Source organism: Cervus elaphus, chromosome X (genome assembly GCF_910594005.1).
Source record: "Cervus elaphus chromosome X, mCerEla1.1, whole genome shotgun sequence".
Lineage (NCBI taxonomy): Eukaryota > Metazoa > Chordata > Mammalia > Artiodactyla > Cervidae > Cervus > Cervus elaphus.
In genome coordinates this window covers 167,551,811-167,623,899 of record NC_057848.1, presented here as the reverse complement: position 1 = coordinate 167,623,899, position 72,089 = coordinate 167,551,811, and the positions used below count along the sequence as shown (strand labels likewise).

At 46.6% G+C, this 72,089-nt stretch overlaps 2 pseudogenes; one reads left to right on the top strand and one right to left on the bottom strand.

Annotated features, from left to right (window-relative positions):
• The first annotated feature begins 48,384 nt into the window (after positions 1 to 48,384).
• Positions 48,385 to 49,833, top strand: LOC122690592 (annotated as a pseudogene).
• A 1,162-nt stretch (positions 49,834 to 50,995) lies between these two features.
• Positions 50,996 to 52,829, bottom strand: LOC122690591 (annotated as a pseudogene).
• Positions 52,830 to 72,089: the final 19,260 nt, after the last annotated feature.

The window sequence follows — 72,089 nt, the reverse complement described above, 5'->3', positions numbered from 1 at the left end:
ACATGCTGACCTCATAAAGCATGAGGGTGAGGCTCCATGGGGACAGGTATATATAGGGGTGCTCAGGGGCTCTGCGCAGACCACTGTGAGTCCTCCAAATGACTCAGGTGACTGGGAAGCCACAAGGCTCCAGAGTAGTTATGGAACACCCACCTCCTGTTACCCAGGAGAAGATGAAGACCTCCTATCAATTGAGGTCCAGAAAAAAATGTCAAGGTTAACTGAACCCAGCCAAACTCCTCTTGCCCATCGACCCCACCCCAGAAGACAGCCTCCCCTGTCCTTGTCTAGCACATAACCCTTCTCTGCCCACACCCCTTCTCCTGAAGCCATCGTTCCCACCTGTCTTCACACTCTTCCCTAACCCAGTGCCATTCTTGCTCCCTGTCTTGTTTTCTCCAGGTGGCCAGCGTAACCGTGAGGGTACATAATGCCATTCCGGCAAAGCTGCCCAAGAAAACTTCTCTGAAAACTCCCAGCACAAAAAAAAAATTAAGAAAATCAGATGCTCAAAGCTCTGGAGCCAGTGTTCCAAGGCGAATGAACAGCTGAATCAGAAGGAACCAGAGGAAGTCCCAGACACCATGGAGACCCCTGCCATTCCAGCTAACATGAATGAATCAGAGGAAGTCCCAGACACCATGGAGACCCCTGCCATTCCACCTGGACCAATGGACAGCCAGTGACTTCGGGGCATGGCTAGACACCTCAGAAATGCTTGGGGGTCTGGCCGCTGAGTACTGGCCAAAAGTACAGATGCTGAATATTATAGCAACTGCATACACTAATAACGAAAATAAAAAAAAATCAAGCTGATGTGAAATTAGGTTTGTGTCTGAGTTCTCTGATAGTGGGGGGCAGAGAGGGCAGGGAAGGGATAAGTGTGTGAGGAGGGAGGGAGATGGGTTTTGTGGAGTTGGAATTGAGCCCAGAAGGTGCAGGTTGCCAGAAAGTAGGGGGAAGAACTGGTTCCAGACTGAGCTTCAAAGACACACTTCCCATGGGAGAAGAGGAAGAGGACATGGAGTTTCTCTGTGTGAGTGCAGAGATGGACACTTTGCTGGGGAGCAGTGTCGTGTGTGTGGGGGGGGCAGTGCCATTTGTTCAAAAGGCATACAAAGGAGCTGCCCCATCCAAAGAATTGACTATTGACATTTGCAGCAACATGGAAGGTAGAATATTGAGTAAAATATCTCAGACAGAGATTGACAAATACTGTATGATGTCACTTATAGGATGTAAACATGCCGCAAAGTAGAGAATATGATAATAATGGAGGTGCACAAACATAGAGAAGCATCTACTGGTTACCAGGGGGGAGGGAAAGAGGGCGGGGCAATACAGAGGTCGGGGAGTTGGAGGCACGCAGTGATAGTTAGGTGGAAGATGAGTTCAGGGATGCATTGTACAACATGGGGAATAGAGCCAGGACTTTGTCATAAGTATAAATGGAAAGCCAGCTTTAACAGTTGTATAATCAGAAAGAAAAGGAAAGAAAGAGGGGTGAGGAAGGAGGGAAGAATGGAAGGAAAAGCATGTCGTTTTTGGAGGTCAAAAGGTCAATACTGATTAGGCCCTTTTTATCAAAGGATTCTATTTTGTTTTATTTTATTTATTTTAATTGGTGGGTATTTACTTTACAATATCGTGGTGATTTTTGCCATACATTGACATGAATTAGCCATGGGAGTACATGTATTCCCCATCCTGATTCCCCCTCACATCTTCCTCCCAATCCAGTCCCTCTGGGTCAGCCCAGTGAACCAGTCCTGGGCACCCTGTCTTATGCATCGAACATGGACTGGCTATCTCTTGCACATATGATAATACACAGCTTTCAATGCTATTCTCTCAGATCATCCCACCCTCGCCGTCTCCCACAGAGTCCACAAGACTGTTCTGGAAATCTGTGTCTCTTTTGCTGTCTCCCATATAGGGGTATCATCTCCATCTTCCTACATTCAATATATATGCCTTAGTACAGGATATTGTTGTTTTTCTTTCTGACTTACTTCGCTCTGTATAATAGGCTCCAGTTTCATCCACCTCATTAGAATGGATTCCCATGTGTTCTTTTTAATGGCTGAGCAATATTCCATTGTGTCTATGTACCACAGCTTTCTTACCCATTTGGCTGCTGATGGACATCTAGGTTGCTTCCATGCCCTGGCTATTGTAAACAGTGCTGTGATGAACCTTGGGGAACAAGTGTCTTTTTCACTTCTGGGTGAATTAGGATTTGAATGAGGAGAAACCATGATGACTATTAGGCTGTTATTGGTAAACCCTGCACACGAGTATGGTTGAATGAGTGGGACCAAAGTTTGAGATGGTTCTTTCAAACCGGCTGAGAGTGCTCAGATGGACATGTGTGGTGCTGTCCTGCTGGGGAACATCTCTGGTTGCTCTGTTCTCACCAGCAACGGAGGATTTTCTTTCCTTCCCTTCATTTCCCTTGTTTCCCTTTCTCTTTCTATCCTCCCGACCTGAATTTCTTTCACAAACATTCAATGTGCTGCGCTGTGCTGTGCTTCGTTGTTCATCCATGTCCAACTCTTTGTGACCCCATGGACTGTAGCACGGCAGGCTCCTCTGTCCATGGGGATACTCCAGGCAAGCATATTGGAGCAGGCTGCCATTCCCCCCTCCAGGGGATCTTCCCAACCCAGGGATTGAATCCTGGTCTCCCATGTTGCAGGTGGGTTTTTTTTTTTTTTTTTAATACTATCTGAGCCATCAGGAAACCCTTAAAATGGGCTTCATCTGACACTATGTTTTTCATATCTGTAAGATCAAATGGGGTCTATTTTATGATTTCCATGACTCTCCTTATTTTTAGAACACACAAAACACCTTTATTCCAAGTATCCTAACGTCTCTGTCTGCAGTTACTAAAATCCATGCCACTTCTGCCTGAGTGTCAGTTTCAAGGGAATTTTAGTATGATTTTTCTTACCTTCGTTAGATTTAATATGTTCTTAACGTGGTTCACGGCTAGTTAGATTCTCTTCTTGTGAATTGGCTGCTCATGTCTTTAAACATGTCTTCATAAATTTAAAGGCCAGTGATACAGCTTTCTTATAAAGTGTTGGCTCCTGCCTCTTGCTCATTTTTCTGTCAGGTTTTAAGATCTTCTAACAATTCTAAGAGTCATCTTTTGGGTTTGTTTACGGCATGCTTTTTCTACCTCTTCAAATGTTCAGCAGTGTGATGGACCCTGGGTGAGTAAGCAACAAATGGACAACAGGATGTGAACACTTCACAGGAAACCCAGGAAGACACGCTAGGCCAACAAACTGTCCCCAGGGGTGCACCTCAGGCTGGTTGACCCTACGAGTCAATTGGAAAAATGAGGACTGAGGTGGAGCACACAATCCACTCCCCTTTCCTCCAGTTCCAAGCAGCTCAATGAGAGACCATGGGAACTAGATGCACAGGACAGGATGACTCAGTGTTTCATCCAACAAGCTGGAAGCTTGTGGCAGCTGCTCATGGAAATGAATTCCACCTTGGTTTTGGCTGTGAGGTAAGCTCCAAGGGAGCTTCCAGCAAGAAAACAAGATGAACAAAGAGATTTATGAGGGCACGTGTTGAGAAGACCTTTGCACACAAGGCTCACACAGCTCTGGGCAACCTCCACCCCTTGGTGGGAACACTAATCAGTCGCAGGTGGGCATTTCCTGCATGGGATCCCCCATCACAACCTGAAACATGCATTTCTCTGCCCCTTCCCCATCACTTTGTTCAAACCCAAGCCTGGGTAGTACTCCTCGTGAGGTGACCGTGAGTCCTAGACTTGAAACGAGACAGCTCCGTGTGGAGCAAGGGCAAGTGTATTCACTGCATTCTCACAGCCTGAAGACAAGGGTTTCCAACTGGAGACCAGAAAATGGAGGAGAGCTCCGGGAACACTGAGACAAGGAGGCGGGATGGAAAGGTTTCTGTCGGCTGGCCCAGAATTGAATGGACTTCAAGGTGCATTAAGACCACATTTCAGGACGAACGAGCAATGATTCTCACTTCCACAGACACTTAAACACAACCTAGTTGGCATGGAGGGACTTTAGGCAAGATATGAAAAGCTAGATAATGGTGAAAGCTGAGAGAGAACAGAATGAATGCCCGAGGAGTGTGGCTGTGGGGCAAGGTTGGGAGGAGATGCACTCTGCCTGCTGTGTGACCCATCAGAGTTGACATAGAGGTGAGGGTGGCAGGTGAGTTTGAAGGCCTCTTGAGGGTATTATTAATGCCTCATTTCTCCCAGCAAATCATCTGAATTGCTCTCCATCCTCGGCTAGACATGTCAGGAAGGGGCTTTGTGATGTCAAAGCTCACCCAGGGCCACCATTGGCTGGGGAAGAGACTTGCTGACCTCATAAAGCATGAGGGTGAGGCTCCATGGGGCGGGTATATATAGGGGTGCTCAGGGGCTCTGAGCAGACCACTGTGAGTCCTCCAAAGGACTGAGGTGACTGGAAAGCCACAATGCTCCAGAGTAGTTATGGAACACCCAACTCCTGTTACCCAGGAGAAGATGAAGACCTCCTATCAATTGAGGTCCAGAATAAAATGTCAAGGTTAACTGAACCCAGCCAAACTCCTCTTGCCGATCGACCTCACCCCAAAAGACACCCTCCCCTGTCCTTGCCAGGCACATAACCCTTCTCTGCCCGCACCCCTTCTCCTGAAGCCATCGTTCCCACCTGTCTTCACACTCTTCCCTAACCCAGTGCCATTCTTGCTCCCTGTCTTGTTTTCTCCAGGTGGCCAGCGTAACCGTGAGGGTGAATAATCCCATTCCGGCAAAGCTGCCCCAGAAATCTTCTCTGAAAACTCCCACCACAAAAAAAGCTTAAGAAAATCAGATGCTCAAAGCTCTGAGTCCAGTGTTCCAAGGCGAATGAACCGCTGCATCAGAAGGAACGAGGGGAAGTCCCAGAGACCATGGAGACCCCTGCCATTCCAGGTAATCAGAAGGAACCAGAGGAGGTCCCAGACACCATGGAGGCCCCTGCCATTCCAGCTGGACCAGTGGACAGCCAGTGACTTCGGGGCATGGCTAGACACCTCAGAAATGTTTTGGGGTCTGGCCGCTGAGTACTGGTCCCACTTCTCGCTCATTCCCACCCCTCTAGGTTATTACAGAGCCCCCATTTGAAGTCCCTGAGGCATACAGCAAGTTCCCTTTGGCTCTCTGTCTACATATGTTACTGTATATACATCCATGCTACTCTCTTTCCATTGATCTCACCCTCTCCCTCTTCTCCCCCACCTTTGTGCATATGTCTATTATCTAAGTCTGCATCTCCATTGTTGCTCTGAAAACAGGTTTATCAGTAACATCCTCCAAATATTCCACATATGTGCTTTAATATATATTTGTTTTTCTCGTCCTGACTTGCTTCACTCTGTATAATAGGCTCTGGGTTCATCCACCTTCTTAGAACTGAGTCAAATGCATTCCTGTTTTTCTATTTCTGAGTAGTATTTCATTGTATATATACACCAAAGCTTCTTTCTCCATTTCTCTGTCAATGGACATCTAGCTTACTTCCATGTCTTGGCTGTTGTAAATAGTGCTGCAATGAACACTGGTGTGCGTGTGTCTTTTAGCTTTGGATTTTGAAGGATGTATGCCTAATAGTGGGATTGATGGGTCATAAGGTGGTTTTCTTCCTAGTTTTTTGAGGAATTGCCATACTGTCTTCCATAGTGGCTCTATCAATTTACATTCCGACCAGCAGTGCACGGGGCTTCCCTTTTCTCCACACCCTCTCCAGCACTTGTTGTTTGAATTTTTTGATTATGCCCATTCTGTCTGGTGTGAGGTGATATCACATTGTAGTATTGCTTTGCATTTCTCTTATAATGAGCTTCCCTGATGCCTTAGTGTGTGGAGAGTCTGCCTGCAGTGTGGGGGACCCAGATTAAGTCCCTTGGTCAGAAAGATACCCTGGAGAAGGAAATGGCAACCCACTCCAGTATTCTTGCCTGGAAAATTCCTTGGATAGAAGAACCTGACAGGCTACAGTCCATGGGGTTGCAAGGAGTTGGACACGACTGAGCGACTAACACTCATTAATAATGAGTGATGTCAAGCATCTCTTCATGTGTTTATTAGCCATCCGTATGTCTTCTTTGGAGAAATATCTGTTTAGGACTTTTGCCCACTTTTTGACTGGGTTGTTTGTTTCTCTGGTAGTGACGTGCATGAGCTGCTTGTATGTTTTGGAAATTAATACTTTGTCAGTTGTTGCCTTTGCTGTTATTTTCTCCCATTCCATGGGTGGTCTTTTCACCTTGTTTATAGTATCCTTTGCTATGCAAATCTTTTAAATTTAATTAGCTCCCACTTATTTATTTTTGTTTCTATTTCCTTTATTCTAGGAGGTTTGTCATAGAGGATGTTGCTATGATTTATGTCCTTCAGTGTTCTGCCTATGTTTTCTTCCGAGTTTTATAGTTTCTGGTCTTACGTTTAGGTCTCTAGTCCATTGTGAGTTTACCTTTGTGTATGGTTTTAGGAAGTTTTCTAATTTTATTCTTTTGCACTTACTTGTCTAGTTCTTCCAGCACGACTTCTTGAAGATGCCGTGTTGTTCCCATTGCATATTCTTGCCTCCTTTGTCAAAGATAAGGTGCCCATATGTGTGTGGGTTTTTCTCTGGGCTTTCTCTCTTGTTCCACTGGCGTATACTTTTGTTTTTGTGTCAGTGACATACTGTCTTGATGACTGTAGCTTTGTAGTATAGTCTGAGATCAGGTGAGTTGATTCCTCCAGTTCCATTCTTCTTTCTCAAGGTTACTTTACCTATTCAGGGTCTTTTGTGTTTCCATACGAACTGTGAAATTTTTTATTCTAGCTCCATGAAAAATGCCATTGGTAATTTGATAGGGATTGCATTGAATCTGTAGATTGCACTTGGTAGTACAGTCATTTTCACAATATTGATTCTTGCAACCCAGGAGCATGGAATATCCTTCTGTCTGTTTATATCATCTTTGATATCTTTCATCAGTGTCTTATAGTTTTCTGTATACAGTTTTATTGCCTCCTTTAGTAGGTTATCCCTAAGTATTTTATTTTTTTAGTTGCAATGGTAAATGGGATTGATTCCTTAATTTCTCTTTCTTTTTTTTCATTGTTAATATATATGAATTCATGTGATTTGTGTGTATTGATTTTGTATCCTGCAACTACTAAATTCACTGATTAGTTCTAGTAATTTTCTGATGGTATCTTTAGGGTTTTCTATGTACAGTATCATGTCATCTGCAAATAGTGGCAGTTTTCCCTCTTCCTTTCCAATCTGGATTCCTTTTATTTCTTTCTTTTCTCTGATTGCCGTACTAGGACTTCCAAAAGTATGTTGAATAATAGTGGCAAGCGTGGGCACCCTTCTCTTGTTCCTGATCTCAGAGGGAATGCTTTCAGTTTCTCACTATTTAGAATAATGTTTGCTGTGGGTTTATCATATATGACCTTTACTATGTTGAGTCAGGTTACGTCTATACTCATTTTCGAAGAGTTTTTATCATAAAAGAGTGCTGAAATTTGTCAAAAGCTTTTTCCGCATCTATTGTGATTATCATTTGGATTTTGTCTTTCAGCTTATTAATATAGCATATCACATTATTCAGTTGGCGTATATTGAAGAATCCTTGCATCCCTGGGATACATAGGACTTGATCATACTTGTGGTCTTTTTAATGTGATGTTGAATTCTGTTTGCTAGAATTTTGTTGATGATTTTTCATCTATGTTCATCTGTGACATTGGCCTGTTATTTTATTTTTTTGTTATTTTATTTTTTTGTGATATCTTTGTCTGGCTTTGGCATCAGGGTGGTTGTGCTGTCATAGAAGGAGTTTGGAAGTATTCCTTCCTCTGCATATTTTGGGAAGAGTTTCAGAAGGATAGGTATTAGCTTTTCTCTAAATGCTTGATAGAATTTACCTGTGAAGCCATCTGTCCCTGACCTTTGGGTTTTTTTGGGGGGGGTGAGGTTTGATCACAGTTTTGATTTCAGTTTTTGTAATAGTCTTGTTCATAATTTCTATTTCTTCCTGGTTCAGCTGTAGAAGGTTGAACTTTTCTAAGAATCTGCCCATATCCTCTGGTTCTCCATTTTATTAGCATATAGTTGCTCATAATAGTCTCTTATGATCCTTTGTATTTCTGTGTTGTCTGTGGTAACCTCCCTTTTTTCATTCCTAATTTTCTTGATTTGATTTTTCTCCTTTTTTTTCTTGATAAGTCTGGCTAATTGTTTGTCAGTTTTGTTTATTTTCTCAAAGAACCAGCTTTTAGTCTTGTAAATCTTTACTATTGCTGCATTCATTTCTTTTTCATTTATTTTGGCTCTGATTTTTATTTCTTTCCTTCTACTAACTTCGGGTTTGGATTTTTTTAACTTATTTTCCCAGATGCTTTAGGTATTGAGTTAGGCTGTCTATTTGATGTTTTTCTTCCTTGTTGAGGTGGGATTGTATTGCTGTCAACTTCCCTCTTAACACTGCTTTTACTGATTCCCATAGTTTTTGGCAGCAGACAACCCATAAACTAGAGAACAATTATCCCAAAGAAGTCCTCTCACTTTTATGAAAGTTCTAGGACCCAAAACAGATTTCCCACCCTGTGGATCCAGCAGAGGGACTGAGAACTCCCAGCGTATTTGATTCTGGAGGCCAGTGGGTTTGGTTACAGAACTTCCACAGGACAAGGGAAACAGATGCTTGGAAGGCACAGACACAACCTTGTGTGCACCAGGACCCAGGAGCAAGGAGCAGGGAGGCCACAAGAGAGGCCAGTGAGTGTTCAGGAGTCTCTGGTGGAGGCGTGTGTCGAGAGTGGCCTGCCATGGCTTCAGGAGCACTGACTCTAACAGTCGTGCCATAAGTCCTTTTGAATGAGGTCACCATTACCACCATGGGCATCACTGTTTCTTCATGAAATATGGAATTCTTTGTATTTCTCACACATATACCAAGACAATTTTCCGCCATGAGATATGGAATTCTCTGTATCTCTTATATAAAAATCTGGGTGCTAATACTCTTTCATAAAGTTGGGCTTCTCTGTATTTCACATTTGAAGATCAGAATGGGGAATTTCCTATAAGAACTATGGAAATCTCTGTATTTCGTGTGAACCACTGGTTCTTCAGCTACTGAAACATGTGTTCTCTGTTATGGTTCTGTCACTGTGCCTCGCACGTGTGTGTGTACAGGTGTGGGCTCGTGTCGCCTGTGTTTGTGGATGGTGCATGATTCTGGCCCACTGCAGATGCAGAGATGAGGGTGACAGAATATGAGATGTGGAACAATCAGATGACGAGGCCCAAGGCATCCACAGCCTAGGGGAGACTGGTCCATGCATCTGTGTGGTGCCCATGCCCAGGACAGCAACGAAAGAAGGATGGCCATGGATAGCTCCTGACAGTGAGTGCACAACTCTGCTATTAGAGAAGAGACATAAACAAGCTCACAATTTCTGCTGTGTTGTTTTGTCTGTGTGTGTTGTTAAGCAGGGGTAGAGGGTTTGAGGAGTCACCCAGAGTAGATCAAATGGTGTTGGGCTTTAAAACTGCTGCCTGTGGACCCCTCCATCTGTGGGGCATTGGCTGCCGTGGGAAAGGTAGATATGGCTGCTGCAGGACCCAGGATTGTGAAGAGACCAAGGTCCTTGAGAAAAGGCTAGAGACTGGGAGGAGGAGGCAAGGAAAGAGAGCCTGCTTCACTGGAGACTTACTTCTGCCACACATATGAGAAGGAGATAGGTGAAGGTCCTGGGCTAGTGCTGCCTAGCATCAGCCTGTCAGCCAGCACCCTCCCGCCCCCAGGGTGGCACACATTGGCACCATGCGAGACAAATGACGTGCTAAGGTAAGGCCTCAGTTCAAAAGCCCAGGCATCCCAGGAGAGACATGGTATGGGTATGGAATCCATCCAGGAACTTCCAGCCTAAATGGCCGTGCAGAAAGGTGAGAAAAGCAGTGGTGTGGGGTGCATGTGTGTGCCCCTGTGCTGGTGTGTGTCTGTGAGAGAGAGAACAGCGATGAAGCAAGGTTGGTGGGCTGTTTGTGTACAGGGACCCTTGGGCAGTGAGAGACAGTTGGAAGGTCAGAGCCTGCTGGTTTTCAGGCTCCAGGGGATAGTGAATAGCAGTCTTGTAAAAGAGGCCCCATTACTTGCTCCAGAAGTTTTTTTTTTTTGTTTTTTTTTTTTCATTTATTTTTATTAGTTGGAGGCTAATTACTTTGCAATATTGTAGTGGTTTTTGCCATACATTGATATGAATCAGCCAAGGATTTACATGTATTCCCTATCCTGATCCTCCCTCCCACCTCCCTCCCCACCCCATCCTTCTGGATCTTCCCAGTGCACCAGCCCTGAGCACTTGTCTCATGCATTCAACCTGGACTGGCAATTTGTTTCATACTTGATAATATACATGTTTCAATGCTATTCTCTCAGATCACCCCAACCTCGCCCTCTCCTATAGAGTCCAAAATTCAGTTCTATACATCTGTGTCTCTTTTTCTGTCCTGCATGTAGGGTTATCGTTACCATCTTTTAAAATATATGTGTTAGTATACTGTATTGGTGTTTATCTTTCTGGCTTACTTCACTCTGTATAATGGGCTCCAGTTTTATCCATCTCACTAGAACTGATTCAAATGTATTCTTTTTAATGGCTGAGTAATATTCCACTGTGTATATGTGCCAGAGCTTGCTTATCCATTCGTCTGCTGATGGGCATCTAGGTTGCTTGCATGTCCTGGCTATTATAACAGTGCTGCAGGAATAGAAGGAACATACCTCAACATAATAAAAGCTATATATGACAAACCCACAGCAAACATTATCCTCAATGGAGAAAAAGTGAATGCATTTCTGCTATAGTCAGGAACAAGACAAGGGTGCCCACTCTCACCACTACTATTCAACATAGTTTTGGAAGTGTTGGCCACTGCAGTCAGAGTAGAAAAAGAAAGAAAGGAAATCCAGATAGGAAAAGGAGAAGTAAAACTCTCACTGTTTGCAGACGACATGATCCTCTACATAGAAAACCCTAAAGACTCTACCAGAAAATTACTAAAGCTAATCAATGAGTATAGTAAAGTTGCAAGATATAAAATTAACACACAGAAATCCCTTTCATTCCTATACACTAACAATGAGAAAACAGAAAGAGAAATTAAGGAAACAATACCATTCACCATTGCAACAAAAAGAATAAAACACTTAGAAGTATCTCTACCTAAAGCTCCAGAGGTTTTGACGTTAATTTCCTCCTTTCTTGGCAGTTTCCTCCTTGGCCATGGAAGGCAAAGGGTTAAAAGTGTCAGCCTGCACCTGAAGGAGAGTCCTGAAAGCCTCACTGGAGCACAACCTCGCTTTCATCATGGAGTTCCTGAAGGAGACCTGCACCACGTGACTCTCACAGGGACCCTGGATTCTGAGTGAATGTCTTGGATGTCCCCCAGCCCAACCATTGGCCGGGTTTGGTGGCCCACACTGCGTAAAATAGTTGGGGACAGCTGAGCTGTAGGCAGACCTACCACAGCCTAGCAAGGGCAGCAGAAAGAGAGCCTTGCCATTCAGCAAGTCAGTGAGGCCTGGTGGAATCAACCCCTCTTGGTGCATTTAGGAGAGGAATGCTGCTTTCTGCACAAGGGAGAGGAGAGCTGTGGGTGGAGGCCGGGCAGACATCCCAGGGTGCCTTTCGTGTGGGGCTCTTTGTTGGTAGTAGTAAACTGTAGAGCCGACAGGAAGGGAGGCCAGCTTACCATTTCAGCTGTCTGTTCACTGCTTCATTTTGTCAGAGCCCCTTTGGATCCATGTACACCTTCTTCACAGCACTGTGTCAGAGTCAGAGGCCTGTCACATTCTCTGACCTTTTGGGGGACCGGGCACCTGTTTGGCATTTTCCTGCCACAGGAAGATAGCAACTGAGTGTAAAGGAAAACAGTTGCAAATGGAAAAGTACAGAGTAGGGAAGAGCAGGGGAACCTCGGTCAGAAGGTGCTGGCCCTGGACAGGGGGTGCTGGGCCTGTGACGAGCGCGGCATTGGTAAGGAATATTCTTAGGACGTGCATGCTGAAAAACGGTTGCTCTAAGTCAGCTCCATGTCTGTTGTTCCATGTCCGATTCTAACTGGTGCTTCTTCACCTGCACACAGATTTCTCAGGAGACAGGTAAGGTGGTCTGCTATTCTCAACTCTTTAGGAAGTTTCCACATTTTGCTGTGATCCACACAGTCAAAGGCTTTGGAGTAGTCAATAAAGCAGAACTAGATGTTTTCTGAGAACTCTCTTGCTTTTTTGATGATCCAACCGATGTTGGCAATTTTATTTCTCTGGCTCCTCTGCATTTTCTTAATCTAGCCTAAACATCTGGAACTTCATGGTTCACAAACTGTTGAAGCCTGGTTTCGAGAATTTTGAGCATTACTTTCTTAGTGTGTGACATGAGTGCAACTGTGTGGTCATTTGAACGTTCTTTGGCATGGCCTTTGGGATTGGAATGAAAACTGACCTTTTCCAGTCCTGTGGCTACTGCTGAGTTTTCCAAATGTGGGGCATATTGAGTGCAGCACTTTCACAGCAGCATCTTTGAGGATTTGAAATAGCTCAATTGGAATTCCATCAGTTCCACTAGCTTTGATGGTAGTGATGCTTCCCAAGGCTCACTTGACTTTGCATTCCAGGATGTCTGGCTCTAGGAGAGTGATCACACTATTGTGGTTATCTAGGTCATGATGATCTTTTTTTTAATAGTCCTTCTGTGTATTCTTGCCGCTTCTTCTTAATATCTTCTGCTTCTGTTAGGTCCATACTATTTCTGCCCTTTATTGTGCCCATCTTTGCATGAAATATTCCCTTCATTTCTCTAATTTTCTCGAAGATATCTCTAGTCTTTTCCATTCTATTGCTTTCCTCCATTTCTTTGCATTGATCACTGAGGAAGGATTTCTTATATCTCTGTGCTAATTCTTCGGAACTCTGTATTCAAATGGGTATAGCTTTTCTTTTCTCCTTTGCCTTTAGCTTTTCTTAGATTCTCAGCTATTTGAAAAGCCTCCTCAGACAACCATTTTACCTTTTTACATTTCTTTTTCTTGGAGATGGTCTTGATCACTGCCTCCTGAACAATGTCACGAACCTCCTTCCATAGTTCTTCAGGCACTTTGTCTATCAGATCTAATCCCTTGAATCTATTTGTCACTTCTACTGTATAATCTTAAGGGATTTCATTTACGTCAGACCTGAATGGCCTGGTGGTTTTCCCTACTTTCTTCAATTTAAATCTGAATTTTGCAGTAAGGAGTTCATGATCTGAGCCACAGTCAGCTCTTGGTCTTCTTTTTGCTGACTCTATAGAGCTTCTCCATCTTTGGCTGCAAACAATATAATCAATCTGATTTTGGTGTTGACCAACTGATGATGTCCATGTGTAGAGTCTTCTCTTGTGTTGTTGGAAGAGGGTGTATGCTATGACCAGTGCGTTCTCTTGGCAATACTCTGTTAGGCTTTGCCCTGCTTCCTTTTGTACTCCCAGGCCAAATTTTGCCTTTTACTCCAGGTGTCTCTTGATTTCCTACTTTAGCATTCTAGCCCCTATGATGTAAAAGACATCTTTTTTTGGTGTTAGTTCTAAAAGGTCTTGTAGGTCTTCATAGAAGCATATAACTTCAGGTTCTTCAGTATTACTGGTTGGGGCATAGACTTGGATTACTGTGATATTGAATGGTTTGCCTTGGAAATGTGCAGAGCTCTTTCTGTCATTTTTGAGATTGCACCCAAGTACTGCATTTCAGACTCTTTTGTTGATTATGAGGGCAACGTCATTTCTTCTAAGGGATTCTTGCCCATAGTAGTAGATATAGTGGTCACCTGAATTAAATCCACCAAATCAAGTCCATTTTAGTTCACTGATTCCTATAATGTCAATGATCACTCTTGCCATCACCTGTTTGACCACTTCCAAATTACCTTGATTCAAGGACCTAAGATTCCAAGTTCCTATGCAGTATTGTTCTTCACAGCATCAGATTTTCCTTCCATCATCAGTTACATTTTGCTTTGGCTCTGTCTCTTTTTTCTTTCTGGAGCTATTTCTCCACTCTTCTCCAGTAGCATATTGGGCACCTACTGACCCGGGGAGTTCATTTTTCAGTGTCACATCTTTTTTGCCTTTTCATACTGTTTGTTTCTGAATTGGAAATGGAGTGTGTCAACGCTATATATTGTCATCCTGCTTATTTAAATTATGTGCAGAGTACATCATGCGAAATTCCAGGCTGGATGAAGCACAAGCTACAATCAAGATAGTCAGTAGAAATATCAACAACCTCAGATATGCAGATGACACACCCTTATGGCTGAAAGCAAAGAAGAACTGAAATGCCTCTTGATAAAAGTGAAAGAGGCAAGTGAAAAAGTTGGCTTAAAAATCAGCATTCCAAAAACTAAGATCACCGCATCCAGTCCCATCACTTCATGGCAAATAGATGGGGAAATGATGGAAACAATGACAGACTTTATTTTGGGGGGCTCCAAAATCACTATAGATGGTGACTGGAGCCATGAAATCAAAAGACTCTTGCTTCTTGGAAGAAAAGCTATGAGCAACCTTGACAGCATATTTAAAAGCAGAAATATTACTTTGCTGATGAAGGTCCATCTAGTCAAAGCTATGGTTTTTCCATTAGTCATGTATAGACATGAGAGTTGAACTATAAAGAAAGGTGAGTGCTGAAGAATTGATGCTTTTCAACTGTGTTGTTGGAGAAGACTCTTGAGAGTCCCTCAGACTATAAGGAGATTAAATCAGTCAAACCTAAAGGATATCAGTCCTGACTATTCAATGGAAGGGCTGAAGCTGAAGCTGAAGCTGAAACTCCAGTATCTGACCACCTGACGTGAAGAACTGACTCATTGGGAAAGACCCTGATGCTGGGAAAGATCAAAGGTACAAGGGGAAAGATGACAGAGGATGAGGTGGTTAGATGGCATCACTGACTATTGGACATGAGTTTCAGTAAGCCCCAGGAGTTGGTGATGTTCAGGGAAGCCTGGAGTGCTACAAGTCCTTGGGGTCGCAACGAGTGGGACACGACTGAGAGACTGAACTGAACTGAACTGAAGTCAGCCAAGTGCAAAATCCCTGGCCATCTCTGTGTGGTTCCTGGAAGGAAAGCCCAGGGAAAGGAAGCATGCCGAAGTGATGGGCACTGTGAACCTGTCCAACATGATGGGAGGACACAGAACACAGGTGCACATCACTCAGCTCTCCATGGGGAGAACTCCCAAGCCCGCCCACCTCTTTACAGGTCGCTTCGCCTCACGAGCAAATCCAAGAACTGTATAACCTTCCAGGGTAAGTCATAGAGGTCGAAGAGGACATTGACTTGATTGAAGAGCGAATGAAAGAAAGTGACCAGGACAAAAAAAGAGGGGTGGTTACAAATTCCATTATTCTGGATAAGTAGACCTGTAGTTCTGTATTTGTGCAAGTCTCCTTTAAGGTTGTGTGTGTGCGTGTGTGTGTGTGTGAGAGAGAGAGAGAGAGAGATATCAGAACTGGCTGGGCTGGGAGATGGAAGAATGGACACCAAAAACGTGAAAGAACTTGTGTAAAGTTCTTAGACCGTGGGGCAGCAGAAGCATGGAAGCCAGGGAAATGAGCCCAAGAATCTCACCAAGCAAGCAAGCTGTAAGGGGAATCAAGCTGCTGCACCCTGGATCCCTGCCAGAAAGGAAATGCTGGAAGAAAGCAACTGGGGGTGGTCAGTGAGGATGCACAGAGTATGAAAAACAGAATGGGGTGGATTCCCAGGCACAGATGAGGCGGAACCTACAGCCCTTGGGCGCCCAGCTACAGAGACCTTTCTGTCTCTCTCAAGTGCAGGAACATTCCCCAGCATGACGAGGCACATGAGCGCACCTTGCCTTTTTTGTAAGCTTTGGGAGACAGACAGGCACTGCAGCATAAGCCGCTGCTACCTGCAGAGTTTGCCAGTTTGAAACGTCATTCCTTGTATTCTTCGCAGAACCCTTGGTTATCAGGACTATGCAAAGGATGGATTAGGTTGATTCTCTCACTGCTCCCAGCCCCACGGGGCTGGGGAGACAAGAGAGGCTGCAAAGTGTTCTCATCTGGAGGCTAGATGAGAACAGAACAACTTGGAAAGGGCCTCTATGTGGTAAATGGGCAGACTTCAGTTCATCTAATACCAAAGAATCATGGCCCTTAATGCAGTGCTGTCCTTAATATCTCACTGACTGGCATTGCAACAGGGTTCTGGGAGTTCCTTCATGCCAGCAAGAGCATGCTCTGTTTCTCCCTCTCTCCAAAGTGTGGCCAAGTCTCCTTAGTCCTGTTCAGTGTTCATGTCTATCATGCAAGGGACGGAAGGACGCCTGTCCCCTGCTGTGGTTCAGCAGACATTGTCTGTGTTCGCCTCTCAAGTTTGAGAAAGCATTCTTCAACTGTGTGGACTGACAAAGTCGCCTCTCCCTGGATGCAACTCACACAGGAGAGGGCTTTGGATTCATGCCAAGGTTAAGGGTCTTTCCCAAGCTCTGTTGTCCAGAGATTGACAGAGGACAACAACACCAGTTAGAGAGACAGAGTCAAACAGACAAAAGCCCCTACCACACACACGGAAAGATGGGCAGGAAAACAGAAGCAGAGACAGACACAGAGAGAGCTCTGTGCCCTATGGCTCTGGTGCCCTGAGCAGTGGAGCTCAAATGTAGCAAACAGGTGGGTTTGTACCCGATCCACTATCATCCAGACAGCATCTGACTCTCTGTCCAATGGAGGGCAACTCTCCAGCCACGTTGACCCCCTGCCTTTCATTGGACACATTGGGAGAGCTCTCAGTGGTTAAAGGTCCTGTGGGACACGGTAATGTGCTTTTTCAATATGGAAGCAAGGAACTCGTGGTTCGGATTTCCGGAGGCCAAGTCAATGGCCGTTGGCACCCAGGAGGTGCCAGATACAAGGCAGGGAAAGTATGTGGACAGGCACGTTGACTGGAGCAAAGGCAGCCACATGTGGGTGCTGGAGCCCAGGACCCCCTGGAGCAATTCCCTCTGGGCTAGGGGCCTGTCCCTGGAAGGTGCCTCCAACTACCTTCTCTGTGATTGGTCGAGATTTTGGCCCAGCAACCTGGGCGTGACTCACAGCTCCAGCAGTCTAGGGGGCCCGAGTGCCTGGGTGATTGGGGCTGGAATGCACACCATGCCCCAGGCCATTCCCCACCATTTTCTTCAGTCTCAGAGCACCCCCAGAAAGATGAAGCTATCTCCAGAGGGTGACTGCAGCCTGTGGACAGGCTGGGCATGCCACCTGCCGTGTTGTCGTGTCCAGCCCCTTAACTGCTGACCCAGCTCGGGGTCAAGGCCAGGGCCACGTGGAGAGTGAGACACAGCCAGAAGAAGGCCGGAGCCATGGAGGACTGTGAACCTTTGTAGTTGTGATCCCAGGTTCAGGGGGCAGGGCCCCTGCAACCTGCCAGCACCGTGGGGTCATCAGGGATGTTGCAGGCACCAGGGGACGTTCCAGGTGAGGAGGTTGCTCTCTTCAGGGTGGAGGTGGTTTGGAAGTCACGGAAATGGAGGGGGAAGAATTGGCAGGGATAGTGCTGCTGCTGGTTCCAGCTGCTGGTGGTAGACATTATGTAGGAGATGGAGGTGGTGACTGACAAGGAGAAGGAGCAGATGTCCTCGTAGGTGTGTGAGGAGAAGCCAAAGGAGTAGAGCCAGGAACATTCAAGGCCAGGAGCCCTGAGTGAATGGCCTGTGCTGGAGGGACTAGAGGTGCTGGCAGCCCTGCAGGTGGAGATGAGCTCTCGGCATGAGAAAGACCACAGGACCTGTGCTCCTATCAGGTGGCAGAACCGACACAGGAAGAAGGCTCACTTGGCTGGAAGGAGTGCCATCATCCAGGGCATCCCTGGCTTCTGGGCCAAAGCCATATCCTGACCTCCACTCCATGGGTTCAGCTTCTCAGGAGGAAGACATGGAGGGGGGGTGCAGGAGGGAGGTTGGGGAAGAGGGCACAGGCAAGGTGAGGGGTCTGAGGGAAGAGAGGCTGGTGGAGTGGCAGTCTCCAAAGCACCTCGAGAGGAGAGCCTGGGCAGGGCCATCACAGCTGTAGGTGTCAGAGGCATGACTCTTCATGCCTCTTTTACCCCTGCATCTGAAGAGGAGATGCAGAGGAGTCTCCTGGCGGGGACACTATGTCAGGAGTTACCAGTGACAGTAGGCCAGAGGAACATTCCCAGAGAGCTTTCATCGCAATTCTGGATAATCCTGGAAAGTAGTAGAGACAGCAGAAGGCTCACAACCCGTCCCAGTCTATCAGAGCCCCTGAAGGTTTCCCCACTAGTGCAGTGCAGAAGCACGGGGGTGTCCACCCTTGTGGAGCTGGAAGGGACTGCTGTCCTTGTATGCTACGAGTGAAAGATGACTGCAGACACATCATTGCCACCCCTTTTGAAGACAGGTAGCAAATCAGAGACCCAGGGTTTTCTTGCTAAACACACACACAGACACACAAGTATACCCACACACAACGTACACACTTGCCCGCAGACACGATGTGCCACAGAGACTGCCATTCTGACATTCTAAACAGTCACATGGCACTACCCAACAAACACAGACCAAGCAGAAATCAGGAGCAGTCAGAAACACTCTCCCTAGGCAGATGCAGATAGCCTCATATGCAGAACACCATGGGGGACGGAGACTCATGAGCATGTCTGATGGTATGGCAGAGGCTGGGGACAGTGGTGGGGTGGCTGAGCACGAAGGAGTGCCCAGAGCCCTTGCAAATGTCTGTGTCAGCGTCCTTGTTCTGCCCTGGACAAGCCCTGTTGCTCGTGGCACTCCCTTGCCCGGCATGTGACATGACTGGCTCCTTGACTTAGAGCAGATTATGAACCACCCCTAGGTGTCCATCATTATCAGTAACCAAGATGAAGGCTTGGGTAACGACATGATGGACTGGAAGGTCAGTGAGGGAGACTCCCATTCCAGCACTCTTGCCTGGAAAATCCCATGGATGGAGGAGCCTGGTAGGCTGCAGTCCATGGGGTCAGGAAGAGTTGGACACAACTGAGCGACCTCACTTTCCCTTTTCACTTTCGTGCATTGGAGAAGGAAATGGCAACCCAGTCCAGTGTTCTTCCCTGGAGAATCCCAGGGATGGTGAAGCCTGGTGGTCTGCCGTCTATGGGGTCACACAGAGTCAGACACGACTGAAGCGATGTAGCAGCAGCAGCAGCAGCAGAAGGAGACTCAGAGGACCGGTGGGTAGGGGAGCTACATGGGGAAGGATGAGGGGGAATCATGTTATCCCTGTGCATGTGGTGTGAGCATTCGGAGAGGAGTAGCAGAAGCTGTTGATGCCTGCCTGGCAGGCAAGCTGAGGACCCTAGAAGCTTGCACCTTTTCCCTCTTCCTGGTCCTGAAATGTGCAGGAGCTGAGCCATCCCCGGTCTCGCTGCAAGCTGATACTTTCCTTTTGGAACAACCGCTACTTGTGCAAGACAGTGATCATTAAGGAATACTACCTTGACATCACTGGCACAACTTAGCTCCCAGTGCAGTGTGAGTGGGTGGGGGAGGGAGTGCATGCTTCTCCTGCATGATCCGACCCTGTCTCCCCTGTATTCCCCAGGATACAGGATTCCTCCAGGGTGCATCATTCGCTTCTAGGCCACTAACTCTGGGATTATGAAAGGGGAGCTCCCAGCCAATGGGCTGCACAGCAGCAGCCTTAACTTCCTCAACTTGCTGTCAGACCACAACTGCCCAGGATCAAACAGGATTGCTGAGGTGGAGTCTCTCTGGGCCTCTGCAGAATTGATGATTGCTATTAGAGTTCTTGGCTGCTCATGGGAGGGTTTGGGGCCTGGTCAGCCCAGTGCTGGCCTTGTTCGTGTTGCCAGCAGATCATCGATGAAGACTTGTTGATCAGTCCCCTGCAGCACTACACAGGTAGAAGGTTCTGAAACGAGAGGTAACTGAGAGAAACACGGGTTGTGAGGGGATCAGAAGCTGGGCCCTGAAGGCACAGCCGTGCAGAGGCCAGGACACTCCTTTCCCACATGGGGAATCTCAGGCTCATGCAGGCTGGATGTGGAGCCTTGGTTCGTGTCCTGCACATAGACTGGATGATTGAGGACCTCATCCTCAAGTCATCCTCCAGTCATTTCGTGTCCAAGTCACAAATGAAGCAGCTGTGCTTACAGCATGAGAGTCCTATGTGATTCTGATAGAGGCAGGGTTAATCAAGCTCCTTCATCAGAATCTGCCTTCCCTGGGTCCTGCCATCCACAGGCCTCCTGCTGCTCATTGAGTTTTAGATTCCCTGGGCCCTTTACCCCCACCCCTTCTCCTGGGAAGCCCCACCAATTACAACGGGCTTCTCTCTGGTGTCACATTGCACTTGTGTGCTGACTTTGGAGTCTTCTCTGTATTTCCACATCCGCCACTTGGCCTCTCACCACCAACACACAGTCAAAGCTGGAAATGGCTTTAGCCTGGCTGGTGATAATACTGAAGGGCTGGGGGAGGCAATGGACAGGGACCCCAAAAGGGCAGGACATGGAGCCTACTAACATCATCTCCCACATTGCTGGAGACAGGCGTCTTCAGCTACTGAAACACCTGTGTTCCCTGTTTTGTGTTTATGTCCCTGTATCTTGCACGAGTGTGTGTACACAGGTGTGCTTGTGTCGCCTGTGTTTGTGCATGTGTCTGGCCCGCTGAAGACACAAAGGTGAAAGCGACAGAACATGAGACTTGGAGCAACCAGAAGAGGAGGCACGAGGCATCCACAGACTTGGGGAGACTGGTCGAAGTATCTCTGCAGTGCCCATTTCCAGGACAGAAGTGAGGAAAGGATGGCCAGTGACAACTGTCCTGCAAGTACCAGCTAATCGCACAGACAGTATCTCCTGAACTTCTAGGACATTGTACTGCAGTTGGTCTAATCTGGTATTCTGCCCTGTTGTGGAGAAATAGAAGAATGCTTATGAATGTAATTTATAAAATCCAAATGTATTCTTTACATGTTGAAGAAGATACTGTATAACTTTATTAAAAATTAATACATACTCATAACAGAAAATGTAAAGTTGCTAGAAAAATACAAGGAAAGAAAAAAGTCATCCATGATATCATTTATCATTAGCTCAGAATTCTGAGTTCCTGGGACAGGGAGATGAAAAGATGAGGGTACACTTGTTCTTTTAGTATAAAATTATCTTTTCTGCTATTTGAATGCCAACATAGAACTTGATTCTGATAAGTGATTCTTGCTTTCTTTACTTATCTCTCAGCCTCTAATTTTACGAATACCTAGTTAATTAACCCCCTGTTTAGAGACTGTTTGCTTCAAGGTTTTCATGTTGTTGTTGTTGTTGGTTTTCCATTTTTGCTATGATTAAACAATATTGCACGTCGTGGCTATGGTAAATAGTGCTACAATGAACATTGGGGTGCATGCATTTTTTTGAATTAAGGTTTTCTCCAGGAAAATGCCCAGGAGTAGGTCATATGGTGATTATATTTTTAGTTTTTTAAGGAGCTGCTATAGTGTTCATCATAGTGTTGGTACCAATTTACATGCCCACCGACAGTGCAAGAGGGTTCCCTTTTCTCCACACCCTCTCCAAATTATTGCTTGTAGAATTTTTGATGAGGGCTATTTGGGCTGGTGTGAAGTAATACCTCATTGTAGTTTTGATTTGCATTTCTCTGGTAACTAGTGATGTTGAACATATTTTCAAGTGTTTGTTGGCCATCTGTGTGTTTTTAGAAGAATGCCTATTTAGATCTGCCCATTTACTGACTGAGTTGTTTTTCTTTTTGTCATACTGGGCTACATGTGCTGTTTGTATATTTTGGAGAATAATGCCTTAATAACTAATGAGAACTATCTTCACACAGGTAACTGTCTTCAGTACTCTGTGGTGGCCTAAATCGGAAGGGAATTAGGAGAAAAAAAAAAAACAAAACACTTACACACAGCTGACTTACGTTGCTGTAAAGCAGGAAGTAACACAACATAGTAAAGCAACTTACATACTGTAGGCTCCACTTGTAGAAAGTTCTAGATCAGGCAAAACTAACCTCTTCTGAGAGAACTGAGAACAGGGGTTGCATGGGGTAAGGGCAGTGTGGGGATGGGGCCCAAGAGATTTCCAAGGATGATGGGAAAATATATTGCAGGGAAGATCGATATATGATTTATATGATATATATACCATATGAGACATATATATATATAAAATCTTGGTGAACTTGTATAAATACTTCTGCAATGTAAATGCCAAACAAGTTCTTCTTAAGTAGCTCCATGCATTTATAAATCTACTAGATACTGTCAAATTGTCCTTCAGAAAGCTGCATCACTTTGTGCTTTCACAGCAATGCATGAACATTCATTTTCCAACCTCTCATCCTCAGTTTAGAGGAAATATTTGGTATCACTCAAAGCTTTCATTGAACTTTTGGCAATTTGCATTGTGAGAAGTTGTATTCCATTATTGTTTTGGTTTGCATTGGAACTTCCCTGTTGGCTGAGATGGTGAAAGCATCTGCCTACAGTGCAGGAGACTCAGGTTCGATCCCTGGGTTGGGAAGATCCCCTAGAAAAGGAAATGGCAACCCACTCCAGTATTCTTGCCTGGAAAATCCCTTGGACGGAGGAGCCTGGTAGACTACAGTCCATGGGGTTACAAAGAGTCGGACATGACTGAGTGACTTCACTTCTTTGATTAACAATTAGGTTAAAGATTTCCTCCTGCTTTTTGGTAATTTTTCTTATTTTCCTTCTAAGTACTTTGTTTTTCTTTGTTTACTTCATGTTTGTCTTCTATTGGGGTTTTCATCATCTTTTCTTATTTTAACTTTTGAACTCTGCATAAATTAGCTAAATGCACCCTTTGTCAGCTATCTACCAAATATTTCTCAGTTGTCATTTTATAATTCCTTGTTTATTATTCATTTACCCATTGCAGAAACTTTTCTACAAAGTGCAAAATTTCCCTTTTTAGCTACTGGACAAAGATCACTTAAATTAAACAATTTAAATAACTGAGAAAAATTCCAAGGACCTAAAGAGTGTAGGTTAAAAGTTTGTGGGGAGGGGTAGCAACTCTCTTTGAGTTCACCTGTGTGCCTTTCCGAAACATGTACTTTTCAATAAACTACCCTGAAATATATCTATATATCTAGATAGATAGATAGATAGATAAATATGTATAAAGAGAAAAAAATGAAGTGGAGGCGGGTAGCTCCATGATGGACCAAGATGAAGCCAGGAGGGCTGGAGCTGCACCTGGGACTCCAAACAGAGGAGTCAGCCATAGTTGGGTCAGCCCCGTGAAGCCAGCAGGGACACGTCTCTAGAGCTGTGACTGGAGGACTCTGGGCGCCCCAGCAGTACTCAAAGCCAAGATCACCAGGAGGGGAGCACAAGCAGGACGAAGATGCTGCACAGTAGGCCTGTCTCCCCTGGGCCACAGGAAAGGTGATGCTACTTTTACTATGGAAAATGTAGTCTGTGGATATTGGGAAAAGAACTTGGTCAGTGCACAGAGTGTGAAAAAGTAAGGAAAAACCGTGACTACTTTCGCCACAGTGCATATTCTAGCCCACTTCTCCCCATCGTGTTTCAGCTCATATTTGTAAAGTTGGAATTAGACTTCATGTGCATTTTGGTTTGCTCTGTACATTCCCAAAGATTTTATTATAAAAATTTCCAAACATTCAACAAAGTGGAAAATTTTTTCTAGCCAATACACAAAGACATCCCACCTTGATTCTACTGTAACCATTTTCCGTACTTCCTTTGTCACGCATCTATCCATTTTTCCATCCCTATATCCATCCATTAATCGATCTCACTCCTTGGTGCATTTTGTGGGAGATTGCAGACATCAGTATGTGTCTTTGTATTTCAGCAGGCCTACCATCAAGTAGTGAGCTGTATTTGTTTATAGCAGTTTTCTTTGAAATGTAAGCTTTACATACAGTGAAATATACCAATCTTTTTTTCCCCAGACATGTTCTTTTTTAGTTGAAGATTAGTTGATTTACAATGTTGTGTTACTTTCTGCTTTACAGCCAAGTGATTCAGTTATACACATATATGTGCAATATGCATTCTGTGGGTGTGTGTGTATACATACAGATTCATTTATTTAATCCTTACACTGTGCCGCGTGTGGGTTTAGTTCACTGACCAGAGATTGAACCTGCATCCCCTCAGATGGAAATATGGAGTCTTCACCACTGGACTGTCAGGAAAGTCCCATATATATTCTTTTCCACTATGATTTATCATAGGATACTGAATATAGTTATCTTTGCTCTACAGTAGGAACTTGTCCATCCATTCCATGTACTCCAGTGTATAGCTCTTAGCCCCAGTCTCTTACTCCATCCCGCCCCCAATTCTCTCTGCCTTAGAAGCCACAAGTGTGTTCTCTATGTCCATGAGTGTGTTTGTTTCATACGTATGTTCATTTGTGTCATATCTTCGATTCCACGTTTAAGTGATATTTTGTGCTTGTCTTTGTCTGACTCACTTCACTTAGTATGATCTTCCATCGGTCCATCCATGTTGCCTCAAATGGCCTTACTGTTGTAGCTGTACAGTTTCTTGCATCCTTTTTAAGCATACATAGAAGTATTCTTCTGTGGTTATTTTGATGAATATATTATGAAAACGTGTTTAGTACACCAATCTTGGGATAATATGTCCATTTTGAGGCTGTATTAGGGTTTTATATGAATGTATATGTCAGTCAGTTCAGTTCAGTCCTTCAGTCACGTCTGACTCTTTGCGGCCCCATGTCCTGTTAACACGCCAGGCCTCCCTGTCCATCACCAACTCCCCGAGTCTACTCAAACTCAGGTTCATCGAGTGGGAGATGCCATCCAATCATTTCATCCTCTGTCGTCCCCTTCTCCTCCCACCTTCAAACTTTTCCAGCATTAGGAACTTTCCAGTGAGTCAGTTCTTCACATCAGGTGGCGAAAGTATTGGAGTTTCAGCTTCAACATCACTCCTTAGGAATATTCAGGCTGATTACCTTTAGGATTGGCTGGTTTGATCTCCTTTCAATCCAAGCACTCTCAACAGTTTATGTGGGTATGAATAAAAATTTATTGTGCTTATGCTCCCCTCATGTGGAGAAATATAAGAATGCTTAAGAATGGAATTTATAAAATCCAGGTGTATTCTATCATATGTATATATGGTTATGCATACATATTTACTGTGCTTATGCTGCCCAATCTTGGACAAAAGGAAGAATGCTTATGAGTGTCATTTATAAACTGAAAATTGATTCTTTACAGGTTGAAAAGGAAGGGAAGTGACTTGCTGACCTCGTAAAGCATAAAGGTGTGGCCCCCTAGGGAGGCGTGTATATAGGGGTGCTCAGGGGCTCTGGAGGAGACAACTGCGAGTCTTCAAAATGGCAAACGACAGCTCCAAGTGGAGCAAGGGCAGGTGTATTCAGTGCATTCTCCCAGCCTGAAGACAGGGGTTTCCGACTGGAAACTGTAAAACTCAGGAGAGCTACCTGAACACTGAGAAGAGAAGGTGGGATGGAAGTTTTCTGGTAGGTGGCCCAGAATTAAATGGTCTTCAAGGTGGTTTAAGACCTCAAACACAGCCTAATTATCAAGGAGTGATTTAAGGAAAGATATTAAAAGACTAGATAATGGTGAAAGGTGAGAGAGAAGAGAAAGGGAAGCCTGAATACTGTGGCTGTGAAACAAGGTTTGGAGGAGACACACTACCCCTGCCATGTGACACATCAGTGTAGAGTCAGAGAGATGAAGATGGCAGGTGAGTTTCACGGGCTCATAAGGGGCATTTGAAATGCCTCTTTTATCCCACCAAACCATCTTAATTTCTCCCCATCCTCCCCTAGAGGTGTCAGGATGGGCCTTTGTGATGTCAAGGCTCACCCAGGGTCACCATTGGTTGGGGAAGTGACTTGCTGACCTCATAATGTATAAGGGTGTTGCCCCCTGGGGAGGGATATATATAGGGGTGCTCAGGGGTCCCTCAAATTCCCCATCCCAAATCTCCCACACTCTCATCATCCCCCTCAAATTACCCCCATCCCAAATCTCCTACACTCTCATAATCTATCAAATTCCCCCACCCCAAACCTCCCACCCCATCACCAGTTGTGGAAGTCTGTATTGAGGCTCTGACCTGAGCCCAATTCACTGCCAGGCCCAAGAGGCTGACCCTCCTCTCCCAGGACAGACAGGTGAGCCCCTGGCTCAGCACCTGCAGCTTCCAGCTCCTGCAGCATGAGGCGGTGGGCACACAGGGGCATTCCTGGGGTGGGGGTGAAAGTGCAGAGACACGGGCTGGAGCCACCTGCCGGGGGCCAGTCCTCTGCCCACCACCCACTGTGGACATCCTTGGAAGCAGGGTGGGGAGAAGGAGATGGGTGGGAAGGAGACTCCATACAGCTCTGGGCCCTGAGACTGCACTTCCAGTAGCAAGTTGGACTGTGTACCTGCGTCAGGGGGCTGACCATGAGCAGTGTAAGGCTATGGCTTGACCGGGGCTGTCCAGGCTCTTTCCTGATCAGAGCATTGAGCCAGGACAAGGCAGGGTCAACATAGGCCATTAGAGGATGGGACCCGCGAGAGGGGAATGAGGGAGGCAAAAACGGTCTGAGCCAGGAACGGGAACACATGCTTTTGAGTTTAGCTTTGCTGGGAAGTGTCCCTTGACTCCTTTCCCCTGCCCGGGATCTCAGGGCCACCAGCTCTAAGTCAGGACACTTAGACGCCATCCAGAGGCCACAGGGTCTGTAGAGGTGAGAGCTGATGGATGAGGGGAGGGCCCTGGGCTCCTGGCAGGGGGAGTCCTAACCAGGACACAGGCCAAGCTGTGCAGGAAGTTGCCCTTGGGGCAGTGACAGCCCTCCTCGCAGCCGGCAGAGAAGTAGCCCACCAGCCCGGTGAAGTGGGCCCATGAGAAGGGGCACCCCTCACTGGGCAGGCACTCACGGTACACACCCCCGGCCAGGCAGCCTGCCTCTGAAGTGAAGTCGCTCAGTTGTGTCCAACTCTTTGCGACCCCATGGACTGTAGCTCAAGTGGAGCCCAAGGCGCTTCCGTCCATGGAATTTTCAAGGCAAGAGTACTGGAGAGGGTTGCCATTCCCTTCTCCAGGGGATCTTTCTGACTCAGAGATCGAACCTGGGTGTCCCATATTGTGGGACGACGCTTTACCAGCTGAAACCTGAATTAGTGCCTGGGCCACACCACCCTCACGGCCTGCTCTGCCCACCTCCTCTCACCCCAGTGCCCATCCCCTCCAGTGGCCCCCAGAGTCATGCAGACCACACCCTCCCTGGGCCAGACCCTAGGTCACGCCTGCTCCTACAGTCTCCCCTGCCCCGCAAATCTGCCTGCTTCCTCCTCTGTTTGCCCACCACTGGCCTGGGTGAGGGGTGGCATGTGGCGGATTGGGTGGGAGAGGTCAAAAGGCAACCTGCGAGTCAGGGTTAAAGGCCAGGATGGGGATCAGGAGTGAAGTCAGAGTGCCCAGACAGGGCCTGGGCCGGTGCTCACCTTTGCAGACCTGGGTGCAGCAGGTGGGGCTCTGGTGGGCAGGCCCCGGGCAGCCGCTCCCGTCTGCCACAGGTGACGCTACATTCCTCCCAGGAGCCCCACACCCCCGGCCCGGGGCAGGCAAGTACCACCTGGCTCTGCAGGATGCCCACCTCACAGGTGCTGGGGATAAAGGCGGGGCTTCAGAAGACAGGGTCCTGCCTGCTTCCCCGGGGTCCCTCCTGCCCAGCTGGCAGCCCACGTCTCCCTGGTGCTCTTGGCTCACCAGTTGTCACACAGCCCCGCCATTACCTCTCCAGGCTCCAGGCTCTCCCAGGAGCTGAGCCCAGACCCCACAGAGCGACTCTGATTCTCAGGGATCCCTGAGGGCACAGGAGCGGGGCGGGTGCTTCAGATGGCTCAGCCAATCACCAACCCTGCTCAGGGCTCTACCCCGCTGTCTCCACCCACGGGGACCAGGGTCCTGGTGGGTGGAGGACACAGAATCCCCAACGGGCACCAGCCCTGGGACACAGGAGTTGCCCATTCCCATCCTACAGTCCCAGGCTGGCCCCTGTGGGCAGAGTGGAAGGGGCCAGGCGGGAGGGCACTGCTGTGCTTGGGGGGCGGGTTGGGGGAGACACTGACCCATGCCTCTGGGCTGGTACTGACAGTGGCACTGGGCCAGTGGGCAGGGTGGGGCACACAAAGGCCATCCTGGGACAGCTGGCCTGGGGGTCACCCACAGCTGGGCTGCTGGCAGCCTGTCGAGTCTGGCTGGCACACGACCTTGGGGAGACATGTCCTCGCAGGAGTGGAGGCAGGGCTGCCCATAGGGGAGAAGACACTGGCTACCTGCAGAGTCTGCAGCAGGAGGGAAGCAGAGCAGGTAGGTTTGGGAGGGGGTCCATCCTGAGGCGGGGTGTCCCAAGAGTTGAGTGACCAGCCCTCCTGTCATGCCCACCACCTGCTAGGACCTTCACTGGCCCAGTTCCACAGGGTTAGTGCCCTAAGGGCTCTCCCTCAAAGGAAGTGGCATGCATGTGTGTATGCAGTGGTGGGGGAGGGTCAGATGCAGGGGGTCAAAGCTCAGAGGTAGCATTTCCCTAGCCTTACAAGCCACCACCACCACCCACCATCTCCACAGAAGTCCTCACCTGTGCACTGAGTGGAATTGCCCTGGCAGGGTTGACACTACCTGTGGCCCCCAGGGCAGGGCAGGCCTCCCTCAGAGGTGGGAGGCCAGCTGCATGCTCGGCTGTGATGGGACTGCCCCAGGCATACGTCACAGGGAGACCATGGCCCCCTCGGGCTCCAAGCTTCGTCCACTGTGGCAGGAATACAAAAGCACCCCTTTGCCTTGGGAGGCCCAAGAGGTTCCAGCCCCCTGGGATTGAAGCCCCCCAGTGGGACGTCTCACCTGGGCACTCGGGGGTGGGGGCTGGCACAGGTCTCCCTCTGATGCTGGGCCCCTGCCTCCCCCGCCTGCCTGGGGCTCGGGCCCCCCCTCCCATGCTGTGGCACTGGACAGCTGCAGGCCCTGGAGTGGGTCCTCGTCTGGGCCAAGCAGGGCTGGGAGCATGCTGTCCACTCCAACCATGGGCACCAGGCGCCAGGCACTGTGGGGGTGAATGGTGAGCCCTGGGGTGCAGCCATCCCACCCCCAGTCCCAGCCCTCACTGCACCCCCAGACTGCTTCTCCTCACCTCGTTCTGAGTGTGGTACATATCTGGGCAAGGCAGGTCTGTGCAGGTGAGCCGGCATAGGAACATCAGTGGGACCGAAAAGCTATGCACGGGAGGGTTTTGTGCCCTGGGACCCGCCGCCCAGCACCCTTCCCCTGTCTCTGCACCCAGACCTGATTATCCAGAAGGAGCAAAGCAGATGGAATGTGGGGAGTGAGGGGGTGTCCCCCCATGTGCCTGGGTGTGTGGTGGGTGCCGCAGGAGGCTGGGGAGTTCCTGAGGTCAGGCAGCACCCTCCGTGTCTCCCTACAGTGAGCCCAGGCAGTGCACAATGCTGTACTCCACCAGGGGAGCACAGAGACCATCGAGGAGGTGGAGGCTGAGCAGGATGAGGAGGCGCCCGAGTGGGCCCAGGAGGCCAAGTCCCCATAGGACCCCATGGAGGATGGTGACATGGAGGCCCCGCCATCCTACCGCAAGGCCATCAGCTTTGAGCAGCTGTCCTTGAACTCCCAGGATGACTCGGCCGGCCAAACCCCCATGGAGGTCAGCCCAGATGACAGCTGCTGGGAATGACTGGAGGCCAGCATCCTGCCACCCCTGACTCACCAGCTGACAGCCAGCGAGCTGCTGCTGAACAAGTAAGAGCCGTGGCCACAGCGATGGAACTGGGAGTGACCCTTAGTGTCCACTGGGCTGCTGGAGGCAAAGACCATGTGGAAAAAGTCCCCCCCAAGACATTTAGAACCACATGTGTGCTCACATCTCTCTCTGTAACATGATAGGAGGCTGACAGCACAGGATGCCTGGGGACCCAGGCAGCAGGGAGTGGAGGGCAGGGTCTCACCGTATGGAATCAGTGCCCAGGAGGAACTGAGGCCAGTATTCTGGCAGGATGTTCCAAGACAACGAGCTGGAGGAGTCAGAGAAGGTGTACATGGGGCAGCCGCGCTTCCTGCTGCTCTTCTACGCACTGTACAACATGCTGGTTGCCCGCTCCGAGATGGTGTGCTACTTTGTCATCATCCTCGGCCACATGGTCTCCGCCTCCATGATCAGCCTCGTGCTGCCCATCCTCATCTTCCTCTGGGCCATGCTTTCCATCCTGTGGCCCAGCAGGCACTTCTGGATGATAGCTGTCGTCTACAAGGAGGCAGGCTTCCCTGCCTGACCCCTGCTTCACATAAATAAATAGTTAGAGAGATCATCTTAGGTCAGCACATGATTATAACCAGCAGTTGTTGGCGCTGAGAAATCTAGTTGTCTTTTCACATCTCACACTTCATACAACATAGGAGCTAATATCATTCTGTACAACAGGGATAAGGAACAGCCTTTATGAGATTAAATAATTGGTCCAAAGTGGGCTTCCATGGTGGCTCAGACGGTAAAGAATCTGCCTGCAATGCAAGAGACCCAGGTTTGATCCCTGGCTCAGGAAGATTGCCTGGAGAAGAAAATGGCTACCCACTCCAATATTCTTGCCTGGAGAATCCCATGGACAGAGAAGACTGGAAGGCCACAGTCCATGGGGTTGCAAAGAGTCAGACACAACTGAGTGACTAACACTTTCATTTTCATTTTACCCAGCTGGGAGTGGTGGGGGAGGCTTTTTGAGGTCTGGTGTCTGCCCTGTGATATTGACCAGCAAGACAGTAAGTGTGAGGCAGACACAAGCATGGTGCCAGGGCCAGTGCATGGTCAGTGAGTGGACATTGGGTCAAACAATACAGTTAGCACTTGAAACACAGTTGGATGCAATTAACCCTGATGATGTAGACATTGGAGGACTGTTTCAACGTAGATCTCTACAAACATCTCTGTGTTTACACCCTGAGCTGGCAAGGTTTTGTTTCATTTGCTTTTATTTCTTCTTGAAGAGAACTTCCAGTGAGCAATAAAATGCTGAGAAGAAAGACAGCAGAATAAAGTGAAAATTGTCTATAGTGTCTGTGCAGTTTGCTTGCAGAATAAAGAGCCTCCTGTTCACATTGGTTCTAGTCACCTCATTTAATAGCTGAATATTTGTATAAGCATCTAATTGAATCAACACAAACTAGCCCTTGCATGCACGCTAAGTCACTTCAGTCATGTCTGACTCTTTGCAACCTCATGGACTGTAACCCTTCAGGCTCCTCTGTCCATGGAATTCTCTAGGCAATAATACTGAAGTGGGTTGCCAATCCCTTCTCCAGGGGAACTTCCCGACACGGGGATCAAGCCCACATCTCTTATACCTCCTGCATTTGCAGGTGGGTTCTTTACCACTGGTGTCACCTGGGAAGCCCAGAAACTAGCCCACTCCCTGACAATAGAAGAAGTCATTTGAGCCAAGTCAGGAGTAACCTCCATGGCCCCAGTGTGTCTGCAGTCACAGGACCTGGAGACGTGGTTCTGGCCTTGTCTTGAGGTTGATATCTGTGGAAGGAGAATTTTTATTCCACATGCTGTGTGCATTCCCAGCACCAAAACTGAGACTTTTCCCCTTAATGTTTGTATCACTCTTCCTCATCTAGAACTATTCTTAAAGGGAGTCATTTCTTCTCATTTCTTGCATCTGTGCAGGTGGCCATTGTGGTCAAGTACTTCTTCCCATTTGGGCTCTTCCCCTGGAACAAGAATGTGGAACTGAACAAGAACAAGTCTTACCACCCACCCAACAGCATCAGGGTGGAGACAAAGAATGCCTACATGCTCTATGATCTAATCAAGCTTCTGGCACCTTCTTCCACAGCTCCATCCTGAAGGTACTGCCCGCCCATTACGCCTGGATATTCCCGAGAACCCTCAGCTGGGATCACGAGGGGCTGGGGGGCTACAGGCAGGGTCTATCTGTGTGCTCTTGTTTTCTCTGTTAACAGTTTTGTTCATGCCATTTGTTTTCTCAACACTGTGTACTCAATAATTGAGTTTGTGATCAATCAGGGGAGATTTCCCCCTATTTCTACTCTGGGATGCATGCTTGCATGCTAAGTTGCTTTAGTCATGTCTGACACTTTTGCAACCCTGTGACCTATAACCTGCCAGGCTCCTCTGTCCATGGGATTCTCCAGGCAAGAATACTGGAGTGGGTTGCCATGCCCTCCTCCAGGGAATCTTCCTGACCCAAGGATTGAACCCACAACTCTTATGTCTCCTGTATTGGCAGACTGTCATCCTGCTGAGCACCTGCAGGGTTTCTGATCTCAGACACTGTGAATCATAAGCTGAACTTGTGATATGCCACTCAACTCTACATGTTAGAGATTGTCACACAGCATGCTTTGGATGTAGTGATGTGCCTTTGGTCAGAATCTCACTTTCCATCCCTTGTTTTAACTGTGTCTCCTTGGATTGATATAGCATATCTTACATTCATTTTATCAAGTATTGTCTTTGTTAGTTCCTTTTCAGAACAAGCTTGGCCTAAGTTAAGGCACACACATGTCACATCCAGCACAGTGGTTGAGAAAGACCTGAAACAGGGGTGAGCACATAATGAAAAGACAGACACGTATAATTTGGCAAGCGGGGAGTCAGGGGCCCCTCTTGCTCTCCATGACAGGAAGACAAAATGGCTCCTTTCAGCCCACAGTTTTACTGGCAGAAGTCACATGAGATCATTAAGGAATAGCTACCCTGGGGAGTTTGATTAGCGAAGGCTCTGCCATTGATCAGGGATATCTTATTTTGTTTCTATGGGGATGGACGCAGGGGTACACAGTGAAGTGGACCAGAGAGCACGTCCCTCCCCAAGAATGTCTATTTGGCATGCTTCCTGGGACAATCATGAGGACGCAGTTTGCCACACTCTCAAGTCATGGGGCAGGTTCTGGTCTCTGCTCCGCTAGGCTGCAACACACACATACATGCACACACACATACATGTAAATGTGTTCTCAACCTCTATCCTACTTGGTGGGCTGTTTCACACTGGCTTTTGTCTATGTGGACTATGACCAAGACCTTCACTTTGCCTCCTGCCACCTTGCAAACTGACAGTCCCTAACCCTCCACTTGAGGGGGTCTTTCCTGAGTCATTGGGGTGTGATGAGTTTGAAATGCTACATATAGGTAGATAATAAGCTTTCTTAGGATCCCTGACCTTGCTTTGGTTTTCTAACCTTTTATTTTTTTTTGTAACTTCAGCTTTGTTTATGTATTGTTGCTTAGTTGCTAAGTCATGTCCAACTCGTTGTGATCCCATGGACTACAGCATACTAAGCTCCCATGTCTTTCACTATCTCCTGGAGTTTGCTTAGATTCATGTCCATTGAATCAAAGATGCCATCAAAATATCTCATCTGTCACCTTCTTCTTCTCTTGCCCTCAATCTTTCCCAGCATCAGGATATTTTCTAATGAGTCAGCTGTTCCCATCAGGTGGACAAAGTATTTGAGTTTCAGCTTCAGCATCAATCCTTCTGATGAATATTCAGAGTTGATTTCCTTTAGGATTGACTGGTTTGATCTCCTTGCTGTCCAAGGAACCCTCAAGAGTCTTTTCCAGCAACACAGTTTGAAGATGTCAGTTCTTTGATACTCAGCCTTCTAAATGGTCCAACTCTCACATCCGTACATGACTACTGGAAAACCATAGCTTTAACTAAAGGACACTTTGTTAATTTATAATTGGTCAGTGAAATTGTAAGCTGTCAGAAGTGTACACATGGTGATTTGATGAGTGTATATATGGTGAAAGGACCCCAGTCAGGTTAGTCAACACATCCACCACTTCCTCACCTGCCTATTGGTCGGTGTTTGGTGGGAACACTTAGGTTATGCTCTCCTAGCAGTCTCCACTGTCCATCAGGGTCGTTGGCTGCAGTCGCCCTGTTTGACATGTGGTTTCCTATCCTGAGGGACACATCCTGGTGGCTAGGGTGTCACAGGACCAAGTCCCAGCCTCTGGCTGGACAGCTGGCTGAGCTGTCCCGTCCCTGCCTCCTCAGTGTCATGGCCTCTGGGACAAAGACGACATCATGGGCAGTTACTCAGGAAAGGTGGAGTTGGGTGATGAGCTGTCCCTTGACCACGGCAGGAGGGCCTCCTCCGACTTGCTCAAGTCCATCAACCTGGCTCGTCCATGGAGTCGGTGCACGTGACCTTCCCTAAGCATCAGGCCACTGTCCAGGGAAGCGCTCCAGCAGCAGCTCCCAGACATCACAGGGGTCCAGCTTTTCCTCAAATAGGTCTAAGAGAGGTATTGCCAAGTGGTGTCACTGCAAGGACTCCTGAGTGGAGTCACCCCCTGGTGCCAGAGGGTCAGCGGCAAGAGAGCTGGGTGCTGTTGAGGTGGAAGATACTGTGATGTGAAAGGGATGTACTTTGTAACTAGACAGAATAAGTTCAAATCCTGGCTGAGCTGTGGGTGCTCATGCCCCTGTCCAGGGTGTCTCTCTGAATTACCCAACCCCCACACGGGACAAGCATTTCAGGTTTTGGTGAAAAGTGGCCAGCACACTGCCTCCTACCTAGTGTCAGACACAGTGTAGTTGTCAATCATACCCAGAGATTCTGCCGGTGTGCCCAGAGTGAGGTATATCACGATTTATTTTGAAAGTACACTTAGATTTAATTAATAGGAACTTTAAGCCAAACCACCTGGTTATCTCCTACGCTAGTTACTAATTTCTTACTAAACAGCCAGAGACAGGAAAGTACACGTGTGTTATGGTTGCCCCTCTTGGGGTAACTGCACTTTCATGTTGACAACATTCCTGTCTGAAGCTCTCCAGACCCTCTGTATTCATCTGAAGAAGATAGTTTTCTACCACTGGCAGGCCATCTCATATTGGTTTTACAGCTAGAGAGATTTGGCCCTGAAAAAAGGCGTGGTCCTGGACCCAGACTAGAAAACCCACAACCAAAACCTGGGATCCCATTGAGCAGGAATAAATCTGCTCCCCAGTCTAATTCTTCCTGGGACAGAGGTCCCACAGCCACCCGGGAAGGAGCCATCAGTGGATGTGAAAACCTATGTGTGCCTTTGGCTACAGAAGCAGAGTGGGGGCTGCAGACCCCAAGTTCTCCATCACTGTTCTTACAGGCATCTGAGCATCTCGCCCTCTAACCAGCCTCTAACTGTCCCTCTGCCGTGGGGGTGGCAGGCTTCTACAATAATTATGGCAACAAGTTAACAACTTACAATGCATCTCGGGTCCTTCTTGCCTCCAAGCAGCACAAGCAACAGGAACAGCAGCCAGAAAGGAAGCAGTGTTGGGAGCATCAAGCAGAAGAACAGATGGAAACTTTACATGGAGAAGCTGCAAGAACACTTGATCAAAACAAAAGCATTTTTCATAAAGAAGTGAGACTTTACTTATTATTGCCAAAACATAGGAGGAGGAGGAGGTGGAGGAGGAGGAGGTGGTGGAGGAGGAGGTGGGACGAGGAGGAAGGAGGAGGAGGAGGGGGAGGAGGAGAAGGAGGAGGTGGTGGAGGTGGAGGACCCCTGAAGGAAGTGGCTGCTGCTGCAATACCCAGTCTTCCCCAGAGCCCTCTGGGTGTCTGCCCCTCTCCCACTGCCATGGCTGCCACTCTGGGGAGTCCATCTGAAGACCACGGTCTCAGCAGGCAAGATGAAGTGCCAAGCACCTAATGTGACCAGGAAGATGCCAGATCCTGGCTCCGAGATGCACTACGGGTGAAGAAGAATGAGCTGGTGCAATTCCTGCTCATAAGGTGTCTTGCAGGCAGCAACTTGCCAAGGAGCCAATCACAGAGGCAGAAGTGCTGAATTGTGTGCTCAAAGATTACCAGGACCATTTCCTGGTGGTCCTCGGTCAAACCTCACAGTACCTGCAGTTGGTCTTTGGCTTGGAGGTGAAAGAGGTGGACCCCAGTGAGTGTACCTATATCCTGGTCCCCTCCCTGGGCCTCACCCTCAGTGAGATGCTGACGGATGGGCAGAGGTTGCCCAAGGCCAGCCTCCTGGTGGTGATCCTGTGCCTGATCGCTGTGGAGGATGACCACGCCCCTGAGGAGGAGATCTGGGCAGCACTCAGCATGATGGGGGTGTGTCCCGGTAGGAACACTTCATCTATGGGGAGCCCAGGGAGCTGCTGACCCAAGTGTGGGTGCAGGAGGGGTACCTGGTGTATCAGCTGGTGCCTGACAGTGACCCTGCTCGCTACAAGTACCTGTGGGGTCCCCAGGCCTATGCAGAGACCAGCAGGTTTAAAGTCCTGGAGTATTTGGACAGAGTCAGTTGAAAGGGTCCCAGCTCCTCCCACCCCCTCTGCAGAGGCTGCAAGGGAGGAGGGGGAGGATTCTGAGCCAGAGCAGCAGCCAGGATCCTTCCAGGCCCACGTCCAACAGCTTTTCTTGGGGACAGGAAGGGAGGCTGATCCTTCCCTCTGTGATTGAAGAGGGAACAGCCAGCCTTCTCAGCAGTGAGGGTCCGGGCCCATTGGGGGAACCCGGTGTGTGGCATCTTTGTGGTCCTGTTCTCTACAATGACATGGAGACTCATCTCTGTTTCTTTAGGAATTTTTCAAATGTTATTCCTTTTTAGAGAAGACAGTGCATTCCAGTATCTAACTATGTCAATGACGTTGATCACACTTTGTTTGTACTCAACCAGCTCAAGATGAAGAGTTTTCCTGTTCTGTAAAAGAGATTAAGAACACTTTCATTTTATTCCATGGTCCTGCACAAGATGACATGGAATTAGAATTAGAATGATTTTGGAAATGTGAATTTATTTAGCAGTGATATAGTTGGTGGAAAATTAGAAAATAAAAAGTGATAGTAGTGAATTATTGCTTCTTAAACTTTTTGTGTGTCATTTTGTACAGCTAAGTGATCTCGGTTTATATGGATTTTCCTGGGTTATCAAAGGAAGTAGCAATTCATCTTGAGTCAAGCAGTCCCCTCCTCACTGGCTCATTTATCGCAAAGACCTTTTTGGAGCCTCTGCTCCGTGAAAGGCCCTGTGTTAGCAGTGGGGACACTGGGAGAAGCAGGACCCACCCACACCTAGAGTGATGGTCTAGGAGCCACAGTCATATGAGGTGCATCGTGGGAGTGAGGGGAAATGGGACATTGCTGTAAGGTGGCATTTTGGGTCTTGGATAAACCCCAGAGAGATCTCTTTCTGGGGCAGCATGGAAGGGATCCTGGCTCTTGTCACTTTGCTGCTGACCACAAGGATGGCGTAGGTGTTTTCTCCCCAGTATCTGCTAGGAATCCTGAAGAACTCCCATCACACTCCCGTGAAGTGATGCCCAGAAATCCATGGACCAACCCTCTCTTTCCTGGCCCTGGGGATCCAGAACTCAAGGTGTTAACTAGCTTTTAATTATCTTCATTGTAATTGGGCACTGTAATCAAAGACTCAATATTTATTGGTGCTGCAATGACGAAAAGTAAGGGTTGTGATGGAAGACCAGCTGGGACACATGCAAAGAGTGGTTCTTGCTTTTATTTCCTTGGGTCCTGCTGGAACACTCCTCCACACCCAAATTTCACAGGTCCTCTAACTGGAAATGGGCCTTTCTGGGTAGCCCATACAATGAAGAATCTGCTTGCATTTTTGGAGACCTGGGTTCAATCCCTGGGTCAGGAAGATCCCCCTGGAGAAGGGCGTGGCAACCCACTCCACTATTCTTGCCTGGAGAATTCCATGGCCAGAGGAGCCTGGCAAGCTACAGTCAATGGATTAGCAGAATCAGACATGACTAAGTGACTAACACTATGGTCCACTATGGTCTAAGTAGAAAAGTTTCTTAGTTTTATTTATGAAACATCCTGTTTGGCTAATTAGGAATTCCACATCCTATTGAGGTGCATATTCTCTAACCCACCCTGGACCACAAAGTAGCCAACCCAATCCAGTGGAGAGAGGAGGAGTGTCTGGGGGAAACAGTGTGAGAAATTCCTGCCCCGCCTTCACAGGGCCAACAGTCACCAGGCCCTGCGAGCTCTGTCTCATCACTCACATGCATCCTGTAGCCCAACACACAGGGCTCCTCACACCCGCTCGCATCACAGATGGAGACCTGAGGCCACGGGGCTTGGGCATCTTCCCAAGACCATGTGTGTGCTAGTGAGGGCCAGGGTGGGCTCAGAGCTCTGGTCTCAATTTCTCTGGAGCCCCCGCCCTTCCCGCCCACCCCAGACCACAGCCTGACCTTCCAACTTCTCACGCCTTCCCCTTCTTAGTGCTACACGATGCCTCTGAGGTGACAAAAAGCAGGCCCACAGAAGGAAGGGGACAAGGAGGGTCAGAAGCACCATGGGGCTGCTTTGTGGTTTGCTGAGAACTGACTCTGCTGGGGGCCAGCATCCTTGTCCAGTCCAAACACCTGCATGAGGGCAGCACCCTGTCCCTGCTGCTGCCATGGGGCTTCCTGCCAAATGGAACCTGCCAGGCTGACCAGCTTCTCACCGAGCAGGAGGGAGGGAGAGCCTGACTGTATGGTTCCAGTGCCTACTGGGATAAGGCCCTACAGGAGTCTCCTCTGATACAGAAGGGAAGGGAACACAGGTGGACCCCCAAGGCTCCAGGTCTCTGCAGCCGCAGCAAGGGAGGGGAGCAGGTGGAGGGCCTTTGGTCTGGGGACATCGACATGCAGACGCCAAGCACAGGGGCGGGAGAGTGAGGGTGAGAAAAGCAGGTCTTGGATGCCATGAGAGCTTGTGTGTGCACAACACAAGTGTCCCGAGCCACGGCTGACAAAGACCCCCTTGGTGACACACAAACCCACTTCCAGGACCTGGGTGCTTCCTGAAGAAGGGGGACCAGAAAAAGCAGCTCCCTCAGGGCCCAGGGCATGAGGAGGGGCCCCAAGCATGAAAGGGAGCAAGAAAGACCACCTAGCCAGGCTCCCCACAGATGCCATGACCTTCTGTCCCCTTCCGAGGAGCCACCAGGGGCCCCTACCAATGTTTATAGCCTCCAGAGTCATGTCCCAGTCAGATGAATTGACCAGATGCAAAGACTTGTCAACCTGCTTAGAAGCAGAAAGGCCACAGAGAAGCCCAAGTCGAAACCTGGAGCTCATCCAGGCCACCAGTCCTTAAGCAGAAAGGCCCCTGGGAGAGCTTCTTCCACACCCTCTTAGATCTCCCCTTTCAGACACCAGGGACTGGCCCTCACACAGGGCAAATGACCTTGCTACTGGCAGAGGTGGGAGACAGTGCCCTGGGGCCTTGGAATACGGGCCTTTCCAAGGTGCCAGTCTGTACCCTACACAGTGATTTTTCAAGAACTGTGGCCCACACCCAGCCTCTCATCCTTTTTCAAATACAGGTAGACTGGGGCTTCCTTTGGTCACATATAGCTCAACAAGCCAGACATGTCCCTGGGAGTGAGTGTGTGTAAAGCAGGGCCCTTGAAAAACACCTAACCCATGAGCCAACAAAATCATTTGATGGACCTGTCATCTGGGTAACTGAGAACAGGTCCACAGTGGTGGTGGGAACAGGGGCAGGGGCAGGGAAGATCAGAGCTGGCCTCGAAGAGGACCAGTGAAGTGCTTGTTTTCAACAGAACAGGCTGTACCTTGAGCCCCCAGTCAAGTACTTCAAAGGTTAGTTATGGGGAGGAGCCAAGATGGCGGAGGAGTAGGACGGGGAGACCACTTTCTCTCCTACAAATTCATCAAAAGAATAACTGAACGCAGAGCAAACTTTGCAAAACAACTTCGGATCGCTAGCTGAGGTCATCGGGCGCCCAGAGAAGCAGCCCATTGTCTTCGAAAGGAGGTAGGACAAAATATAAAAGATAAAAAGTGAGACAAAAGAGCTAAGGACGGAGATCCGTCCCGGGAGCTCCTAGGCGGCATTGCTTGGGGTAGGGTCCGGGCCGAGTGCCCTGAGGACAATCGGAGGGAACTTCTGTGAGTTGCCAACTTGAACTGTGGGAGACCAAAAGAGAGAGAGTAAATTAACCGGCCCGAACACACTGCCGGCCGCTCGCAGAACAAAGAGACCGAGAGGGTCCAGAGAGGAGCTCGCAGGCTGCGGACTGGCCCAGCCCCGCCGGAGGCAGGAGGCAGGGGGGAGGGGAAGGTCGCGGCGAGACACAGGGCGCAGGCACCCGACCGGCGTGGGCGGGGACTGGGGCTGGGGACGCGGAGGGCGGAAGGCGCGCGCGCCCGACTGGCGCCAGCGGAAACTGAGACTGGGTCCGCGGAAGGGAGTGGGCGCGCCACACCTGGGTAGAGTGCGCCCACCAAGCCCCTGGCTGCCTGGACCGCTCTGACGGGGAAGGCACAGAGAGCAGGCGCAGCTTTTCCTTCCGCGCTTTTGTGGAACACCCGAGGGCTGGAGCCTCGCGCAGCGCGGGGCGCGCTCCATATAGAACAGCCGGGAGCCTGAGCAGCACAGAGGGAGAAAGCAGCGTCAGCCCCTCCCGGCAGCCCCAGCCCATCCCCGCGGCGCAGGCCTGTCCCCACGGCGCCAGCCACTCCCTGCAGCACAAGCCCCTCCCTGCCCCGCAGAGCGACGGAGCTAGCTACCTGGGTGAGAGTCCACCACCGCCTGCCTGTGTCAGGGTGGAAATGAGGCTCTGAAGAGACCGGCAAACAGAAGCCAAATAAACAAAGGGAACCGCTTCAGAAGGGACTGGTGCAACAGATTAAAATCCCTCTAGGAAACGCTGACTACACCGGAGGGGCCTGTAGATATCGAGAAGCGTAAGCTGGAATGAGGAGCTATCTGAAACTGAGCCGAACCCACACTGACCGCAACAGCTCCAGAGAAACTCCTAGATATAATTTTACTTTTTTCTCTTTTTTTTTTTTTTAATTTTTTTTTAATTTTTTTGTTTTTTTTCTTTTTTCTTTCTTCTCTTTTATTTTCCTTTAAAATCCCCTATTACTCCCCCATTACTCCTTAACTTTCATTTCCACAGACTTTTACGATTTTTTAATTAGGGGGGAAAAAAAATTTTTTTTTTCTTTCTTTTTTTTTTTCTTTTTCTTTCTTTCTTTTTTTTTCTTTTTTTTCTTTCCTTTTTCTCTTCTATTTTCTATTTTTCTTTTTCTCTTATTTCTTTTAAAGTCCTCTAGTACTCCTCAACTACTCCTTAATTTTCATTTTCAATACACTATAACCTTAAAAAAAAAAAAAAAAAAGAAGAGAAGCCCTATTTTTAAACCGAAGATTATTCTCTCCCAATCTTGACTCTCTGTTTTCTACCTCAGAACACCTCTATTTCCTCCTTTCCCCTTCTCTTCCCAATCCAATTCTGTGAATCCTTGTAGGTGACTGGGCTACGGAGAACACTCTGGGAACAGACAGCTGCGTAGATCTGTCTCTCTCCTCTTGAGTCCCCCTTTTTCTCCTCCTGTTCATCTCTATCTCCCTCCTCCCTCTCCTCTTCTTCATGTAACTCTGTGAACCTCTCTGGGTGTCCCTAACGGGGGAGAATCTTTTAGCCATTAACCTAGAAGTTTTCTTATCAGGGCTGTATAGTTGGAGAAGTCCTGAGACTACAGGAAGAATAAAACTGAAATCCAGAGGCAGGAGACTTAAGCCCAAAACCTGAGAACACCAGAAAACTCCTGACTACATGGAACTTTAAGTAATAAGTGACCGTCCAAAAGCCTCCATACCTACACTGAAACCAACAACCACCCAAGAGCCAATAAGTTTTAGAGCAAGACATACCACGCAAATTCTCCAGCAACGCAGGAACATAGCCCTGAACATCAACATACAGGCTGCCCAAGGACACACCTAACACATAGACCCATCTCAAAACTCATTACTGGGCACTCCATTGCTCTCCAAAGAGAAGAAATCAAGTTCCACGCACCAGAACACTGACGCAAGCTCCCCTAACCAGGAAATCTTGACAAGCCAATTGTCTAACCCCACCCACTGGGTTAATCCTCCACAATAAAAAGGAACCACAGACCTCCAGAATACAGAAAGCCCACTCCAGATACAACAATCTAAACAAGATGAAAAGGCAAAGAAATACCCAACAGGTAAAGGAACATGAAAAATGCCCACCAAGTCAAACAAAAGAGGAGGAGATAGGGAATCTACCTGAAAAAGAATTTAGAATAATGATAATAAAAATGATCCAAAATCTTGAAAACAAAATGGAGTTACAGATAAATAGCCTGGAAACAAAGATTGAAAAGATTCAAGAACTGTTTAATAAAGACCTAGAAGAAATAAAAAAGAGTCAATTAAAAATGAATAATGCAATGAATGAGATCAAAAACACTTTGGAGGGAACCAAGAGTAGAATAACGGAGGCAGAAGATAGGATAAGTGAGGTAGAAGATAAAATGGTGGAAATAAATGAAGCAGAGAGGAAAAAAGAAAAAAGGATCAAAAGAAATGAGGACAACCTCAGGGACCTCTGGGACACTGTGAAACGCCCCAACATTCGAATCATAGGAGTTCCAGAAGAAGAAGACAAAAAGAAAGGCCATGAGAAAATACTCGAGGAGATAATAGCTGAAAACTTCCCTAAAATGGGGAAGGAAATAGCCACCCAAATCCAAGAAACCCAGAGAGTCCCAAACAGGATAAACCCAAGGCGAAACACCCCAAGACACATATTAATCAAATTAACAAAGATCAAACACAAAGAACAAATATTAAAAGCAGCAAGGGAGAAACAACAAATAACACACAAAGGGATTCCCATAAGGATAACAGCTGATCTATCAATAGAAACCCTCCAGGCCAGAAGGGAATGGCAGGACGTACTGAAAGTAATGAAAGAGAATAACCTACAACCTAGATTACTGTATCCAGCAAGGATCTCATTCAGATATGAAGGAGAATTCAAAAGCTTTACAGATAAGCAAAAGCTGAGAGAATTCAGCACCACCAAACCAGCTCTTCAACAAATGCTAAAGGATCTTCTCTAGACAGGAAATACAGAAAGGTTGTATAAACGTGAACCCAAAACAACAAAGTAAATGGCAACGGGACCACACCTATCAATAATTACCCTAAATGTAAACGGGTTGAATGCCCCAACCAAAAGACAAAGATTGGCTGAATGGATACAAAAACAAGACCCCTATATATGCTGTCTACAAGAGACCCACCTCAAAACAAGAGACACATACAGACTAAAAGTGAAGGGCTGGAAAAAAATATTTCATGCAAACGGAGACCAAAAGAAAGCAGGAGTCGCAATACTCATATCAGATAAAATAGACTTTCAAATAAAGGATGTGAAAAGAGACAAAGAAGGACACTACATAATGATCAAAGGATCAATCAAAGAAGAAGATATAACAATTATAAATATATATGCACCCAACATAGGAGCACCACAATATGTACGGCAAACGCTAACGAGTATGAAAGAGGAAATTAATAGTAACACAATAATAGTGGGAGACTTTAATACCCCAGTCACAACTATGGATTGATCAACTAAACAGAAAATTAACAAGGAAACACAAACCTTAAATGACACAATGGACCAGCTAGGCCTAATTGATATCTATAGGACATTTCACCCCAAAACAATCAACTTCACCTTTTTCTCAAGTGCACACGGAACCTTCTCCAGAATAGATCACATCCTGGGCCATAAATCTGGTCTTGGAAAATTCAAAAAAAAATGAAATCATTCCAGTCATCTTTTCTGACCACAGGGCAGTAAGATTAGATCTCAATTACAGGAAAAAAATTGTTAAAACTTCAAACATATGGAGGCTAAATAACACGCTTCTGAATAACCAACAAGTCATAGAAGAAATCAAAAAAGAAATCAAAATATGTATAGAAATGAATGAAAATGAACACACAACAACCCAAAACCTATGGGACACTGTAAAAGCAGTGCTAAGGGGAAGGTTCATAGCATTACAGGCTTACATCAAGAAACAAGAAAAAAGCCAAATAAATAACCTAACTCTACACCTAAAGCAATTAGAGAAGGAAGAAATGAAGAACCCCAGACTTAGCAGAAGGAAAGAAATCTTAAAAATCAGGGCAGAAATAAATGTGAAAGAAACTAAAGAGACCATAGCAAAAATCAACAAAGCTAAAAGCTGGTTTTTTGAAAAAATAAACAAAATTGACAAACCATTAGCAAGACTCATTAAGAAACAAAGAGAGAAGAACCAAATTAACAAAATTAGAAATGAAAATGGAGAGATCACAACAGACAACACTGAAATACAAAGGATCATAAGAGACTACTACCAGCAGCTCTATGCCAATAAAATGGACAACTTGGATGAAATGGACAAATTCTTAGAAAAGTATAACTTTCCAAAACTGAACCAGGAAGAAATAGAAGATCTTAACAGACCCATCACAAGCAAGGAAATCGAAACTGTCATCAAAAATCTTCCAGCAAACAAAAGCCCAGGACCAGATGGCTTCACAGCTGAATTCTACCAAAAATTTAGAGAAGAGCTAACACCTATCTTACTCAAACTCTTCCAGAAAATTGCAGATGAAGGTAAGCTTCCAAACTCATTCTATGAGGCCACCATCATCCTAATTCCAAAACCAGACAAAGATGCCACAAAAAAAGAAAACTACAGGCCAATATCACTGATGAACATAGATGCAAAAATCCTTAACAAAATTCTAGCAAACAGAATCCAACAACATATTAAAAAAATCATACACCATGACCAAGTGGGCTTTATCCCAGGAATGCAAGGATTCTTTAATATCCGCAAATCAATCAATGTAATACACCACATTAACAAATTGAAAGATAAAAACCATATGATTATCTCAATAGATGCAGAGAAAGCCTTTGACAAAATTCAACACTCATTTATGATTAAAACTCTCCAAAAAGCAGGAATAGAAGGAACATACCTCAACATAATAAAAGCTATATATGACAAACCCACAGCAAGCATCACCCTCAATGGTGAAAAATTGAAGGCATTTCCCCTGAAATCAGGAACAAGACAAGGGTGCCCACTCTCACCACTACTATTCAACATAGTGTTGGAAGTTCTGGCCACAGCAATCAGAGCAGACAAAGAAGTAAAAGGAATCCAGATAGGAAAAGAAGAAGTAAAACTCTCACTGTTTGCAGATGACATGATCCTCTATATAGAAGACCCTAAAGACTCTACCAGAAAATTACTAGAGCTAATCAATGAATATAGTAAAGTTACAGGATATAAAATTAACACACAGAAATCCCTTGCATTCCTATATACTAACAATGAAAAAAACAGAAAGAGAAATTAAGGAAACAATACCATTCACCATTGCAACAAAAAGAATAAAATACTTAGGAGTATATCTACCTAAAGAAACAAAGGACCTATACATAGAAAACTATAAAACACTGATGAAAGAAATCAAAGAGGACACAAACAGATGGAGAAACATACCGTGTTCCTGGATTGGAAGAATCAATATTGTGAAAATGGCTATTCTACCCAAAGCAGTCTATAGATTCAATGCAATCCCTATCAAGCTACCAACGGTATTTTTCACAGGACTAGACCAAAGAATTTCACAATTTGTATGGAAATACAAAAAACCTCAAATAGCCAAAATAATCTTGAGAAAGAAGAATGGAACGGGAGGAATCAACCTGCCTGACTTCAGACTCTACTACAAAGCCACAGTCATCAAGACAGTATGGTACTGGCACAAAGACAGAAATATAGATCAACGGAACAGAATAGAAAGCCCAGAGATAAATCCACGAACCTATGGACACCTTATCTTTGACAAAGGAGGCAAGGATATACAACGGAAAAAAGACAACCTCTTTAACAAGTGGTGCTGGGAAAACTGGTCAACCACTTGTAAAAGAATGAAACTAGAACACTTTCTAACACCATACACAAAAATAAACTCAAAATGGATTAAAGATCTAAATGTAAGACCAGAAACTATAAAACTCCTAGAGGAGAACATAGGCAAAACACTCTCCGACATAAATCACAGCAAGATCCTCTATGACCCACCTCCCAGAATATTGGAAATAAAAGCAAAACTAAACAAATGGGACCTAATGAAACTTAAAAGCTTTTGCACTACAAAGGAAACTATAAGCAAGGTGAAAAGACAGCCCTCAGATTGGGAGAAAATAATAGCAAATGAAGCAACAGACAAAGGATTAATCTCAAAAATATACAAGCAACACCTGCAGCACAATTCCAGAAAAATAAATGACCCAATCAAAAAATGGGCCAAAGAACTAAACAGACATTTCTCCAAAGAAGACATACAGATGGCTAACAAACACATGAAAATATGCTCCACATCACTCATTATCAGAGAAATGCAAATCAAAACTACAATGAGGTACCATTACACGCCAGTCAGGATGGCTGCTATCCAAAAGTCTACAAGCAATAAATGCTGGAGAGGGTGTGGAGAAAAGGGAACCCTCTTACACTGTTGGTGGGAATGCAAACTAGTACAGCCACTATGGAAAACAGTGTGGAGATTCCTTAAAAAACTGGAAATAGAACTGCCATATGACCCAGCAATCCCACTTCTGGGCATACACACTGAGGAAACCAGATCTGAAAGAGACACGTGCACCCCAATGTTCATCACAGCACTGTTTATAATAGCCAGGACATGGAAACAACCTAGATGCCCATCAGCAGATGAATGGATAAGGAAGCTGTGGTACATATACACCATGGAATATTACTCAGCCATTAAAAAGAATTCATTTGAACCAGTCCTAATGAGATGGATGAAGCTGGAGCCCATTATACAGAGTGAAGTAAGCCAGAAAGATAAAGAACATTACAGCATACTAACACATATATATGGAATTTAGAAAGGTGATAACGATAACCCTATATGCAAAACAGAAAAAGAGACACAGAAATACAGAACAGACTTTTGAACTTTGTGGGAGAATGTGAGGGTGGGATATTTCAAAAGAACAGCATGTATACTATCTATGGTGAAACAGATCACCAGCCCAGGTGGGATGTATGAGACAAGTGCTCCGGCCTGGTGCACTGGGAAGACCCAGCGGAATCGGGTGGAGAGGGAGGTGGGAGGGGGGATCGGGATTGGGAATAAAGACCTGCCCTCTGTAGTTGAAATAAAAAAAAAAAAAAGGTTAGTTATCCAAATAGACTCAAGTTGGACGTGGGCAGCCAGGACTGCAGGTAGCAGAAGCCCAAGCACCCCACTGACAAAAGGAAACAGGGCTTTCAAAGCAGCCTCCAAGGAGTCTGAATCCGAGGCTCTGGGGAGGGGAAAAGCACATGCAGGTGTTCCCAAAGTGAATGCTCTAGGGCCACCAGAGTGGTGTTTATGGAAAAATTGGAAACTGAAGGCAACAGCGTGTGATCTGCAGTGGGATGATGCCTGGGGGTGGGCAGAATGCTGGAGGCTGTAAGCTCAGTGGAGCACCTGGCTTTGTCCTCCCACATGACATCCTGGGAATCTATGTCTCAGGTGCTTGGGAACAGTCAAGTGGAATATGAGGTCACTCCACTGTGCTCAACCACAGCCCTCCTGTGGGGAGAGCTCGACCTGGGGGTCGGTGGGGGCAGGACAACAGGAATCTGACTTTGGGGCCAACTGAGTGGGACCAACCAGCCAGCAGCACCAGCCAGAAGACAACAAAGGCAGAAGGGGAAAAGGATGGGAGGGGGGCATCAACTCAGGCAGAGCTAATCAGCCCACTATGGACCCCATCTTCTGGGAGGGACAGTCACCAGGGGCCCATCTGACCCCTGGGATCTCTCTTGGTGGTAGCAGACCTAGGACTTGCCAGGGCCTAGCCCTTCAGCAGAAGCCAGCCACAAGCCTGCATGTTGCTAGTGAGGGGAGTGGAGACAGGGGGACATTTGACAACCCATCCAGGGCCTGGCCCCCTGAAACAAGGCAACTGGCAGCAGATGGGAGCCTTTGTAGGCAACCTGAAACCTATGCTTCTGTGCTTTCAGACAAGAGACAAGCTGGGGATCCCATCTCTGTCCCCAGACTGCCTCCCCCACACTGGGCCAAGGCTGCCTCTCCACATCACCTCTGTGACATCATGAAACAATTAAGGAAGCTGACCACTTAATTGGCTGCCTGTCCCATGACCCAGATTCTAGACTCTCCAGAGAGCTTTTTTGGGGCACCCCAACCCTGGTCTGAGGCCCTTCTGCCCTGAGCATTCAATGCTTGGGTAGAGAATGCTCCTGAGCTAAACTGACTCCATGGCTAGTCAGAGTTCTCAGGAGGCATGGGCAGCCCTGCTGGCCCCATCAACTGATAGGGAGCCCACAGCAGGGGACCCCCATGATTACTCCCTGGTTCCAAATGTGGATTCAAGGGAGGCTTTGGAGAAGCAGGGTGACCAACCCAAGAGCCCAGATCCGGGCTCCCAAGTGTACCTGACCCCACAGGGCCCCAACCCAGAAATGGTCAACAAGGAAGATAACAACAACATCCTTGGGCTGTCCTTCCCCAGGAAGCTCTGGATGATCATGGAGGATGCGGCCTTCACCTCTGTGCACTGCAGCGACAAGGGAGACACTGTGGTCATTGAGGCAAATCTCTTCCAGACGGCGGTCCTCCAGCTCAGGGGCACAGACCAGATCTTCAAGACAGACAGCATCAAGAGCTTCATTCGTGAAATGAACCTGTATGGGTTCAGTAAAATCTGCCCTTCGAGGTGCTCTGCAGGGAAGAAGAAGCTGATGGTAAGGTAGAAAGCCCTCCTGGGGAGACTAGACTAGATGAGCTGAGTGCTGGACAGGTTTCATTTCCCAGAAGAACATTGTTATCATGAGAGGGTAGTTAAGGAAAGAGGAGGAAGCAGGGTCTGTCATGTTCCACCACCCCCCTTAGACAGGACCCACAGGGGTGACTCCAGACCCTGCAGGGCCACTTGATGCCAGGGGCCACCAGTAACACCTTAAGTGAGGCTGGCCCCAGGGGAGCTCTAGGGAGCAGCGTGCTAGGGCCTCATAACCTGCCAGGAATGAAGAGACCTTGTCTCCATACTTAGGCATGGCCAGGATAGTGGTAGGGAGGAGAGTGGTGAGGAAGGCTCTTCTTGCCCTTGCTGTCTAAAGCGATTCATTTCCTTTCAGATCTATCGCAACTTCAACTTTCAGAGAGACAAGCTTCTCCTCCTGCAGAACATCCGGAGGAAAGGTGACCCTCAGCCCACCACCAGTGCAACAACCACCTCAAAGAGAAAGAAGCGAGCGGTGGAGACCAGATGCTCTCCTCGATTCCATCATAAGTTCACCCAAGAGACGGACAAGAACGCCCAGAATGGAACCCCAGAAACCCCCAGCCTGCACTCATTTCTGTTCTCTGGCCTTTGATCTGTGTGCAATCAAGCCAGGTGGGGCAGGGGAAACCATCTCCCCAGTGAGCAGGGTGGCCCCAGTGACGAGGGCATGTCCAGCAATGCCACGTCTGTACCCCTGGCTACTGCTGGAAGGGAGGGAGCAGGGGAACTGACCAACAGCCCCCCGGAGTACCCAAGTTACAATTTGGTGATGGCTGTGTACAAGACCTTTTACTCCACCATGATGGCAGCCCTTTCAGTCATGGCCCCAGATGAGGCCTCTGAGGCAGAGGAGTAGCAGGGAGAGTCCTCAGATTACAAGGGTGCCCTCCATGAGCAACTCAAGCACAAACAAAATTCCTGAGCTTCCAGATCCCTAGGGACACTCAAAATCACTCTCTTGTAATAAAAAAACCAATTTATGTTCTAATAAATTAAAGTGAAACTCTGTGGGAATAAAGTATCAAACGAGAACTGTGAGTCTGTGTTCTTTATATTTGTCCATGTGATTCACACCGCACAGGATGAGCCCAATGAGGCTGCAAGCCCATGCCCCAGGCAGGCTTCAGTCTGGTCCCCATGGTCCCTTTTTTCTGAAGCAGCAACATTTCACACGCTCAGCCAAGAGTGTGGTTGCTGAGTTGAGTGCAGAGGCCAGCACAGGATGGGCTTGTTCTTGGACCTTGGTTCCTGACAGTGGGGGTGTCACTTTCCATGAGTCATGCATCCTGAAGCAGAAGGTGCTCCTCAAGGATCCCCCGATGATACCACAAGTTTCTGATCAGCAGCTGAGCATCTCCAACTCTCGATCCATGGCCCTCCCTAAGATGCTCAGCAGAAAATAGGGTCACTCACCCCACCCGCCAAGAGCCTTGCAAACGCATGACCCCAAACCCAAAGATAAGTACAAGGTTCCCACAAGGTGATCACCAGCCCTTCTTGCTCTGCCCTCACAGCTGTATTGACGAGCCTGTGTTTGGATGTGATGCATACAGGCAGCGTGTCCAACATGCAGGCCTTGTCTTGGCTCACAAGACAGTTTACAGCAGGGCAAGGGCCACCTGCAAGGACACACTGTGGCCTGTTTCTGGGCCTGCGGGCCTCTCTACCAGCCCGAGGCCTCGCTGTCTGCTTATGCTCAGCCTGCCCCCAGCCTTCCCCCATTACTCCCTGGGCACTGTTTGGACCAGAACAGAGAGGGGAAAACACTAACCGATTTCCTAACAAAACGTTTCTCTCAACCACCCAGATCCAGCAGAGCCAAAGTGAGTGGCAACGCTAGCATTCCATAAAGGTCAAAGGCCCAGAAACTCTCACTGAGTCCAGAGCCACACCGCATGAGGGGAGTCCCTGCCCCGGGCCCCACACCAAGTGGGCACCACAGGGCATGACTGATTCAAATAAAACCAGATGCACACGTCCAGGGTGGGGTGGTAACTCAGGGTGTCACCATGTGCTGATCTCTCAGTCATCTCCCTTTTGAGAGCCCAGTCTGGACAGGACTCCTGCCCAAAGGGGTTCAGGTGCTAGGGGATGTCCACCTGGAAGATGTCCCCCCCACCCTTCCCTGGCAAAGCCTGCAACAGCCAGCGGGATTTGGCAAGCACAGTCATTTACTTCTGTCGCAGGTCGGGTAGCAGGGCTTGAATCTCCAGCTCTTCCACCTCGTCGGGACCTAGGTTTTCTGAGCATAGCAAAGTGTCCCCAGTGTCCGCAAGACCTGTGTGCAAAGACAGGAGACAGAAAGAGAACAAGTTCATTCAAAGCCGTGCCTCCTAGAGACGAAGACTGTATCATGGAGGGGACGCAAGGTGAATTGGGTCCTCTGGCTGAGCAATTCAGACTGACTCACCTTGGCAAAGGGAATTCAGGGCAAGACCAAGCGAGGGAGGGAGCAAAATGAAACGGAGAGGCCTGGTGCTCCAGGAACCCACCAGGCCATGGGGAGCTCTCATTCTGCCCACTGAAGGCCGCAGGGACAGAGCAGGAGGGCCCCGGTGGGGAGCCTGTGAATATCAGGTCCCCAAACGTTTTTCCAGCAGACAGGTGTTGCTGTGGGGCCTCACCGCTGGGGAGTCAGGGGACTTGCTCAGGCCGGGCCGCAGGCAGTGGGGGTGGAACTGCCTGGGTTCCCAGGCTGGGTGCTGTGCTGCCTCTCATGGTCTCTGCTGGGCACACACACGTGGGGACACACATACACACACACGTGGGGACAAACACACACACACGTGGGGACACACACACACGTGGGGACACACACACACACGTGGGGACACACACACACACACGTGGGGACACACACACACACGTGGGGACACACACACACATGTGGGGACACACACACACACACACACACACACACAGAGGCAAGTGCCATGTGCAGACCTGGATGTGCCTCTGCCTCAGAGCACAAATGGGGACTGAGGCCCAGAGTGGTGATCAGGGAACCCAGCCACTGTCTCCCAGCCCAGGCACCCTCTCTGTCCCTCTGAAGAACCCTCAGTCCCCCCTACACCCCACCAACTGGTTCAACAGAAAACAAATGATCACAACCTGGCTGAGATCCAGGGCAGCACCAGGGGCCATGCAGGCAGTGCAGGGCAGGGCATCACTTGCCCACAATCACTGTGCAGCCAAACTTATCCCCATCCCACAGCAAGGCCTGGATCTGGGCAGGGCTCATCCCCAACCTCTTCTTCAGCAGCTCCCACAAGGCCACATCCTCCCAGTCCCCGGTGCACCATGTGGACGGCCAGGGTACAGTGCCGGGTCTACATAGCATGGGCCACCATTGTATCTCCAGGGTCTTGACACTCTTTAAGACGAAACCTGCAAAATGCTGTCAGAAGGACAGACAGCTAAACTTTATCTCTCAGGGCTCCCAGGGCTCCCAGGGCTCCCAGGGCCTCTTGTTGCTGCAGATATACAGAACCACAAAGGTCTGGAGCTTGATACAGCAGTCTCCAAGCTCACAGCCCTGGGCTGGACCTCAGCCCTATGAACCTGAGCTTCCTCCAAGCCTGCTGACACAAAATGGGGGATGGTGGTCAGAGAGGGCTGACTCCTTCCATCTGTCTCCACATGGTCTGCTGACAGGTGGATGGTGACCCAGAGGACACATCCATCACATGGAGATGGTGGGGAGGTCAGGAAGGAGGACGAGACAGCAGGAGAGAGGCACGTGGTGAGTTCCAAGACAGAGGGCCCCAAAACACTGGGAGCATTGAGGAGGGAGGGCAAGCCCCTGGCTTCACAGCCCAGAGGCTGGGCTCTGGTCCTCTCCCAGCACAGACAGGCACTGTCCTGGGCTTGACTTCCCCCACCCAGGCCACCACCCCACCCCTCGGCTCCCAGCCCCATCCCTGCCCATGCTCTGCAGATCCCCTATCTCAGCCCAGGGCTACTGAGGGCAGTTCCATGCTAACCAATCTGGCCTTGGCCCTGGGGCTGCCCTGGACCTCAGACGGCCCTGCCAGGTGTCTTCCCCATGCCTTTGGGAGCCACCTTCCTCCAAACCCTTCACGCACCCTGGCCTCCACTGCCAGCTGATGCCACAGCTCTCGCCCAGAACCTCGAGAAAGAACAAAGGAGTGCAGGGACTACTGGGACGGGCACACTCTGTGTCATCACCAGGGCCTGGGACAGCACCACACAGGGGTCACAGAATTCAAACCTCAAATAATCTGCTAGGTTACTATCACCTCATTCCATGGCTGGGGAGATGCTGAGAGATAGAAAGATAGCCCATGACTGCAGGGGGCCTGACCACACCTCCAATCTCACTTCTTTTCTTTTACCTGGAGAGGAGTCCCTGTTTACTGGAGGGGGTTGGAGTCGGAGAAGCAGAGCCGCAGGCCTGAACCTCAGCATGGTCTCAGCACCTCCAAGGGAGCCTCTGTTTCCACATGGCTGTGAGGATGAGGACAAGGTCCCAGAGGAACCCAGCCCAGGGCCTCCCAGGCCTTTCCTTCACTGAACACAGCAGAGCCACAGTTATCACAGGTCCATGAGGTCCCATGAGTTCTGGTTCCTACCCTGGTGGCCTGCTCTCCTCACCTCTGGATTCACCACCAGTAGCCATGAAGGTCATCCTTCCATACTTGTAACATTCCAGTGTCTTCCTCCCTCAAAGCCTTTGTAGGGTATGAGGAGACACATCATGCCCCTCAGAGTCAGGTGCTGGAATCTCAATTGCAAGTACCTCAGCATGACACTACAGACAAAGGAAAGGTCTTCACAGAGCTGATGGAGGTCACCTGAGCCCATTATGATGGACCCTCTTCTTACAGGATGCCTGGCCCCATATGAAGGACACATTTACAGATAGACAGGCAGGCACACAGGAGAACTCCGGGTGAAGAGGAAGGCAGAGTTCTCCAAGCCCACCATGGCCAGCAATGACCTGGAAGTGAGGTGGTAGAGATGGGACAGACTCTCCCCACAGCCCTCATGAGAGCCAAAGTCAGCTGACACCTCAGCCTTGGCTCCTAGCCTCCTGAACCAACACAGTTCACAGGTTGAGCCACCCAGCCTGTGTGACCCTGACACAAAAGCCGTTCTCCAAAGAAGACCCTTTATCCAAAGAGGACACAGATGGCCAAGAGGCACTTGAAAAGATGCTCAACATTCTTAATTATTAGACAAATTCAAATCAAAACTCCAATGAAATATCACCTTATACTGGTCAGAAAGGCCATCATCAATAAAACCTATGAAGAATAAATGCTGGAGAGTGTGCAGAGAAAAGGGAACACTTGTACACTGTTGGTGGAAACATAAATCGGAACAGTCAATATGAAGAACAGTATGGAGGATCATTAAGCAACAACAAACAGAACTACCATATGATCTAGCAATCCCACTCCTGACTATATACCTGGAAAAGGCAAAAACTCTAATATGAAAAGATACATGCAACCCAATATTCATTGCAACACTATCTACAACAGGCAAGATATGGAAACATCCTAAATGTCCATCAACAGATGACTGGATAAAGAAGATGTGGTACACACACACACACACACACACACACACACACACACATACACACACACACAGAGGAATACTTCTCAGCCATGAAAAATAACGAAGTAATACCATCTGTGGCAACATGGATGGACCTAAAGATTATTGTATTAAGTGAAGTAAGTCAGAAAGAGAAAGACAAATAATCTGTGATATCACTTATATGTGGAAAAAAGGATGATACAAATGAAATTATTTACAAAGCAGAAACAGACTCAGAGAACAACTTATGGTTACCAAAGGGGAAAAGCAGGGGAAGGGATAAATTAGGAGTTTGGGATTAACAGATACACACTACTGTGTATAAAATAGTACTACTGTGGTGCTGCAGAAGACTCTTGAAAGTCCCTTGAACAGCAAGGAGACCAAGCCAGTCAATCCTAGAGGAAATCAACCCTGAATATCCATTGAAAGGACTGATGCTAAAGCTGAAGCTCCAATACTTTGGTCACCTGATGGGAAGAGCTGACTCCCCTGGCCCTTGTCCTCTCCCCGCCTGAGTCCTTGCTTTTCATACCAGGTCCCCAGTCTCTCACAGACCCGGATGTCAGGAAGTCAGCACAGGCCTAGTGTGCTCTTCTCACCCCAGGGGCTCCCAGGGATGCCGACAGGGGTGGGGATCTGTGGGGTTCCATCAGTCCTCCCTCAGGGTCCTGTCAGTCCTCCTCAAGGACCTCATCTTGTCTCTGGGTAGGACTTTGGATTCTCTCCTGTCCCCTACCAAGGCCCCAGCCCTTACACCAGGACACCAGTCTCTCAGAGACAAGGAAGATGGGAAGTCAGCCCCCTATACCAGGTCCCCAGTCTCTCTGACACCTGGATGTCAGGAAATGCAGCATGTGTTCATCTGCCCTATGTCTTCCCAGAGCCCACTCTGCTCTTGGGTCCAAGGTCCCCTCAGTGTCTTCACCTTGACTCTCAAAAGAACTAAGATCTTCCCCTCTGCCCATCTGAGGCCCTGCCCCTTCTCACATTTGCCTAATGTCTCTGAGACATGGATGTGGAAGTCAAAACAGGCTGCCAAGTGCTCATCCCACCACAAGAGTCGCCCAGGGCTGACAGCAGGGTCAGGGATCTGTGGGGTTCCTTATATCCTCCCTCAGGGACCTCATCTTGAGCCCTGGCGAACCCGGGAATGCCCGCCTTTCCTGACATCCAGGTCTCAGAGAAACTGGGGACCCATGATAGGGGGTGTGGCCTCAGGTGAGCAGAGGGAAGAAGCCCAGCTCCTCCAAGTTTCAAGTTAAGGACCCTGACGGAGGACTGAGGGGACCCTGGACCCAAGTCAGAGGAGTCCTCAGAGAAGCCCGTTTCTGTTGTCAGTCCAGGGTGACCATGGGGGTAGGATGAGTGCAATAGGCATGTGCTGAATTCCTGACATCCGAGTCTTGGAGAGACCGGGGCCCTGGTATAAGGAGCCGGGCTTCAGCTGGGGAGAGCCGAGAATCCCAGGTCCTGCCCGGAGGCAAGGTGAGGTGCCTGAAGGAGGACTGAGGGGACCCTGCTTGAGGACTGATGGAACCCCACAGATTCCTGTCCCTGTAGTCATCTGGAAGACCTTGGGGTGAGAAGAGCACACTAGGCATGTCTGCCTTCCTCACATGAGGGTCTCAGAGAGCCTGGGGACCTCGTGAAAGAGGCAAGGTCTCAAAATGGTGCATGGGACAGTCCCTGGTCCTGCCTGGAGTTCAGGCTCCATGCAAGGATGGACTGAGGGGGTTAGACCCCAACAGGGAGGCAGGGATCCTGGCCCTTGTGGGGACTCTTGGAAGCTCTAGAACTGGGTGTGCAGGGCAAGCAGTTTTTTGATCGTTGACTTAGGGACCTCGGGAGGTGAGGTTTTTTGGGCAGAAGGCAGAGGCTGGACTTCCTAACCCCGAGGGAGGACTGAGCAGACTCCCACCCCCGTGGTCCGTGCTGGGAGGCCAGGCAGGACGTTAGGAGGAGTTGATGACTGAGCATCTCACCAGCTTAAGACCCGTGGGAGGCCCTGGGCAGGTGCGGCTGCATGTGGGGCCCCACCACCATTTCTGTTCAGACTCGGGTCTTGATCTGAGTTTCACTGAAGTGAAGTGAAGTGAAGTTGCTCAGTCGTGTCTGACTGTTTGCGACCCCGTGGACTGTAGCCTACATGGCACCTCCATCCATGTGATTTTCCAGGCAACAGTACTGGAGTGGGTTGCCATTTCCTTCTCCAGAGGATCTTCCCGACCCAGGGATTGAACCCTGGTCTCCCGCATTGTAGGCAGACGAGTTTCACTGCAGGCTCCCAAAGGTGAGGGATCAGGCTGGTCAGGGGAAAGCTGAGCACTACAAGGGAGCCCCAAGAGGCCCTCCCACTGCACAACAGGGGGACCTCACAGAGTCCACCCCTCTTACCATCACAGAAGGCCCAAGGCTGTGCCACAGGATACCCTCGATGTGTCACCTCCATTTCTCTCACAGGAGCTCCAGGAACCAGGAGGTGAAGACAGAGGTCTGAGGATTGTGTGCTGAGGTCAGAGAGCAAAGAAGGTCCAGGCAGTGCCAGGAGTCAAGGTGAGGAGGGGATTCCACAGGCCCTAATCCCCCTACCTTGTCATTACCAGAAATCTCGAGCTGTGCTATCTGCATCCTGGGGAACCACCTCACTTCCTCCTTCAGGTAGCAAGGGGACTGGCCAGCCAGGAGGAGCACCCCTGTGAGGTCTGAGTAAACCCCTCAAGGGTAGACCTGTAAGTGGTCTGAGTCAGACCACCCAGGGTGCAGTTCTCAACCAAATTTAGACCATTTAAATTCTCCTCCAAATTAAGACAGCAGTTAAAGTCCACCTATTCATTTTTGCCTGTAACTGTTTGCTTGAGACTGGTAAAAACACTACTTTCCTTTTTGACAGAAATTGTACAAATCTAACTGATGACTATGATTTTTACACTCTGTCATGGGGTGAATTTTGTTTCCCCCTCCAAATTCACATGTTAAGGCCCTAACCCCAGCACTTCAGAATGTGTTTCTGTTTGAATATAGGGACTTTGGAGGGGGGTTCAGGATGGGGAACGCATGTATGCCCATTGCTGATTCTTATCAATGTATGGCAAAAACCACTACAGTATTGTAAAGTAATTAGCCTCCAATTAAAATAAATAAATTAATTAAAAAAACAAACAACAACAACAACGAAAAAAGAAAGGTTAAATGAAGTCATATGAGTGGGCCCTCACTCATTCTGACTGTGGTTCTTATAAGAAGAGTAAGTTTGGAGACATAAAGGAACACAGGGTTGGGCAGGCACAGGGAAGGTGACATCTGAAGATTCAGGATGGAGACCACCATCTGCAAGCCAAGGAGAGAGGCTTCAGGAGAAACCTGACCTGCTGACACCTTCATCTTGGACTTTCAGCCTTCAGTACTGTCAGAAAATTAATTTCTTGGGCTTTTCTGGTAGCTCAGTAGTACAGAACCCGCCTGATAATGCAGAAGACACAGATCCAATCCCTGATCTTAGAAGACCCCACATGCCACAAAGCAACTACCCCATGCAACTGTTGAGTCTGTGCTCTAGAACCTGGGAGCCGAAACTGTTGCAGGCTGTGTGCCCTAGATCCCATGCTCTGCAACAAGAGAAGCCACCACAGTGAGAAGCTTGCACATCACAGCTAGAGAGTAACCACCATTCGCCATAACTAGAGAAAAGCCTGTGCAGCAACAATGGCCCAGCAAAGCAATAAATAAATCAACAAATAAAATTATTTTTTAAAAAAAGTAAATGAATTTCCATTGTGCATGCTACCCAGTCTGTGACACTTTGTTCTGGCAGCCCTAGCAAACTAATACCTGATTCTTCTTTTGGACCTTTGCCTCTTCCTAGTGGTGGAACTCCAGAAAATGGGAAATGGGGATCTGCCTGAAGGAAATGAGAGAAAAATATACTTTGGGAGAAACAACATGTTTGCCTAAAAACTCTGTCTTTTGGCCTAACATTTGGGAGATTTTCTGAGGAAGACGTGTGTGGCAGATCCTGCCCATGTCCCCTCTGCCTCATGGCTGCAGCACATACCAGACAGTTACTAAAGTGCAAGCAGCTCGTCAGTGGCTTGGAGGTTTTTCCCTCATGCCTGAAGCCTACTTTGTCAGTGCTTAGGGCAGACTGGAAATGTCAGAGACGTGATGCTTTGTGACCCATAGGAACTGGAGTATAAATACCCCAGCTCCCTCAGCCTCAAACATGATAACTCAGGTAATTCTCCATAGGCTAGCAGAGTTCTCCAGTAGAATGAAGCTCCCTTAATCTTTCTTGAAATGCAACTTTTCTTGGCTCCCTTCCTATCTCTATTGAAGCTCTCCATCCTTTCTCTGGAAAGCACATCTCCCAAGGAAACTACTTGCTCTAGAATTCTTATTTTAGGGCGTGATTCTGGGGGAACCAAAACTAGGGCCACCCGCCTTCTAGCTCCCTGTGTGTTCATATGAAACATCCATATTTCAAGATGTTGTTGTAGTTTCTAATTTAACAAGATGATACATTGCATTTGGGGATTACCTGGTGGCTCAATGGTAAAGAATCTGCCTGCCAATGCAGGAGACTCTGGTTCAGTCCCTAGGTCAGGAAGATCCCTGGAAAAGGAAATAGAAACCCACTCCAGTATTCTTGCCTGGAGAATTCCATGGATATAGGAAGCTGGTAGGCTATAGTCCATGGGGTCATGAAAGAGTCAAACACGACTTAGTAACTAAAAGACAACACTGTATCCCATTTTTTCTGTGGCAAGGTGGTGGTAAGTGGTTCATCAACCGTTGAACCCTGGAGCCTCTCCTTGCAGGAAAGGGTGTTCTAAAGTCCTGCCTGTGGAAATGCCTTTGTGTCAAAGCATCAATGTTGCACTTTTTCCTTCTATAAACACCAAAGCCCAATATTTTCAGTACTTATTGGCTTTAAAAAAAATGTTTAAATTGAAGGACAATTGCTTTATAGAATTTTGTGGTTTTCTGTCATACATCAACAAGAATCAGCCATAGGTACACCCATTTGCCTTCCCTCCCGACCTCCCTCCCATCTCCCTCCTCATCCCACCCTTCAGTTTGTCACAGAGCTCCTGTTTGACTTCCCTAAGTAAATTCCCATTGGCTATCTATTTTACATAAAGTCTTTTAAATCTCTATGTTACTCTCTCCATGCATCTCACCTCCCTCCTCTCGTCCCACTGTGTCTTTCTTGGCTTTGCCTAGCCTGCACTCTTGCATCACATCTCCATGATGGGTAGGTGTGTTTGCATCAGGGTGGAGTGGTTTTAATAAGTTATCTTGTGCCTGAGCCACATGTTTCCCTATGGGGCTGCTCTAATACCTGCTGTGAAGTTTTCATGGTCCATGGGGGTGCAGTTGGGGGAGTTGCTTCTGAATAGTGGTCCAAGCGACTATGAGAGAAACAGACTTCTGAGGAACAGTGCAAGCTGCCCTGGGTGTGCTGTTAAGCTTCTGCTAAGCCCACTGACCCTAAGCCCTTTCTTGTTACTTTCAGACTGCTGTTGAGCATGTCAGAGGTTGAGGTCCTCTCAGTGACTACTCAGAACAAGGTCAAGGATGTTCTAAATTGAGTAACTTTCAAACTTCTAGGCTCCCTTAACCCCCGAAACTGTTTACAGCCAGGCCCACAGTTCTGGAATGATGAGCCCTGGGACAAATCTGTGGATGAATGCATTAGCCATGTCTCACCTGACCGTGCATGTAGCCTCTGCAGCTGGTTTGCTGACAGGATCACCTGTCTTTGCCCCAAGAGGAAAGGTTTTGTCACAGAAGCTATTTCTCTGCCATATCTTTTGTGAATCTTTTGCTATTAGCACATTGATCCTAAGAAGTATTGCTGGCTTAAAGGATTTATGTGAGTCAGCCAGGGTTCTACCACCATAGTGTTTAAGCCCTGCCCGAATCCTTTCTCATCTTCTGATTCCATCTGGTAGGGTTTTCCTTCCAGATGCTCACCTCCACTTTGCTTCTCTACTACCATTTAGACTGTTCAATAGTCTCAGGTGTCATCACCTCAACTGGGGGGGTCCCTGTGGTTACCTCCAAGTCCACCTCCTTGATCTTAATTCTACATATTCCAGGCACCTCTGCCTCCTGTTTCTCTGCTAATTATCCCCAAACATGCTTCCACTGTGTCCGTCCCCAACTAAGAAACATACTGTGCTCCCTATGGATTACCATACACCTTCCATTTTTCTCTGCTGGACTTTCGAGGCCCTCCACAATCTAGCCTGTTCCACACAGCCCAGCATGCTCTCATTCTCCATTGCTCAATGTGCTTTGCTTTTTCCTCTTACTATGAGCATTTTGGGACCTTTCCAGGGCTAGTGGATATGGGTGTCCAGCTTGTATACTGCCCCCGGCTCTGGGCATCATGCAAAGCTGGTCATTTCTACTTCATGATCTTTTTTTCCCACTGCTTGCCTGTCTGACTTCTCATCCTTCAAAACATCCCTTAGCCACAATGTCTTCCTTAGTTGTGCCTAGTTTCATTAGTCTCCTCTTCCTTTGAAGTTCTACAAGTCTTAGAAACTTTCCCCCTATCCCCCAATAAGAAAACACCTCTACTATGGAGGGCATGTTGTTGTTATTTAGTTTCTAAATTTTGTCCAGCTCTTTTGCGACTCCATGGACTATAGCCCATCAGGCTCCTCTGTCCATGGAATTTCTCAGGCAAATATACTGGAGTGGGTTGCCATTTCCTTCTCTAGAAGATCTTCCTGACCCAGGGATTGAACCCATGGCTGCCACATCTCCTGCACTGTAGGCTGATCCCTGGAGAGCATGTACCCCTACTTATCTTCCCATCCCAACAACAGAACACAGTAGGGCTTAGTGACTATTGAATAGTTTTCTCTCTTTTCAAATGTGATTATTTTAACTCTCCCAACTACTTTCTGTGTTCCTGGAGGGAATAAAGGCTACCATCCGCATCTGTGGCTCACACAGTGCTGAGTACAGGATTGGTGTTCTATAAATATTGGCACTTTGATTCCTGAGAATTATCTATAATTAAGACAGAAAGGAGGAAGAACATCAAATGTTGATATGTTTGTTAAGGAAAAATCAGCATCATTCTTAGTCTGAGCTCAGAGATATGTAATGTGACCCAAAGGTGTGTGATTTTCAAGTAATAAGACCTGTTCCAGGAAGTTGTCCACATTGTCCAGATACAAGAAAGAATGAATTATTTTTCACCACCAACAATGTAATTGATTTCAAGCAAGGCAGCTTCAATTATTTAGAATACTGAGTAGATATTCAGGGTTATTTTTTAATTAATCTTTTTTTTATTGCAGGATATTTGCTTTACAGAATTTGGCTCTTTTCTGTCAAACCTCAACATGAATCAGACATAGGTATACATATATCCCTTCCATTTTGAAACTCCCTCCCACCTCCCTCCCCATCCCACCCCTCTAGGTTGATACAGAGCCCCTGTTTGAGTTTCCTGAGACATACAGCAAATTCCTTTTGGCTATCTATTTTACATATGGTAGTATAAGTTTCCGTGTTCCTCTTTCCATACCTCTCCTCCCCTCTCCCCATGTCCATAAATCAATTTTCTATGTCTGTTTCTCCATTGTTGACCTGTAAATAAATTATTCAGTACCACTTTTCTGGATTCCGTATATATGTGTTAGAATATGGTATTTATCTTTCTCTTTCTGACTCCCTTCACTCTGTATAATAAATTCTAGGTACACCCACCTCGTTAGAATGGACTCAAATGTGTTCCTTTTTATGGCTGAGTAAAATTCCATTGTTTATATATACCACAACTTCTCTATCCATTTATCTGTTGATGGATATCTAGGTTGCTTCCATGTTCTAGCTATTGTAAATAGTGCTGCAATGAACAATGGGATACATGTGTCTCTTTCAATTTTGGTTTCCTTTTTTTCCCCAGTGTCTTTATTTCTTTATGTATATTCAGATTTCTTTTTTTCCCAATTATTTTTATTAGTTGGAGGCTAATTACTTTACAATATTGTAGTGGCTTTTGCCATACATTGACATGAATCAGGCATGGATTTGCATGTGTTCCCCATCCTGAACCCCCCTCCCAACTCCTTCCCCATCCCATCCCTCTGGGTCATCCCAATGCACCAGCCCTGAGCACTTGTCTCATGCATCCAACCTGGGCTGGTGATCTGTTTCACACTTGATAATATACATGTTTCGATGCTGTTCTCTCAGAACATCCCACCCTCGCCTTCTCCCATAGAATCCAAAAGTCTGTTCTATACATCTGTGTCTCTTTTGCTGTCGTGCATATAGGGTTATTGTTACCATCTTTCTAAATTCCATATATATGTGTTAGTATACTGTATTGGTGTTTTTCTTTCTGGCTTACTTCACTCTGTATAATGGGCTCCAGTTTCATCCACCTCATTAGAATTGATTCAAATGAATTCTTTTTAATGGCTGAGTTTGTGTATATGTACCACTGTTTTCTTATCCATTCGTCCGCTGATGGGCATCTAGGTTGTTTTCATGTCCTGGCTATTATAAACAGTGCTGTGATGAACATTGGGGTACACATGACTCTTTCAGTTCTGCTTTCCTCGGTGTGTAGGCCCAGCAGTGGGATTGCTGGGTCATATGGCAGTTCTATTTCCAGTTTTTTTAAGGAATCTCCACACTGTTCTCCATAGTGGCTGTACTAGTTTGCATTCCCACCAACAGTGTAAGAGGGTTCCCTTTTCTCCACACCCTCTCCAGCATTTATTGCTTGTAGAGTTTTGGATAGCAGCCATCCTGACTGGCATGTAATGGTACCTCACTGTGGTTTGGATTTGCATTTCTCTGATAATGAGTGATGTTAAGCATCTTTTCATGTGTTGTTAGCTATCTGTATGTCTTCTTTGGCCCATTTTTTGATTGGGTCATTTATTTTTCTGGAATTGAGCTGCAGGTGTTGCTTGTATATTTTTGAGATTAATCCTTTGTCTGTTGCTTCATTTGCTATTATTGTCTCCCATTTTGAAGTCTGTCTTTTCACCTTGCTTTTCACCTTCCTTTGTTGTGTAAAAGCTTTTAAGTTTAATTAGGTCCCATTTGTTTATTTTTGCTTTTATTTCCAATATTCTGGGAGGTGGGTCATAGAGGAACTTGCTGTGATTTATGTCGGAGAGTGTTTTGCCCATGTTCTCCTCTAGGAGTTTTGTAGTTTCTGGTCTTACATTTAGATCTTTAATCCATTTTGAGTTTATTTTTGTGTATGGTGTTAGAAAGTATTCTTGTTTCATTCTTTTACAAGTGGTTGACCAGTTTTCCCAGCACCACTTGTTAAAGAGATTGTCTTTTTTCCTTTTTTCCATAGTCTTGCCTCCTTTGTCAAAGATAAGTTGTCCATAGGTATGTGGATTTATCTCTGGGCTTTTTATTTTGATCCATTGATCTACATTTCTGTCTTTGTGCCAGTGCCATACTGTCCTGATGACTGTGGCTTTGTAGTAGAGCCCAAAGTCAGGCAGGTTGATTCTTCCAGTTCCATTCTTCTTTCTCAAGTTTGCTTTGGCTATTTGAGGTTTTTTTGTATTTCCATACAAATTGTGAAATTATTTGTTCTAATTCTCTGAAAAATACCGTTGGTAGCTTGATAGGGATTACATTGAATCTATAGATTACTTTGGGTAGCATAGTCATTTTCACAATATTGATTCTTCCAATCCATGAACACGGTATATTTTCCATCTATTTGTGTCCTCTTTTATTTCTTTTATTAGTATTTTATAGTTTTCTATATATAATTCTTTTGTTTCTTTAGGTAGATATACTCCTAAGTATTTTATTATTTTTGTTGCAATGGTGAATGGTATTGTTTCCTTAATTTCCCTTTCTGTTTTCTCCTTGTTAGTGTATAGAAATGCAAGGGGTTTCTGCATGCTAATTTTATATCCTACAACTTGACTATATTCATTGACTAGCTCTAGTAATTTTCTGGTAGAGTCTTTAGGGTTTTCTATGTAGAGGATCATGTCGTCTGCAAACAGTGAGAGTTTTACTTCTTCTTTTCCCTTCTGGATTTCTTTTATTTCTTTTTCTGCTCTGACTGCTGTGGCCAACACTTCCAAAACTATGTTGAATAGTAGTGGTGAGAGTGGGCACCCTTCCTGACTTTAGGGGAAATGCTATCAATTATTCACCATTGAGGATAATGTTTGCTGTGGGTTTGTCATATATAGCCTTTAATATGTTGAGGTATGTTCCTTCTATTCCTGCTTTCTAGAGAGTTTTTTTTTTATCATAAATGAATGATGAATTTTGTCAAAAGCTTTTTCTGCTCTATTGAGATAATCATATGGCTTTTATCTTTCAGTTTGTTAATGTGGAGTATTACATTGATTGATTTGCAGATGTTAAAGAATCCTTGCATTCCTGGGATAAAGCCCACTTGGTCATGATGTATGATCTTTTAAAGATGTTGGATTCTGTTTGCTAGAATGTTGTGAAGGATTTTTGCATCTATGTTCATCAGTGATATTGGCCTGTAGGTTTATTTTTTTTTTCTGTATGTGTGTGTGTGTGTGTGTGTGTGTGTGTGTGTGTGTGTGTGGCATCTCTGTCAGGTTTTGGTAATATGGTGATGATGGCCTCATAGAATGAATTTGGAAGTTTACCTTCTGCAATTTTCTGGAAGAGTTTGAGTAAGATAGGTGTTAGCTCTTCTCTAAATTTTAGGTAGAATTCAGCTGTTAAATCATCTGCTCCTGGGCTTTTGTTTGCTGGAAGATTTCTGATTACAGTTTCAATTTCCCTGCTTGTGATGGGTCTCTTAAGATCATCTATTTCTTCCTGATTCAGTTTTGGAGAGTTATACTTTTCTAAGAATTTGTCCATTTCTTCCAAGTTGTCCATTTTATTGGCATATTGCTGCTGGTAGTAGTCTCTTATGACCCTTTGTATTTCAGTGTTGTCTGCTGTGATCTCTCCATTTTCATTTCTAATTTTGTTGATTTTGTTATTCTCCTTTTGTTTCTTGATGAGTCTGGCTAACAGTTTGTCAATTTTATTTCTATTTTCAAAAAAACAGTTTGTAGCTTTGTTGATTTTTACTATGGTCTCTTTTGTTTCTTTTGCATTTATTTCTGCCCTATTTTTTAAGATTTCTTTCCTTCTACTAACCCTGGAGTTCTTCATTTCTTCCTTCTCTAGTTGCTTTAGTTGTAGAGTTAGGTTATTTATTTGACTTTTTTCTTGTTTCTTGAGGTAAGCCTGTATTGCTATGAACCTTCCCCTTAGCACTGCTTTTACCATGTCCCATAGGTTTTGGGTTGTTATGGTTTCATTTTCATTCGTTTCTGTGCATATTTTGATTTCTTTTTTTGATTTCTTCTATGATATGTTGGTTATTCAGAAGCGTGTTATTTAGCCTCCATGTGTTGGAATTTTTAATAGTTTTTTTTTTCCTGTAATTGAGATCTAATCTTACAGCATTGTGGTCAGAAAAGATGACAGGAATGATTTCAATTTTTTAAAAAATTTACCAAGGCTAGATTTATGGCCCAGGGTGTGATCTATTCTGGAGAAGGTTCTGTGTGCACTTGAGAAAAAGGTGAAATTGATTGTTTTGGGGTGAAATGTCCTATAGATATCAATTAGGCCTAGCTGATTCATTGTGTCATTTAAAGTTTGTGTTTCCTTGTTAATTTTCTGTTTAGTTGATCTACCCACACGTGTGAGTGGGGTATTAGATTCTCCCACTATTAATGTGTTATTGTTAATTTCCCCTTTCATACTTGTTAGCATTTGCCTTACATATTGTGGTGCTCTTATGTTTGGTGCATATATATTTATAATTGTTATATCTTCTTCTTTGATTGTTCCTTTGATCATTATGTAGTGTCCTTCTTTGTCTCTTTTCACAGCCTTTATCTTAAAATTATTTTATCTGATATGAGTATTGTGACTCCCGCTTTCTTTTGGTCTCCGTTTGTGTGAAATATTTTTTTTCCAGCCTTTCACTTTCAGTCTGTATGTGTCCCTTGTTTTGAGGTGGGTCTCTTGTAGACAGCATATATAGGGGTCTTGCTTTTGTATCCATTCAGCCAGTCTTTGTTTTTTGGTTGGGGCATTCAACCCATTTACATTTAAGGTAATTATTGATAAGTATGGTCCCATTGCCATTTACTTTGTTGTTTTGGGTTCACATTTATACAACCTTTCTGTATTTCCTGTCTAGAGAAGATCCTTTAGCATTTGGTGAAAAGCTGGTTTGGTGGTGCTGAATTCTCTCAGCTTTGGCTTGTCTGTAAAGCTTTTGAATTCTCCTTCATATCTGAATGAGATCCTTGCTGGATACAGTAATCTGGGTTGTAGGTTATTCTCTTTCATTACTTTAAGTATGTCCAGCCATTCCCGTCTGTCCTGAAGAGTTTCTAATGAAAGGTCAGCTGTTATCCTTATGGGAATCCCTTTGTGTGTTATTTGTTGTTTCTCCCTTGCTGCTTTTAATATTTGTTCTTTGTGTTTGATCTTTGTTAATTTGATTAATATGTGTCTTGGGGTATTTCACCTTGGGTTTATCCTGTTTGGGACTCTCTGGGTTTCTTAGACTTGTGTGACTATTTCCTTCCCCATTTTGGGGAAGTTTTCAGCTATTATCTCCTCGAGTATTTTCTCATGACCTTTCTTTTTGTCTTCTTCCTCTGGGACTCATGATTCGAATGTTGGGGTGTTTCACATTGTCCCAGAGGTCCCTGAGGTTGTCCTCATTTCTGTTTGTTCTTTTTTCTTTTTTCCTCTCTGCTTCATTTATTTCCACCATTTTATCTTCTACCTCACTTATCCTACCTTCTGCGTCATTTATTCTACTGTTGGTTCCCTCCAGAGTGTTTTTAATCTCATTTATTGCATCATTCATTTTTAATTGACTCTTTTTTATTTCTTCTAGGTCCTTCTTAAATATTTCTTGCATCTTCTCAATCCTTGTCTCCAGGCTATTTATCTGTAACTCCATTTTGTTTTCAAGATTTTGGATCATTTTTATTATCATTATTCTAAATTCTTTTTCAGGTAGATTCCCTATCTCTCCTCTTCTGTTTGGCTTGGTGGGCATTTTTCACGTTCCTTTACCTGCTGTGTATTTCTCTGCCTTTTCGTCTTATTTAGATTGCTGTGTTTGGGGTGGCCTTTCTGTATTCTGGTAGTCTGTGGTTCCTTTTTATTGTGGAGGTTTCTCCCAGTGGGTGGGGTTGGACGATTGGTTTGTCAAGGTTTCCTGGTTAGGGCAGCTTGCGTTGGTGTTCTGGTGCATGGAGCTGGATTTCTTCTCTCTGGAATGCAATGGAGTGTCCAGTAGTGAGTTTTGAGATGGGTTTATGGGTTTGGTGTGATTACGGGCAGCCTGTATATTGATGCTCAGGGCTATGTTGCTGTGTTGCTGGAGAATTTGTGTGGTATGTCTTGCTCTGGAACTTATTGGCTCTTGGGTGGTGGTTGGTTTCAGTGTAGGTATGGAGGCTTTTGGATGATCTCTTATTAATTAGCATTCCCTGTAGTCAGGAGTTCGGTGTTCTCAGCTTTTAGGCTTAAGCCTCCTGCCACTGGATTTCAGTCTTAGTCTTCCAGTAGCCTCAAAACTTCTCCATTCATACAGCACTGATAATAAAACTTCTAGGTTAGTGGTGAAAAGATTCTCCACAGTGAGGACACCCAGAGTGGTTCACAGAGTTACATGAAGAAGAGGAGAGGGAGGAAGGAGATAGAGGTGAGCAGGAGGAGAAAAAAGGGGGCTGATGTCCAGCCCCAGCAGGACCAGGAATACCCAAGGGATGAGTGGTGTTGGTGAGGAAGAAGACAGACACACACAGAGACGGTTGTGTAGAAGAGGTAGCTTTTTTTTTATTTTTTAGGATAGCTCAGTTTTTATAGAATGAATGTTACCTCCCCCTTAAGTCACCACATATTACATTGGATATTGGTTTGTGCTTCCGTCAATATTTTTTCCCCATATTTCCCCCCTGTGAATTCATCTAGAACATTCCCAATTATAAGGTTTTTTCTTAAATGTCCCGTACATAGTCTTCTTGCTTCAATGGCCTAACATTCTCATTCTAACAAAAACAATGTTCCATAGATTCCAGATATAGTATGAATTCTTTGGGTAATAAAACAATACATGAGAAGGGTCACAGTAACATGTTTGACATTTCTGAGAATAGTACCATGAGAAAACCCTGATATTTTTCTTTACCTGAAACCACAAAATCTCGATTTACAATGATTAACTATTAAACAGCAAAAACGCCTCTAAAGCAGCAAAACACCTCTATTAATAGTGAGATAATGACAGTGAAGCTGGTTAATATAAATCTACTGAAATCATATGTACCCCATTTCCTAACTCTACAAAAATACCCATAATATCCCAAGTTGTTTAAAGAAAGAGAAACAACAGACAAATAACAGCAAGGAAATAGCAATAATGAAAACCCTTTCAACCAAGGAGCAAGTAAACTAAAGCAGTATATCTACTTCTAAATCTAAATGCCTCTACTCTTTTCTATCCTAGAACATTATAATCTTTTAAGCAAGCAGCCAAACTGTACCTGTGGCCTTTTCTTTTTTGACTTGATGTTTATGGTCGTGTCCTGAGCCAGAGCAATCATAAGCACTTCCAAAAAGGCTTGGACTTTTCCAGGGAGGTCTTATTACTATATATTATATTTCCAAAAATTAGTAGAAAGCCCAACAACAGTAAGACAGAAGGAAGAAAGTGACATACCAGGCCCCCGGGACAACCTCGAGGGGAAGAGCTGCCTTGCAGGTTCCTTTCTTGTCCTGGTGGCTCCTGAGGGGACATATTGTGCCCCCGGGGCAGCCCTATGTGAGGAAGAGCTGCCTTGCAGGTTCCTCTCTCGTCCCGTGACCTTGTCATTGTTTGGGTGCACCCCGGTGCCTCCCAACAAAGGGGGACTCAACAGGAAAGAGACAGATCTAGGCAGTACTCTGTTCCCTAAGTATTCTCCACAGCCCAGAACACCCACAGAGATTCACAGAATTGGATTGAGAAGAGAAGGGGGAGGGAGGAAATAGAGGTGATCTGGGGGAGAAAAAGGAGAGTCAAAAAGGGGGAGAGAGTAATCAAACCAGTAATCACACTCCTGAGTAAAAATGGGTACTGAAGTTTGGATTCTTAAATGTCCAAAATTGATATCAAATACTGAAAAACAAAGATTAAAAATCTAGAGTAGAGGTTAGACTCTTAAAAATACAATATTAAAAAAACAAAAACAAAAAATTTAAGAAGTATATATGAAGATTGCTTTAAAAATAGGGTCCTTTTTTGGCAAGGTTATAGTGGGTTATAAAAATGAAAATTAAGGAGTAATAGAGGACTTAAAAAAAGAAGAAAAATTTAATTAAAAATAATAATAGTAAAAATATATCTAGGAATTTCTCTGGAGCTGTTGCAGGCAGTGTGGGTTCAGTTCAGCTCCAGATAGTTCCTTTTTCTAGCTTATACTTCTCAATATCTATAGGCCCCTTCCAGTGTAGTTGGTGTTAACTACAGGGATTTTAATCTGTTAGACCTGTTACTTCTAAAGTGGTTCCCTTTGTTTATTTGGTTTCTGTTTGCAGGTCTCTACAGTGTCTAATTTCCACCCTGACACAAGTGGGCAGAGGTAGTCTCTTGTTTAGGATCGCTTGCTCAGTTGTGCTGTGGGGAGAGAGGGGCACTGCAAACAAATACCACTGGTGTGTGTGGGGAGCACTCAGTGTTCTGGTCACACTGGGTCTGACCCCGCTCACGACGCGTATGCTTTCCCCATCTACACTGCTCAGGCTCCAGGCTGCTCTATATGGAGCGGGCCCTCAGTTGCGTGCACTTCCCAAGTCTAAGCTGCTCAGGTTCAGGTTTTCGGGTACTCCACAAAGGTGCAGACTCAGTTGGGCCTGCGTTTTGTGCCTTCCCCATCTGAGCAGCTCAGGGAACCAGGAGCTTGACGAGCTCACTGTCTTCAGATGCAGCGCAACTTCTCCCCTCCCCGCCCCAGCCTCAGTTTCCAGGCGCACCCGGTCCGGTGTGCCTTGTGTCTCTTCTGGGGAGCTGATCTCTGGCTGTGGCGGATGTCAACCATCCATTATCTCAGGAAGTCTTTGGTTGGAAACTGGAAGCCTGTTTGCAGTTTGGTAGGGGATGCCCTCTCTGAGGCCGAGTTTGCCCCTTTCTGGCTCTGGCTGGCACCTGCTTCCCCCCCTGCCTCCTGCCTCCGGCAGGGGATGGGCTGGTCTGCAGCCAGCTAGCTCTTCTCTGTACTTTGTTCTGTGAACAGACTGGCTGTGCCTTAGGTTAGGGCTTTTTGCAGGTTAATTCTCTCTCTCTCTTGCTATCCCACAGTTTAAGTTGCTATCTCACGTTAGCTCCCTCAGATTGCCTTCAGGGCCTTCAGGTCCAGTCCTTACCCTAAGCAATGCCACCCGCTCATCTCCATTCAGCCCCCACTTGCTGGTGCCAGATGCGGGCCTCTGGGGTACTTCTCTGCTGGCAGTTGCTTTTAGGCTTGTAATCTCTGGGTTTTATTTATTTTTCCTCCCGGTTAGGTTGCCCTCCGAGATTCGAAAACTTCCCCCAGACCCGCCAGTGAGAGGGTTTCCTGGTGTTTGGAAACTTCCTCTATTAAGACTCCCTTCCCAGGATGGAGCTCCATCCCTAAATATTTTGTCTCTCTTTTTATCTTTTATATTTTGTCCTACCTCCTTTCAAAGACAATGGGCTGCTTTTCTGGGTGCCTGATGTCCTCTGCTAGTGGCCAGAAGTTGTTTTGTGGAGTTTGCTCAGCATTCAAATGTTCTTTCAATGAATTTGTGGGGGAGAAAGTGGTCTCCCCTTCCTATTCCTCTGCCATCTTAGCTCCTCCCAGAATGCTTTCTTTAGCTTGTTCACATCTCCCTACTTTCTTTCTGTTTTCCTTTCTTTCTTCTTCCTTCACTCCTTTCTCTCTCTTTTTCTTTTTTTCCAGCCATGCTGCATGGTTTCTGAGATCTTGGTTCCTTGAGTAGGCGTGGAACCTGCACCCCCTTTTCTGGGAGCTAGGAGCCCTAACCACTGGACCACCTGCAAACTCCGTCCCTCCTTTCTTATTATCAGAGACAATCTTTTCTAACCGTTTTTTGGTCTTGGGACCCCTTTACACCTTTAAGTTATTGAGGGTCTTGAAGAGCTTTTCTTTTCCTGTGGGTCATGCCTGTGGATACTTATTATTTTGAAATTGAAAAGAGCAAAATTAAATATATATATATATGTATTTATTAATTCATTTAATAAACTGGTTATATGTTAATAAAAATATGGTTTATGAAAAATAATGGTTTTCCAAAACAAAACAAAGTTTAGTGAAGAGAATGGCCTTGTTTATATTTTTGTTAGTTCTTTGTTGTTTGGCTTAGTAGAAGCTGCTGAAATCTCTTCTCTGTTCTTGCATTCTGTCGGTTGAAGTGTCATGTGGCCATAGCCTCTGAAAACATCAGTGTATCCTCTTGAGAAAATGACAACAAAAAAGACAAATAGTATTTTGGCATGATTAAGAAAACCGTTTTTACCTTATGAAAGCCCTACAAGGATCTTGAGGATTCCTAGAG